The sequence below is a fragment of the Anabrus simplex genome, chromosome 1 (genome assembly GCF_040414725.1).
Source record: "Anabrus simplex isolate iqAnaSimp1 chromosome 1, ASM4041472v1, whole genome shotgun sequence".
NCBI classification, from domain to species: Eukaryota; Metazoa; Arthropoda; class Insecta; order Orthoptera; family Tettigoniidae; genus Anabrus; species Anabrus simplex.
The window spans coordinates 87737268-87809356 of NC_090265.1; positions in this window are offsets into that span (position 1 = coordinate 87737268).

Genomic DNA, 72089 nt, shown 5'->3' on the forward strand with positions numbered 1-72089 from the left:
ACAAGAAAACATAATTACCATATTTCACTGACTGAGAAAATAAAATATAAACATAGACTATCAAGTTGCAAACGTTTTAAAGTCTTGCTCTAAAGTCAGCTTGGAAGCTTTCCAGAAATGTATTAATGATCATGAGCTTTTTTATACAATTAATTAATTAAATTATTATGAACTTTTTATAAAAGTAATTAATTTATTAACTCTCACATTACTAATTCATCTTACATTTGACAATGCCTTAATTATTATTTTGATCATCATTGATCTAAAGTGCATTACAATAGTTTTATAACCACCGGTTAAATTTTAAGACCGACACTTAATGTCATTAATTATTGCATTATAATAAATTATAATTTTACATCATGTGGGTTATTAACTTTTCATTTGCTTAGAACATTCCGATATGAATTGCTGTAGTTATTTCACCCTTTCTTAACCATTCTCTATTATTATATGACAAACTTCCTTTACAGATATTAAATTTAAAATAGAAAATAAAATAAAAATCACTGTGTAACTTTCCATCATTTACATAGAATTTTCGATATTGTTTTTACTTAAAATATCGAGAATTACTGAACGTTGTTGTTAACATAAATTTTACTGTTTTCACAACTACGTGGGATCTATAAAATCCTACTTGAGTATCCCAAATATTCACTGTTACAAATTTAAATTTTCATTATTCATGGGTAACACATGTAATTAGTAATAAAAAATATAATTTAATCTCCAAGTTTTTAGTTCAGTAACTCCTATAATCTGCTGTGAATTGTTGTGTGAAATGCAATAGTAGATCTAGTACGTTGTTTACTTAATTATTACGCGAGCCGTCGTTCCCTATCTAAACATACACGTGTATGGTTACTGCCCCACTCAAATGAAAGAACAAATAAAGAAATATACTATGTTACATTGAAATCACAGAGGGATATCACCTGATTATGCTAGTAAACATCAGAAAAATCAAACATGCCTGGAAGAAAAGACATCCTAAATCCTACTTATGTTCACATTATATTACATGATACTTATTCACACACACTAGCAATTTTATAAAATAAATAAAATAATTTGGCCTCAGATTGCACCATTACATATTTAAAATGGGGTTATCCAGCTCAGTGCCCATTGATCCAACTATCAACAAGGTTCCAACTACTGCCAGTCTCGAGAGTCCAGTTGTCATAAACAATCTTCTAAATATGTATCACTTTAAATTTGTTAACGGTCATCAGCATCTAAATCATTTCTCAGTGTCAGGAAATGGAAAACAAAAACTTTGAATGAGCATGGGATTTATTGAGTATTAAAGATTAAGAGTACCAATATGAAGAATTCTGTCAAAACCAGGTGTGACTTAGCGGACGGTATTAATTTTGTGGGAAATGCATTTTAAGTGTATAAAAAACAAAAAGTCTACCCAATAACTTCAATGAAGTAAGATTTTTATTCAGCATTCCTGGCTCCATGCATATGCTGAGCGAAATTTGAATTAATCCCCCACACTTGGATTCCAAGAACAATAACTAACAATAACTCAGTCTTAGATGGTTGTAAACTATGGAATTTCTAATAAGGTGCATTATGAAATTGTAAACAATTATCACTACTATCAAAAATCTACAACCTGCAACAAAATAAATGAAAAATAAAAAATTAGTTAATAAATTAAAATGAATCGATTCAGTGGCAAGGAGGGATCAGGTAATGATAAACAAAAACACCATTAAAAGCGAAAAGCGAGAAAAATGTCAGGCGAGGTCTAATGCCTATTACTGGAAGTATTTGAGAACTACCGGTACACTGGATATGAAACGATGAATGCGAATGCCTTTCAGTTCATTTTCAAATGTTATTGTTTATTTGGAGTTACCTATATTTGTTTAGAATGTTTTGTTAGTTGTTCTATTGCCTTTAGAAATGTATCATCTATCAAACACGATGTTTATCTGTGTTTTAGTTCTGTGGATTATTTAACATCCCACTTGCGGAGATAGGATTTCGGCGGCGCTGTATTAAAAATCCACAGTTATAGCTCTTCAGGCAAGCAACTCAATGTTGAAAACATCCTAGGTATATGAGCTACGAATTTTGGATAAATAAAATATAATAAAGAATGAGAATATATTTATTTCCAATAATTACAATCTTTTTTTTAATCTTCGTTATCCAGTCGATTAGATTAGGAGTTTGCCGTTTTCTACCGTTACGAACGGTAATGTGAGTCAATGTATTGTTTCACTTAAGCACCACTACGAGCACTAATGCGAGTCAATGCATTGTTTCACTTAAGCACCACTACGAGTGCTAATGTGAGTCAATGCATTGTTTCACTTGAGCACCACTACGAGCGCTAATGCGAGTCAATGCATTGTTTCACTTAAGCACCACTACGAGCGCTAATGTGAGTCAATGCAGAGTAAGTACATTCGGTGTGGACATTTGTCAAAAAATCAAAAAACGCCTGAGGGTATCGAACCAAGAACATTACAGAAATAATTGTGTAAATAAGTTATTTTGGCTAGGAGTTGAATCAAAAAGAAAACGAGTAAAGGCATAAGCTATTTTTTCCGGCACTGCAATTAGACCGGAAGTAATTTTTGATTTGTTTGGTTTGATAGAGCTATCCCAGACTCACAACTTGAGAACTTTTCTCTCCCTTTAGCTCCCCCTGTGGGTGGGGTTGGTAGAATAACACCCATGATATCCCCTGCCGGTCGTAAGAGGCGACTAAAAGGGGCCCAAAGGGCTCTAAACTTTGGAGCGTGGGTTGGCGACCACGGGGCCCTCAGTTGAGTCCTGGCATTGCTTCCACTTACTTGTGCCAGGCTCCTCACTTTCATCTATCATATCCGACCTCCCTTGGTCAACTTTTGTTCTTTTCCGACCCCGACGCTATTAGGTTTGCGAGGGCTAGGGAGTCTATCATTTTCACGCCCTTCGTGGCCCTTGTCTTTCTTTGGCCGATTTCATTTTTCGAAGTGTCGGATCCCTTCCATTTTTTCTTTCTAATTAGTGTTATATAGAGGATGGTTGCCTAGTTGTACTTCCTCTTAAAACAATAATCACCACCACCACCACTCTCCCTTTAGCCCTTCAACATTCGGAACAACTGAGGAAATTGCTTAATTTTACGTATTTCGTCGTATGGGGACCCCCTACTTTGACTGCTAAGAAGTGTTTGAAACATTTTAAAAATGAGAGGTAAAGAATAGGAAGGGATAGGACCTTAACTGAGGTACTGATCTGCCATTCGCCAAGTGTGACCATAGGAAACTACGGAAAACTAGGTATATTCAGGCACTGCCTACGATATATTAATTCAAGGCAGCAAAAAGCATTGTTGTAAGAAGTGGCTGGCATCTCAGAATACTTCGCTATATCTGACTGTCAAGAACTGTTGAACCGCTTGGTTTATTAGTTAGGGATACATACAGTGATTCATCACATTTGAATTAATAGAGATAACACACTTAATTGAACAAAACCTTTCAATTCGTAATTTAATAAACGACTATTTAATGAAACATGTTAAAGAACTTTAACTATTCTGCTGCAGTACTTTGAATAACAACATCAGAATTTTCCAACTTGGAGGCTTTACTCCTCACGTAATTAATGTAATTTGTAATATTTCTTGCATAATAGTCATGTATTAGTTTGAAAAACTTTCTTACAACTCTATCAGGCAGTGTCTCTTTACTACATTCTTCACATATAAATGTTTGTAGGAATATGGGAACAACACACACAGTCTTCCAAAGTCTTCGGTACCTTTTCCATTTTTTTAGATATATTGTATGACATGATAAGTGAAATTAAGAACAGTTATGAAGAAGTCAATCTTTCTCGATGGGTGGGGCAATACGCCTCGACCTTGTGCCTTAATAAGGCACATCAAAGGGCTTTTGTACTGATCCAGAAATTTGCTCTAGACAGAACGAATACTGTGAATTCTCCTGCGCAGTTCTAACCAAATATCCACCACAATGATGTCAGTTCTATTTTGACTGGGCATTAGGAAAAAACTAGACGTCTTAAAATAATATAACAAAATTATTTCAAGCTTATACATGAACAATATATTAGCAATTGCCTGGACATTGTAACTGTCCATTTCTCTTCCAGAGCTGGGACTTTAGGAAAGTGAGAAGAATATATAATTTTCTTTATTTTAAGCGAGCTGTCATCCCGTACCCTGAAGGGGCACAGCGGGCCTCTTAGAGGATAACGCCCACTCTCCAGCCAATGAGGTGGGTAGAGGTGATTTGAATTGCGGAGAAGGTGAGGGGGCAGCGGTCGTGCCCTATGAAAGGATATTTTTCGGCATTTGCCTTCGTATAGGAAAATAGGAAACCACGGAAAACATTATACTGACAGCAGATGGTAGAGACTAGCTCCTATACCTCCCAAATATAGAACTGCAAAGCTAGCCAAAACTAGCCGCTCATAAGCCGAAGCCTGTTCTTCTCAGGATTTCTTTTTCACATCGTCTGACATACAGTATGGAACGCAGCAGTGCACCATTACAACATACAAATACACTTGTCACATAGAAATACTACAAAACACTATTATAGCATATGAAAATGAAAATCCACTGCCATGAATGAAGCATCCAACTAGCGGCAAGGATAGGAATTGTGGCGGCTGCCGAAGCCTGTTGTACTCCTCTGGGCCAATGATATTGAAGAGTGTTGCTGGAATGAAAGATGACAGGGAAAACCGGAGTACACGGAGAAAACCCTGTCATGCCTCTCCTTTGTCAAGCACAAATCTCATATGGAGTGATCGGGATTTGAACTACGGAACCCAGTGGTGAGAGGCCAGCCCACTACCGCCTGAGCCACGGAGTCTCATTATAACAAATAATCACTAAAAGTATCACCAGTATATAAACACATTCATTATACAACACAGGAAGGGCTTACTAATACTTTGAAGAGCTTTCTCGACATGTTACTTCTCGGCAAGGATAGGGCTGTAGCAGGAAGATGGAACTACTGTGCTTGCGTTTTTGGCTACAAAAGGTCGGCATTTCACCGCGTTGTGTGTCTAACGTAGGCAACGATTCAGGGCTGCCGACAGTTGAATTCCAACCCACATTCTCTGAAAAGCAAATTTAGAGGTAATAGTAGTAGTTGTAGTCGTAGTAGTAGTAGTAGTAGTAGTAGTAGTAGTAGTAGTAGTAGACCACCTGTAAAATAATATTATACAAGAAGTCACATGCACCATGCATGGCTGTAATTTTATTCTAGGATGGCCTAAATTAATACACACAGTTCTATTCAATGGCCATACTCACTAATTACTGCCCACTTACAGGTCTGTCTCCCGGTCTAGAAAGCCAAGAATAACGGCCGAGAATATTCGTCGTGCTGACCACACGATACCTCGTAATCTGCAGGCCTTCGGGCTGAGCAGCGGTCGCTTGGTAGGCCAAGGCCCTTCAAGGGCTGTAGTGCCGTGGGGTTTGGTTTTTTTACAGGTCTGTCTTTTTCACACTGCAGGCAATTCGGCTCGTTGGTATTATCTGAGGCGGCTATAAGTTAATCCTTATTAACAGGCTAGCCTTAACTTCCACTTTCACTCGCAAGAACAGTTACTTTACACAAACAGCCTTTCGCAGACATGCTCAAGCACAAAGCTTCCGGCCATCACAACACACGTCGACTGTTCCTTGGTTCGACTCGAGAGATAGTCCAGAAATTCACACAGTCGAATAGAGCGAGATACTGAACACTGTAACTGGAAATCAGCAGCTCAACAATATTAACTAGCGGTATGATTCTCCTCAATTAACACTGTTCCAATTACACAGATAGCAACTGTTTCACACACAGACTCAAAGACGGTCCAAAATCCACGATAGTACGAAGACAGTACTCCAGGGCAGTACACAGCCAGTATTCTGCTGAATGCTCGACGATACTATAACTCCGGCGGGTTACGGACGACAACCAGCACTTCTGCTGCCAAGCTCCAATCACTCACACCACGTCGGTACACATACAGTACTCCAAGGCAGTACACACATCTTACTCCGTTCAGATACTCTGACACCGGTGGATCACTGGCAACAGCCAGCACTGCTGCTGCTTCAGTCCGATTACCGAACACCAACATTGACTGGTGAAACAACCATCACAGACTCGACCCTCCACCACAACAACTTGTTCGTGGCGGCCTTGTATTTACATCTCGATGATGGTTTACTAGAATATTCAGGGATCGGCTAGAGACAGAACATCGCCGTTTCGTGTTTCAGAAGGTGCAGGGTGAAACCAGACGAAGAGAACAATGGAGGCGAGTCCGTGACATGTCCCCGGGCCGGCTGGGAGGACCCCGGCCTGGTTTAGTCATCCCCTTAAAGAAATACGGGACGGAGATCTGTCACGTAAAAATATTGTTAAATCACTATACAAAGAGATAGCGTATTTTACTATCCACAAAATGTATTGATTTACTATCTAGAGTTAATTACAAGATCGCTCGTGCTTGATTTTGCCATTCGACACGGTTTGTACTCACGACCGTGGTCGAGCACATTGCGCGCAAGTGCGTCGAACACCTGTTCTCCACACGGCTTCTCACAGCGTAGTGTCGGTCTAAAGTAGTTCAGAACAAGCTCGGCTCGTTGACCTCCAAATAGTCGTCTCAAAATCTTACTCCCGTTGAATGAATCATTACGGACTCACGACCATCTGCTTATGTTCAGTCATGATTGACGTAACTCAGATTTACTGAAGGACCGCAGACGACTCTGGTACTGTCAACATCCAGATCATTCTGGGCGCATTCTCCACTGATAATTAGCTTCCAGCTTCTTCTAGAGGCTTCCCCATCTCGAGCATCCATAATTAGCGCTGTTTACGTCGCTGCTCGCTGTCGCTGCTCAGTCAGCATTGTCGTCATCCGCCGGCCCCGTACAATCTCGAACTCCATTGACACAATATATATGAATTCCCTTCATTCATCCTGGACGTACGAGCTTAAGATTTGCCTGTGATTTCCCAAACGACAACATAGTTAATTATTATATATCGAAATACATGGATAGGAGAAAGGGATCTACGCTCAGATGGCCTTCAGTTAAACCGGAGTGGTACGTGTAAGTTAGTACATTTGTTTAGAAGGGTTATAGGGAGGTACATTCGGGGAAACGGGGTGGTCTAGGGAGCGGTGATAAGGGTACAGGGCTTTGGAAGTCAAGTAGGGATGACATAAAAATTTTAGTGTTGAACTGTAGATGTATTGTAAAGAAAGGAATGGAATTAATTTAATAAATTCCAGTACATGCTTCCCAGATATTGTAATAGGAGTTGAATCATAGCTGAGAAATGATATAATGGATGCAGAAATTTTCTCACAGAACTGGAGTGCGTATCGTAGAGATAGGGTAAGAATGGTAGGAGGGGGAGTATTCATTCTGGTGAGGCACCTGTGTATAAAGAAAAGGGTGATAGACATAAAGCTGAAAATTACAGGCCAGTCAGCTTTGGGAAAGCATTCTTTCTGACGTTTGCGAAATTAATAACTGGTTTGATAGAAGGCGGTTTGGGTTTAGGACAGGTTATTCCACTGAAGCTCAACTAGAAGGATTCCAGCAAGATATAGCAGATATCCTGGATTCAGGAGGTCAATTGGATTGTATCGCGATTGACCTGTCTAAGGCATTTGATAGGGTAGATTATGGGAGACTACTGGCAAAAATGAGTGCAATTGGACTTGACAAAAGAGTGACTGAATGGGTGGCTCTGTTTCTAGAAAATAGAACTCAGAGAATTAGAGTAGGCGAAGCTTTACCTGTCCATGTAATAATTCAGAGGGGAATTCCTCAAGGCAGTATTATTGGACCTTTATGTTTTCTTATATATATCAATGATATGTGTAAAGAAGTGGAATCAGAGATAAGGCTTTTTGCAGGTGATGTTATTCTTCACAGAGTAATAAATAAGTTACAAGATTGTGAGCGGCTGCAGGGTGCCCTCGATAATGTTGTGAGATGGACTGTAGGCAATGGTATGATGATAAATAGGGGTTAAAGGTCAGGTTGTGAGTTTCAAAAATAGGAAAAGTCCTCTCAGTTTTAATTACTGTATTGACGAAGTGATAGTCACTTTGGGGATCATTGTAAATACCTAGTTATCAAAATAAGGAAAAATCTACATTAGGGAAATCACATAAATACAAGTGTAAATAAAGGGCACAGATCTCTGCACATGGTTATGAGGGTATTTCCAGTGTATGGGACCCTCACCAGGATTACTTGATTCAAGAACTGAAAAAAATCCAAAGAAAAGCAGCTCGATTTGTTCTGGGCTATTTCCGACAAAAGAGTAGCGTTACAAAAATGTTGCAAAGTTTGGGCTGGGAAGACTTTAGAGAAAGGAGATGAGCTGCTGGACTAAGTGGTATGTTCCGAGCTGTCAGTGGGGTATGGCGTGGGAGGACATCAGTAGACGAATAAATTTGAGTGGTGTTTTTAAAAGTAGGAAAGATCACAATATAAAGATAAAGTTGGAATTCAAGAGGACCAATTGGGGCAAATATTCGTTTATAGGAAGGGGAGTTAGGGATTGGAATAACTTACCAAGGGAGATGTTCAATAAATTTCCAAGTTCTTTGCAATCATTTAAGAAAAGGGTAGGAAAACAACAGATAGGGAATCTGCCACCTGGGTGTCTGCCCTAAATGCAGACCAGTAGTGGCTGATTTGATTTGAATCATTTGAAAGCTACAAAAATGGGAATTGTTGATAAAACTGAGGTAACTGAAGGAATAGGTGACAATAAGGCTGTAATAATGGATGTAGGACTGGTACCAAAAAGGCTTAATAAGAGGGTCACACAAGACAAGAAATTGTACAGAAAAACTAAAGTTGATGAATTTGTGACTTACCTTAAATCACAATTCAGTTGTTGGATAAGTGAAGGGAGTAATGTGGATACACTTTGGGCTAAATTTAAAGGACGACAAACATGAAATTCTAGGCGCAAGGCTCGTTTCTAAAGATAATAGGTAACTTGATGTTTTTGGAGAGTACAGACCGGGAAAGGGTAGCGTTGATGCTGATTAGGAATAATTTGATAAGATAATGGGATAATGGGATGAAATATTAGAGATAAAAATAGTTTGTGATAATATGAAGGAGGTGGGAATTACAGGAACATATAGGCCTGAAAGAGAGGAAAGAGATATGGAAATATTTGAGAAAATAATAGATTATACTAATAAAAACAATAATAATGATATGGTAATAATTGGGAGAGATCTAAACTTGCCTGAAGTTGAATGGAATGGAGCTGCAAATGAAGCCCATGAACAGAAACTGGCAAATAAGTTAATTTGGGAGGGAGGATAACACCAAGTAGTACAAGAACCGACTCGTCTCAGTAAATTACTAGATTTATTCTTGGTTATAACATGGGAAATTGTTGATAAAACTGAGGTAATTGAAGGAATAGGTGACTATAAGCCTGTAATAATGGATGTAGGACTGGTACCAAAAAGGCTTAATAAGAGGGTCACACAAGACAAGAAATTGTACAGAAAAACTAAAGTTGATGAATTTGTGACTTACCTTAAATCACAAATCAGTTGTTGGATAAGTGAAGGGAGTAATGTGGATACACTTTGGGCTAAATTTAAAGAAATCATTTGGGAAGGAGAGAAGAGATTTGTACCTGTTAAGAAGGGTAAAATGACCTCAGACCCTGTTTATTATACAAGGGAAATAAGAAAATTAAAAAGAAAATGTAGAATAGCAAACAGGAAAATCAAAGAGGGTAGGGAGAATAGAGAAACAAGAAAACAGCTAATGAGGGAACTGAACAGAGTTAAAAAGGAAGCAAAAGAGAATTATATGAATGGCATACTTCAAGAGGGTAATGACCACAAGGAGAAATGGAAAAAGCTGTATTCATATATTAGGAATAAAAAAGGAAAAGGAATCCAAATTCCTACAATGGTGGGAGAAGGGGGTGAACACTATTTAACAGATACTGAGAAAGCAAACCTATTTAGTAGGGAATTCAGGTATTCAGTAGATGATTGTCAGGAGTTGGAAACCCAAACAGAAGATAGAGAGGGAGAGACACAGAGGGAAACAAGAAGTTTCTCATTCACAAATGAAGATATTTTCATAGAAACCCAACTGCTTCAGCAAGGAAAAGCAGCAGGAAGTAATCAAATTACTGGGGAGTTAAAGACAATGGGGTGGTGCATAGTGCCTTATTTAAAATTTATCTTTGACTATGTCATAAATAATAGTGTAATACCAAAGGAATGGAAGGAATCTATAATAATACCAATTTATAAAGGAAAGGGTGATAAAAGGAAACCAGAGAACTACAGACCAATCAGCCTGACCAGTACAGTTTGTAAAATACTGGAGAGTTTAATATCAAAGTACATCAGAGGATATATGATGATAAAAATTGGTTCATGAGGAGCCAGTATGGATTTAGAAAGAAATTTTCTTGTGAGGCACAACTGGTGGGATTTCAGCAGGACATATCAGATCAATTGGATTCAGGAGGCCTGTTAGATTGCATTGCCATAGATCTTTCCAAAGCCTTTGATAGAGTGGAACATGGAATATTATTAAAGAAATTGGAGGGAATAGGATTGGACTTAGGGGTTACACCTTGGATAAAAACTTTTCTAAATTCAAGGGTTCAGAAAGTCAAAGTAGGAAATAATGTATCACAGGAAGGGAAAGTTTGGAAGGGAATTGCACAGGGTAGTATAATCGGTCCGTTACTTTTCTTAATATACGTAAAGGATTTAGGGAATAATATAACATCAAAAATAAGATTGTATGCAGATGACATAATTGTTTATAGGGAAATGAAAAACATTGAGGATTGTTCAGAATTACAAAGGGACCATGAGAGTATCCTACAATGGGTTGAAGAGAGTAATATGAAGGTTAATGGAGGCAAATCAACTGTTACAACATTTACAAACAGTTTTAAAACTGAATTTGAATATACTTTGGATGTGGTAGTTATCCCAAAAGATGGCAAGTGCAAATACTTAGGTGTGAGATTTGAAAGTAATTTGCACTGGAAGGGTCATGTAGATGACATAGTTGGGAAAGCATACAGATTGTTACATGTCATAATGAGGCTACTTAAAGGATGTAACAAAGAATTAAAAGAGAAAAGTTACTTAAGTATGATTCGTCCATTATTGGAATATGCAAACAGCGTTTGGGATCCTCACCAAGAATACCTAATAAAAGAAATAGATAGTGTGCAGAGGAAAGCAGCAAGATTTGTAACAGGGGATTTCTGGAGAAAGAGTAGTGTATCAGAAATGTTAAAGGAACTTGGGTGGGAAACTTTAAGAGAAGGGAGGAAACTAGACTTATAGGATAATTTAGAGCCTATACAGGATTAGACGCATGGGGAGATATCCGTGAGAGGCTTCAGTTGGAAAATAATTATATTGGCAGGACTGACCACAATTATAAAATTAGAAGGAATTTTAGCAGAAGCGATTGTGGTAAATTTTCATTCATTGGGAAGGGTGTGAAGGAGTGGAACAGTTTACCAGGTGTAGTGTTTGATCTTTTTCCAAAATACACTGACTGACAGAGCAAATGCAACACCAAGAAGGAGTGGTCAGAACTTTATGCCAATTGCAGGGTAGACTGACGTCACTGAGGTATGCTCATGATGTGAAATGCGCCGCTTTGCTGCGCACGTAGCGAACGATAAATGGGACACGGCGTTGGCGAATGGCCCACTTCGTACCGTGATTTCTCAGCCGACAGTCATTGTAGAACGTGTTGTCGTGTGCCACAGGACACGTGTATAGCTAAGAATGCCAGGCCGCCGTCAACGGAGGCATTTCCAGCAGACAGACGACTTTACGAGGGGTATGGTGATCGGGCTGAGAAGGGCAGGTTGGTCGCTTCGTCAAATCACAGCCGATACCCATAGGGATGTGTCCACGGTGCAGCGCCTGTGGCGAAGATGGTTGGCGCAGGGACATGTGGCACGTGCGAGGGGTCCAGGCGCAGCCCGAGTGACGTCAGCACGCGAGGATCGGCGCATCCGCTGCCAAGCGGTGGCAGCCCCGCACGCCACGTCAACCGCCATTCTTCAGCATGTGCAAGACACCCTGGCTATTCCAATATCGACCAGAACAATTTCCCGTCTATTGGTTGAAGGAGGCCTGCACTCCCGGCGTCCGCTCAGAAGACTACCATTGACTCCACAGCATAGACGTGCACGCCTGGCATGGTGCCGGGCTAGAGCGACTTGGATGAGGGAATGGCGGAACGTCGTGTTCTCCGATGAGTCACGCTTCTGTTCTGTCAGTGATAGTCACCGCAGACGAGTGTGGCGTCGGCGTGGAGAAAGGTCAAATCCGGCAGTAACTGTGGAGCGCCCTACCGCTAGACAACGCGGCATCATGGTTTGGGGCGCTATTGCGTATGATTCCACGTCACCTCTAGTGCGTATTCAAGGCACGTTAAATGCCCACCGCTACGTGCAGCATGTGCTGCGGCCCGTAGCACTCCCGTACCTTAAGGGTCTGCCCAATGCTCTGTTTCAGCAGGATAATGCCCGCCCACACACTGCTCGCATCTCCCAACAGGCTCTACGAGGTGTACAGATGCTTCCGTGGCCAGCGTACTCTCCGGATCTCTCACCAATCGAACACGTGTGGGATCTCATTGGACGCCGTTTGCAAACTCTGCCCCAGCCTCGTACGGACGACCAACTGTGGCAAATGGTTGACAGAGAATGGAAAACCATCCCTCAGGACACCATCCGCACTCTTATTGACTCTGTACCTCGACGTGTTTCTGCGTGCATCGCCGCTCGTGGTGGTCCTACATCCTACTGAGTCGATGCCGTGCGCATTGTGTAACCTGCATATCGGTTTGAAATAAACATCAATTATTCGTCCGTGCCGTCTCTGTTTTTTCCCCAACTTTCATCCCTTTCGAACCACTCCTTCTTGGTGTTGCATTTGCTCTGTCAGTCAGTGTATGTACAGAGAAAATAAATGAAATGTTTGAGGGCATTCGACCAGTGCAGGTTAATGTAAATAAAAAATGTGTGTGAATAAATTCATTCCATCCCCTGATCTAAGGAGTTTGGACAGCCAAAGTAGGGGACTGCCTGTAGGGGTGAAGTACAGTGGGGACTTCGAGGGCCCTGGGACCGCTACGCTAGCTGTGAAGCCCTTCAGGAACTCTGAAAAGTGGTGGCAAAAGGGGCACTGGTTAAGACGCAGCAGATCGTTATGCTGCTTAAGTTCCAGAATGGGTAAAAAAATGGTAAATAAATGCGATGTAAATTTTAATCTTATACCAGTTGTATAGTATCATTTGAAGTAATTCCACATACTGTATATCAGTTGACTATATTTGTAAGTAGTACAGGAGATATAATAAGTAGAATTTTGTAAACAATATAAATTTATTAAGGATGAGCTGTGTGTTTAAAAGAAAAAAATGTTAACATAAATTAGAGGCGAAAAACTATCGATAGTGCTATCGATTGCGATCACTATTGTCTGGCATCGATAGTCAGTTGCCTACTATCGATAGTCAACGATATTTTTTTTCCTCATTGGCTTATTTTTCGCGCTAACAGAAATTGTGCAGCTGTTTACAGTTAACTGGTGAGGAGTTTGTTCCAATTCATAGGTGTGCATTTAAGAATCTCTGTGTAACTGCGACTTCAGTGCCGGCAGAAATACTATTTAGCATTTTGGAAGGTAGGATTCTCCATGCAACCTAACCTTAGTTGAGTTGATGCCAATACGGGACAAAAAATAAGATTTATATATTGTCAGAGTGTACCGTACCCAAGGGTAAGTGCCCTCTAGGACGATGCCTCCATTCCTGTATGAACATCCGACTAACTCAGGGTTGGGCAGAGAGTGGGTTGGTTGTCGGTTGGATCAGGATAAAAGTCGAAGTTCTACTCTTAAATATAAATAAATGACAGGAAATGGAAATATAACACGAATGAGAAACAATCATATGGGGTAAGATGAATTTATTTATAAATATCCCCAAATCATTCTACTTGAAAATTGATGAACGCAAAAGTTAAAATATCATAACAAAACTCAAAAATAAAGGGAAAAAATGGACATTTACAACGTTAACTGTTTAAGGAAACAAAATTGAAATAAAATATCAAGCTCAGCAATGAGTACTTATATCCTTTCAGAACTGAGCTTCTTCTTATAGTCCATTGTTTATATTGTATGGTAACAAGTGTACGGATACACTGGTATGTACTGTTTCCGCATGGAGTTACACTTTAACGCATCACAACGATACGAAGTTAATTTGAACCGAGAGTCGCCAAAACTCTACGGTTAAAGAAAGGTTACATTATGAAGAAAGGTTACGATGAAAAAAATAAAAATTAAGACGCGATGGGATGTTATGTGAATTATGCAAAATACTAGGGGCATTTCCTATACTATATTTACAACAAATCAAATAAACAAAACTAAACACATCTATATACATCGGATGACGAGTCAAAAACTTCAAATACTACACAGATTCTACGTGAATCGCGGTTCACCAGAAAGAAATCTAGTCAGAACTAGATTAACCATCAATAATTCAGCACTCGGGCTGTTCCCCATTAAAACAACGAGACAAGGTATTCAAACACTATATAACAATGTAAAACATCATCCTGTAATGTGAAAACATATAAATAACCCTCAATATCATGAAGAAAGCAATGGGCAACATTGCCTCCTTCTGCTGCATTTGAGCGCTCAACAGCGCGGTCATCCGTCATGTATTTCAGGGTAGACTGCGAGCTGAAAGGAATGTTGAATTTAACACTGTGCTAAAGTTTGGATTCTGTCTCCCAAGACTGTCACCGGAAATACCGTCTCATTCGCGCTTTCTAACAAAACAAGGCCAGTAATCAGTTTGCCATGAGATAACGTCTTTCGCCGACTATACGGAAACTCACGTATAATCATTCTTTCTTAGTATGCTTTTACCATTTAACAACGTCATACTCATTAGTCTGGAATTAATACTGTCTATTCTGATCACAACATACACTCAGAAGACAATTGGCAGGTACATATCCACTGCACATTATTCTCTCGCATGTCAGGCATACAATTGGCCTGCACCAACACATTATAAATCAGCATGCAATCTTATATCTCATATTTCTTATGAATCACATTGGCCTTCCACATTATGAGACCCGGTTCGTTTCCTGTGCAAATCATTAGGCAAAAACAGATTCCAACTTAATTTCAAAGATCTTATTCTTACGACGTCGTTATGCAGCTCCTTCGGACAGCTTCTGAAATACCATGCGTCATGCAAATTAGCTATACCTGTCTCTCTGAATAACCGAAATAAAATGAAGTAACACGTATTTAACGTTGTACTTAGATGAACCAATTAATCTAGTCCTCCTAGCATTTATATATAAGGAAAACTCGGAATATCCTACACTAGATAAACATGCATAAATGAACAACAAACTAATCCTACCAAATCCCTCGTTATCCCAATTATCTAATCATAAATCAAAATGAAAACGAAATAAACATGCATTATTCTCATATCCGAATATATCATAATAACAAAATGAATCAAACACATGCCGTCAGGCATACTTTACATGAAATTAAAAATCCTATCTACACTGCCCTAGTACCTTAACATAATTAATATAGCATTCCATAAATAACACAAGCGTCTTATCTGATTCATGGCGACTCTCGGGATACAAGGTAAAAGCTCACATCCCCGCTGCGTAAGGGATCTACACCGTGTTGGTCACAGCATTAACACGTGGGAATGCATTTCCTTCTTCTACATGCATAGCCATCTTCTTGATGAAAAGTTATTACAACTGGAACACAGAAGGCTTTGGTTAACAATATCTTCGCCGCTCAATGCCACGAGTCGAACAACCCTTCTTTTTTTACAGGATCAGCCAAACACACTGACACCTTAATAATGAAAACTTCAACTTTAAGGGTATATATACACAGTTTCAAGAGCAGCACGCGGTACGCTACGAAAGTTACTCGCGAACGCGCCCGTCGCGAAAGTGTGAGACAATAGCACGTCTCCCTTGCACTCGCTAGACTGCGGTCAGTTAACACAGTTTATATGGGTTGAAAAACAAACTTTGCAATAATATAATTTTCCATTTACTCTGGAACAGTTATATCTTCCAGCTGCACGATTGAAACAGTTGTTTAGAATCAAATACTGTTACTAATATAACATTTCAATATTCACGATCACAATAGCACTTCTGCACTATTCAAACGATACTGTCAGAAGTTACGCTTCCGCACTATTCGAGCGACTCCATCAGAATACACTTCTGCACCTTCCAAGCTATTCAATCAGAATACACTTCCACACTCTCCAAACTATCCAGTCAGAATGACGCTCTCCAGAGCTCGGGTACTGAGGAAGCTTCGGTAACGCCGTTTCAACTCTGGGGTTCCCGGTTGTCTAAACAAACCACCAATCAGAAAGCTTGCTATGTATGATGACACAATATTAATTATAATACATTTATGAAACACAGTTCAAACAATAGCAAATCTCTTCCTCTAATTATAATATTGTATTTCTGACTATATTTTGCTTCTAGACCTGTGGAAATCCGATGAATGACAGAAATTAACACAAGCAACTGTACACGTTGGTCAACCTGGGATTGAGACTTGGCGCGATGTAGACTCCATACTTGCTAAATCCTCACGTTCTTATTGGCTGAATATAATGCTTGGTCATCATCCAGTACACGTGCCGAACCTTGCCAACGCTTGGTTACGCGAAACTATTCTCACAAGGAAGTCTCAGACATCCGGTCTCAGCTCTTGGGATTCAATACTCTACCATTTAGGACTGTAGCTTGTATGAATAAAATATATATATTTTGTCAAATAATACTCTAAATATTTCATATGGGCCGGAAGGATACGGCTCAAGAGATTGTATGTATGCGAGAGAAGATAAGGCACATTTTAGGTTAAAGACATCATGAAAGCAACTGAAAACCCTCCTGCCATCTGTAGAGATTGCTGCAAAACATTTTTCCAAATATATTACAATACCTGAGAAAATGTCCGGCGATCGCAAAACGAACACTGCAGCAGAACGAGAATTTCTCGGGCGGTCACTGGAGAGATTTACTGTATGAGTAATTTCGATTTGAATTTCAGAAATTACATAGCATGAAATAGTTGTGCTTTCTACTGATTTTTTGTGTATTGTGTTCAACAAATGTTTTATTTTCAGGCATAATGATATTATTCGTTCCACGTTTTGAAAACCATCGATAGTAGAGCTCATAATATCGGAAAATATCGATGGCGATTATTATCGATAGTTTGCCGCCTCTAACGTAAATTGTATAATATTGTATTATAGGAAAATTTTCTTCTCTTGTTAATTTAATATTTAGTGCTTGACAATAATGTATTTTAGTGTACCATTTGCCACCGAGGTAGACACCTCATTTGCAAATAAAGAGATTTTGATTTGATTTGATTTGATTTGATTTGATTTGATTTGATTTGATTTGATTTGATTTGATTTGATTTGATTTGATTTGATTTGATTTGATTTGATTTGATTTGATTTGATTTGATTTGATTTGATTTGATTTGATTTGATTTGATTTGATTTGATTTGATTTGATTTGATTTGATTTGATTTGATTTGATTTGATTTGATTTGATTTGATTCGATTCGATTCGATTCGATTCGATTCGATTCGATTCGATTCGATTTGATTTGATTTGATTTGATTTGATTTGATTTGATTTGATTTGATTTGATTTGATTTGATTTGATTTGATTTGATTTGATTTGATTTGATTTGATTTGATTTGATTTGATTTGATTTGATAATCAGCTATGTGGGAAATGACATGGAAAGGAATGTGATTGTAGCGGGCGATCACAATTTACCAAATGTCAATTGGGAAAGCAATGCGAATGAGAGGCACCATGACCAGCAAATGGCAGATAAGTTAATATGGGAAGGACAGCTGATTCAGAAAGTGTAGGAACCAAGTAGAGGGAAGAATATTCTGGACGTGCTGCTGTTAAACTAGATGAGCTCTATAGAGAAACAGAAGTAATAAATGGTATTAGTGATCACGAAGCTGTTTTTGTTGCAGTTTAAAAAAATGTGATAGAAAGGAAGGTCTTAAAAGGACTATTAGGCAGTACCATAAGGCTGAAAAACAAGCATGAGGGAGTTTTTAAAAAGTAACAGTGATCGGTAGGAAACGGTAAATAAAAACGTAAACAGACACTGGGATGGGATTAAAGAAATTGTTCAGGAATTTGAAAACAGGTTTGTACATTTGAAGGTGGTAAAGAATAGTAAGGACCCACTTTATTATAACAGAGAAATAAAGAGACTAAGAAGGAGGAAATGGCTATAAATGGCTATGGATGTAAGGAGAAATTGAAGGGACTTACTAGGAAATTGAATCAAGCAAAGAAGTCAGCTAGGATAACACGATGGCAAGCATAATTGGCAGTCATACAAATTTTAGTGAAAATGGAACGGTATGTACATCTACTTTAAGGCAGAAGCAGGTTCCAAGAAGGGCATTCCAGCAATCATTGATGAAAAAGGGGAGAGTGTATATGAGGATCTTCAAAATCCAATAGTATTCATTCAGTAGTATGTAAAGAAGTATTCAAATTTACCTATGATAACAATGGCATTTACAATAAGACACAAAAGTTGAAAACTAGAAAAACTGCTGGAATTGATAAGATTTCGAGGGATATACTAAATCTCAACGGCTTGGTAAATAGTACCATATCTCAAGCACTTATTTGATTATTATTTGAATGAAGGAGCTGTACGAAATGAATGGAGAGTTGCTATAGTGGCCCCTGTATATGGAGGAAAAAGGGTGCTAGACATAAATCTGAAAATTACAGGATAGTCAGTTTGACATGTTTCATGTAAGCTTTGGGAAAGCATTCTTTCTGATTATATTAAACATGTTTGCAAAATTAATAACTGGTTCGATAGCAGGAAGTTCTCGTTTATGAAAGGTTATACTATTGAAGCTCAACTTGTAGGATTCCAGTAAGATATAGCAGACATCTTTGATTCAGGTGGTCAAATCGACTTCATCGTGATTGAATTGTCTAAGATATTTGATAGGGGGTATCATGGGAGACTACTGGCAAAAATGAGTGCAATTGGACCAGACAAAAGAGTGACTGAATGGGTTGCTATATTTCTAGAAAACAGATATCAGAGAATTAGAGTATGTGAAGCTTTATCTGATCCTGTAATAATGATGAGGGGAATTCCTCAAGGCAGTATTATTGGACCTTTATATCTATATATATAAAATAAGAGTTTAGTCTGTACATTGCTCAGAATTTGAAAATAATGGTATTTCTGTATCGGTCATGTCCATAGTAACAAGAAAATGTACTTTTTACTTTTCGTAATTTCTGTCTGTCTGTCTGTCTGTCTGTCTGTCTGTCTGTCTGTCTGTCTGTCTGTCTGTCTGTCTGTCTGTCTGTCTGTCTGTCTGTCTGTCTGTCTGTCTGTCTGTCTGTACACGCATCACGAGAAAACGGTTGAAGAGAATTTAATGAAAATCGGTATGTGAAGTCGGGGGATGAGCCTCTATCATCTAGGCTATAAATCATTTTGCTCACGCTGAGTGAAATGGTAGTTTAGGGGAAGGCCTAAAATTGAATTCTCAACTATTTATGTTATTAGTGGTCTAATGAAAATCGGTATGTGAAGTCAGAGGATGAGCCTCTACAATCTATGCTATAAATCATTTTACTCACGCTGAGTGAACTGTAGTTTAGGGGAAGGCCTAAAATTGAATTCTCAACTATTTATGTTATTAGTGGTCGTATTTTAAAGAAAATGGGTATGCAAAGTTGGGGAATAAGTTGCTACAATCTAAACTATCAATAATTGTATTCACGCTGAGAAAAATGGTAGTTTAGGGGAAGGCCTAAAATTTAATTCTCAAATATTGTTATTAGTAGTCCTATCTTGATGAAAATCGGTATGCAAAGTCAGGAAATAAGTCGCTATAGTCAAGGATTAAATTATTTTATTCACGCTGAGTGAAATGGTAGTTTAGGGGAAGGCCTAAAATGTAATTCTGAAATATTTCTGATTAGAGGTGTAATCGATGAATGCTACATAACTAAGGTTATATAGTATCAAATTTCCTATTATTCATGTCTTATACATTGTTACTGTACTGGCTACGATCACAAAGATATTCATGAATTTCGATTTTTGTTACTAAGTCCATATCAGCGCCGAGTAACGAGAAAATGGGTAAACAGCATTTAATGAAAATCGGTATGTAAAGTCGGAGAATAAGAAACTACAATTTATGGTTTACAAATCACAGAGTCGAAAGAAAACTAAATGTGAAGGCCTACAATATACAAAGCTCATAACATTGATCAACAATAACATTACATTGACCATTGTTTGTCGTTATGTGCTTTGTGTCTTCTGTTGCCCCTCACCTCCGGTAGATACGATTACTGCTGCGTACAGAATATTTTTATTTGATTTACGTTACAACGATATAGATAGGTTTTATGGCGACGATGGGATAGGAAAGGGCTAGGAGTGTCTTAGGCCTTAATTAAGGTACAGGCCCAGCATTTGACTGGTGTGAAAGTGGGAAAATACGGAATACCATCTTCAGCGCTGCCGACAAAGGGGTTCGAATCCACTATCTCTCGGATGCAAGCTCACAGCTGCGCACCGCTAACCACATGGTCAACTCGCCCAGTCGTACAGAGTGTAACAGCCTGTCTGAATATTGATGGGAAGTAGCTGGGGAGTTAGATAACTTTCTTCTTTAGCATGCCATTCCGCTGGTTTGTAAATTTTCTGATACAACTGGTACGTAACACACTGCATCATCATAGCATTCGGGCTATTCAATCTCTACTCTGAGGCACTGATTGGAATGAACAGTGTGCATATTTAGCGGAATAATGGCAGATGAGTGTTCATGGCAATCTGCGGCCTGGTCATCCCAGCTCTGGAACTTTGGACTATTAGATTGGCACCGCAATCTAACCGCAGCACTGTTCGTTAAAAGTGATAAAACGTGTGGCTTTCCATTTGATCGAGTATTTTATATGATAGCATTCATACTACATTCATACTACATTCATACTTACGTTTTTGTAGTGACCTATGTTGATTGCAGGTAGCGAAGCACGGGTACATCAGCTAGTTTTCTTATATAAATGATATCAGTAAATAAATGGAATCAGAGATAAGGCTTTTTGCGGATGATGTTATTTTGTATAGAGTAATAAATAAGTTACAAGATTGTGAGCGACTGCAAAATGGCCTGGATAATGTTGTGAGGTAGACAGCAGGCAATGGTATGATGGTAAACGGGGTTAAAACAGGTTTTGAGTTTCACAAATAAAAAAAAGGTCCTTTCAATTTTAATTACTGCGTTGATGAGGTGAAAGTTCCTTATGGGGATCACAGTAAGTACCTAGGTGTTAATATAAGGAATGATCTTCATTGGGGTCATCACATAAATGGGATTGTAAATAAAGGTTACAGATCTCTGCACATGGTTATGTGGGTATTTAGGGGTTGTAGTAAGGATGTAAAGGAGGGGGCATAAGTCTCTGGTAAGACCCCCAAATAGATTATGGTTCCAGTGTATGGGACTCCCACCAGGATTACTTGATTCAAAAACTGGAAAAAAATCCAAATAAAGGCATTTTGATTTGTCCTGGGTGACCTCAGACAAAAGAGTAGGTAGCGTTACAAAAATGTTGCAAAATTGGAGCTGGGAAGACGTTGGAGAAAGGAGGCGACCTGCTAATCCAAATAAAGGCATTTTGATTTGTCCTGGGTGACCTCCGACAAAAGAGTAGGTAGCGTTACAAAAATGTTGCAAAATTGGGGCTGGGAAGACGTTGGAGAAAGGAGGCGACCTGCTCGACTTTTGGGGAGAGACTAGTGAGTCAACCAACCGGGGAGCTCCCACCCGGCCTGGAGGGTATGGCTGGTATTTCAGTGTATTGTCTTCGTCGGCTGGCTTACTTGTGAGGTGTTTTTAAGAATCGATGGGAATATTCCGCCTCTAGCCACCTCGCGAATGTTCTGGTGTTGGGTTCCGTGGTGAAGTCAGATTTGGTGCTGGATTCGGAGTCAGTGTTGGACTCCGTGGTGGATTCAGTGTGAGACTCAGTGTGTTGGAATTCGGTGATTGGGCTGAGGGCGAGAGAGTTGTTGCCTGTCGCTAGTTTCGTTTATAGGAAGGGGAGTTAGGGATTGGAATAACTTACCAAGGGACATGTTCAATAAATTTCCAATATCTTTGCAATCATTTAAGAAATGGCTAGGAAAACAACAGATATGGAATCTGCCACCTGGGCGACTGCCCTAAATGCAGATCAGCATTGATTGATTGATTGATTGATTGATTGATTGATTGATTGATTGATTGATTGATTGATTGATTGATTGATTGATTGATTGATTGATTGATTGATTGATTGATTGATTGATTGATTGACTTAAGGGATAAGTTACCAAAGCTCGTTTTATGTTTCAGATACGATACGTCGCTGTGTTCCCGTCTGCACACCTCTTCTGCCGATGAATACGACATGCAGTCCCAAAACTAGGCCTGTTAACAGCGTAGTAACTTACCCTGATGGTACCATTGTAAGACTTACCAACGTTTATACAAATACGTGCAGATGTGGTTTATATTTAAGATGTGATGAGGGAAGCATGACTTGTCAGAAAAGAATTTGAATCATTGTACTGTATCCCAAAACTTCTGAATAAATAGTAATTATTAATAACTACTACAGTCTACGTATCCTAGCAAACTTCAAAGAGGTACGAAGGATAGAAGGGGGAGTGACTTGATTCTGCAACATCACAATCTCAGAGAAATTTACAGACGAAGATACATACAATCACTATTAAGACAGACAGGCAGACTTACTATAATAGAGATATACTGTACATCAGTCTATCAGAAGGTACAGAAGGAACAACAGAACAGACGATCAAGGCAATATCAATAGCAAGAAATGAAAAAGTCGTACTCACGACGGGAGACGTAAATTGTGGAATGGACAGGCCCAACATAAATTGTGGAATGGACAGGCCCAACATAAATTGTGGAATGGACAGGCCCAACAACGGGTCAACTATGATGTTAGAACTCTTGCAAGAAGAAGGATTCAATTTAGTAAACAAAAATCAGGACGCAACTTATTATTCGCCCAACGGAACAAGCACAATAGACTTAGTTTTCTACAGAGGAAAAATATAAAAATACACTTACAAAGAATTCTGCACTACGACTCAGAAGCTCCTAAGAAAACATCTACCAGTAGACATAAGCTTCCAACGTCAATCAATCTATGACAGGGCAAGAAATCAAATAGCTTAAAGTAATGTATTTTTACGGGCCAGCCCTATCGTAGCCCTCTTTCGGTACTTTTGGGGAGAGACTAGTGAGTCAGCCAACCGAGCAGCTCCCAGCCGGCCCGGAGGGTATGGCTGGTATTTCCGTGTATAGTCTTCGTCGGCTGGGTTACTTGTAAGGTTTTCTTTTCTTTTTGAGAATCAATAGGAATATTCCGCCTCTAGCCACCTCGCGAATGTTCTGGTTCACATTCTGTTGCTACCGCTTTCTTCCACACGTGTGGGGTCGCGGGTGCGGACTGCGTCGCACGTGAGGATTTGGCCCTATTTTACGGCCGGATGCTCTTCCTGACGCCAACCCTACATGGACGGATGTAATCACTATTGCGTGTTTCTGTGGTGGTTGGTAGAGTGGTATGTTGTCTGAATAAGATGAGGATAGTGTTGGGAGAGACAAATACACCCAGTCCCCGAACCAGAAGAATTAATTAGAAGCGATTAAAATCTTCGTCCCGGCCGGGAATCGAACCCGGGACCCTCTGAACCGAAGTCCAGTACGCTGACTATTCAGCCAACGAGTCGAACGATGTTCAGGTTCACATCACCTGAGCTATAAACAGGAAGGCTAGCCGCGGACAGTCAGTCAGTATTGAGTTCCGTGGTGAAGTTAGATTTGGTGCTGGACTCGGAGTCAGTGTTGGACTCCGTGGTGGAGTCAGTGTGAGACTCAGTGTTTTGGAATTCGGTGATTGGGCTGAGGGCGACAGAGGTGTTGCCTGTCGCTTGTGTCCCACCGAGGTGTGAACGGGGAGCTGAGGTTGTTGGTATCGGAGTGTACAGAGAGTGGCTTGACTGAAGACGCGTGCGGAACGGAGCACTGTGTACTACCTGACAATACTGTGTATTTCGATATTTCTGTTGGCTGAGGATCGCCCAGAGTCAGCGAAGAAAGCCGCTATCGTGAGTGTGAGGGTGAAGGGACTTGTGTTAATATTCGCTGTTGTGAGTATCGTCCAGTTGTTGAGCTGTCGCTGTTTAGTTATTCACTGCGTGTGACTGTGTGAATTACTGGACAGTCTCTGGAGTTGAATCAAGGGATAATCATCGTGTGTTGTGTAGCCCGTAGCCCTGTGTTTAAGTCCAGCGTTGTACACAGAGCTTCTGTACGAAATGACTGGACTTGGGGAAGTGAAGGTAAGGATCAGCCGTCCCCAGGTAATAGCAAAAGGCCGGACCGCCTGCTCCGCCATAAGGAAGAGAGACTTGTAAATAGATAGTAATCAGTAAGTGTGGCCATTCATAGCTGAATATACTTGTGTGTGTGTGTGTGTGTGTGTGTGTGTGTGTGTGTGTGTGTGTGTGTGTGTGTGTGTGTGTGTGTGTGTGTGTGCATTTATCATTTATTGGGGCATCCTGGAATAAATTAGATTAATGAAACAGGCGGAGTTTTTTCGTAACAATGTCAAGCAATCTGAATCAGGATTTGCTGCAAAAATGGCACAAGCAGCAGAAATAACATCAGAATCGTTAACAGAGATGTGGACTACAATCAGAGAGAAGCTCTAAACCGTGGTTCGATAAGGAGTGTTTCCAGAAAAGATAAGTACTCAGAATTGTAGAGGATGGTTGCCCAGTCGTACTTCCTCTTAAAACAATAATCACCACCTCCAATCAATATTCTAAATTTAGCAAGATAACATCGCACTAAGAACAGTCTCCAGATTTATTCATCTAAACTGAAAGAAGATAAACATCTATTATAACAAAAAATGGCAAAACACGGCGAGAAGAAGGCGAAGAAACGAGCTCAAGAAGCCGAAAAGTATCCATTCCTAGCGTTAAAGAAGAAACAGAGAACATCAATAGCTGGAATTCAGATGGGCACCTGGAAGCAACACTTTACCAAACTTCTCAACAAAAATGAAATAGACAACAGCCTAACAGAAGAACAGAAACCAATGAAATCCGTCACTGAAAAAGAAGTGCAAGAGACCCTCCAATGCCGCAAGGAAAGAAAGGCAATAGATCCAGTTAATAATTTCAATGAAAATCTCAAGGAGACGGCAGATACTTTATCGGATTTTTTGGTCAAAATTATTTAACAAAGGCCTCGAAAAAGACACATTCCGGAAAACTGGAAAACCTCAACAATCAAAATACTCTTTAAAGGAAAAGGAAAATTGAGAATCCAAACTCGTATCGCAGCATAGGTCTGGAGAATATTGTTTGCAAACTATTTTCCTCGATAATCAATAAAAGACTGAGAAGGAGCAGAGCCGCATATCCCAATGGAACAATTTGAATTTAGAGAAGTAAGAGGGGCTTTGGAGGCCGTGAAAATTCTCCTAGAATCAAAGACGACTTAAAATAACCCAGAGGGAAATATTTAACTGTATTCATAAGTTGTGAAAAGGCGAATGACTCTGTAGACGGACAGAAACTACTTCAAAAAGAAATATTGGAGAGGAAAACGAGGAAAACGACCTGCCAAACATCATTCAGGAGATACTAAATGAGAACAAAATGATAGAAGATGCATTTCATACCCAACCAAACAAATGGAAGGAGTACTACAAGGCGACCCAATGAGCACAATTCTTTTCAACAAAGCAACAGCAGACGTGAACAGGATCATAAACGGTCTGGACACGACACTGCTCCTGTATACAGACGATATGGTACCACACTCCGAAAACAGGGAAGACCTTCAGGCATCAGTGGATAACCTCCGAAGTGGAGCACATGAAGACAATTAAAATCAACAGAGACAAAACAGTACAAATGTAATTCAGAAATGGTAGACGAATGGCTGCGGAAGACAAGATAAAGCTAGAAGAAGAAATTCAAGAAGAAACTACTTTCGATACTTAGGAATCACCTACAGACAACAGGAACTACGTTCCGAATTTACGTCCGCGAACGAACCACAGCAGCAATAACAGCTATTTATGATATTACAGACCACAAAGGGTTGTTTTTAACAGCCATGGAACTATTCAGAGCAAAAATAATGTAATTGATTACTTATGGATATGAGATAAAAACATAAAAATCTCAGATCTGTTAGCTATAGAATCGATAAAGGCAAGATGTCTAAATAGAACTCAAAGAGTATCCAATACACGATTGGTCCATGGATTCGCACGAGAAACTCTTCTCATTGAGGACATCAAAACTACTTAGCTGCTATCGATCTCACAGCACATAAAGGATCATTTAACACGAAGCAAGAAGAAAAGAGCAGAAATAAATATTAGGTTTTCTATGCCATGGATGCCATGAAGGACACAGGTTGGTCCGGACCAGGGGCGCTATCATATGGCTGGCGGTGCACGGGCTCCACCAGAAGTTTTGCGAGATATTATACTTTCATCAACCAGGTGCAAGCTCTGCCGGAAATGGTGTGAGACGTCGCTTCACCAAATGACACAAGCGTACGAAATCTCTCAGAGAATACAGCAAATAATTGAATAGATATTATATTATGTTAAACACATTCGTGCACTTTGCTATAAATAGAATTATTGACTTCTATTAAACATTGTTATATAACTGACATTAGTCGCATACGGAAGATCCAGGGAGGAGTTTTGGTGGGGGTGAGGACTCCGACCGTCACCCCTAATGGCTATGTAAATTTGGCAGTAGGAGTTAGAGGCAATTCAAAAATATAATTAACTTACACGCTAAAATGTTTGAAAATACTTCTAGACACAAAAAAAGCAAATCAAATAATTAGTAAATAAAGATACGTTACTTTCAAATGGAGTTATTAGACCCACTGGTGAAATTCAAGCAAAAATAGGCCTAATAATAAAAATAATAGGCGGCCTGTGTGTCAATTTCGGCGTTCCGTTTTACTCCGCCAGATTGCGGTAGTGAACCGAAACTCCATTGGGTGGCCTATGGCTGAGTTTTTAATTAATGTTATCGGGTAGACATGGTTATGAGGTTGTTTAGGGGTTGTAGTAAGGATGTAAAGGAGAGAGCATATAAGTCTCTGGTAAGATCCCAACTAGAGTATGGTTCCAGTGTATGGGACCCTCACCAGGATTACCTGATTCAAGAACTGGAAAAATCCAAAGAAAAGCAGCTCGATTTGTTCTGGGTGATTTCCGACAAAAGAGTAGCGTTACAAAAATATTGCAAAGTTTGGGTTGGGAAGACTTGGGAGAAAGAAGACGAGCTGCTCGACTAAGTGGTATGTTCCGAGCTGTCAGTGGAGAGATGGCGTGGAATGACATTAGTAGACGAATAAGTTTGAGTGGCGTCTTTAAAAGTAGGAAAGGTCACAATATGAAGATAAAGTTGGAATTCAAGAGGACATATTGGGGCAAATATTCATTTATAGGAAGGGGAGTTAGGGATTGGAATAACCAAGGGAGATGTTCAATAAATTCCCAATTTCTTTGAAAACATTTAAGAATAGGCTAGGAAAAAAACAGATAGGGAATCTGCCACCTTGGCGACTGCCCTAAATGCAGATTAGTATTGATTGATTGATATGTGATACCAGATATTTCTAACATGGCGAACCGAGGATTTTTTCTTTAGTTTTCAGAAATCCGGTACCGCACAATTGGTGTGAGAAATATGCAGGGTTACCTGCCCAAGGTGGGAGCAGGTTAAAGGAGCGAAGCCAAATTACCCGATTTGCGACGGTTAACATTGGAGCAATGGCTGGACGCAGCCGCGAGTTAGCCGATTCACTCAAGCTACAACACGTAGATATTGCCTCTATCCAGTACACTAAGTGGAAAGCTGTGAAAGCCTGTGATTTGGTGAATGATAGAAGACATTGTATTAAGGCGCAACATCATGCCGAGATGCTATGGAAATTACCATCTTCCTACGTAGACCGTGTATCCGATCGATTGATTGGCATTCGAGTTTTCACTGTTTAATAGTTTTGTTAGTAATATTATATCCTAGGAGGTTAATGGCTTTGATAGAGAATTTGCAATTACTTCCATTGAGGGTAAGGCCATATTTCATAACTGCTACAAGGAACTTCTCCAAGTTTCTATCGTAACCCATTTGGGTTGTGCTGCATACTGTAATGGGATCCATGCCAGGGTTAATTGATACGAGAACTGGAAAATATCCAACAGAAAGCTGCACGATTTGTTCTGGGTGATTTCCGACAAAAGAGAAGTGTTACGAAAATGTTGCAAATTTTGGGCTGGAAAGACTTTGGAATAAGGAGACGGGCTGCGGTATGTTCCGAGCTGTGATATGTTGTGATATGGCGTAGAATGACATTAGTAGACGAATGCGCTTGAGTGGAGCTTTTAAAAGTTGGAGGATAAAGTTGGAATTAAAGAAGACAAATTGGGGCAAATATTCATATTATGTACGACGAGAAGGAAGGGACTGGAATAATTTATCAAGGGAAATGCTCAATAAATGTCTTAGTTCTTTGAAAACATTTGAAGAAAGGCTAGGTAAAAAAGAATACAATACAGTACAATACAATGGATTTATTTTGTCTGGCAAGATTAAGGCCATTAGGCCCTCTCTTCCATCTAAACAGAAAATACAGTATCTACATGTGCAAAATTAAAATAAATACACTTACAATTGAAACATCATGCAACTACTAAACAACACAATATTATGATAAAAATAAAAAAATAAAAATAGGAAAAATAGAATGATGATGATGATGATTATGATGATGATTTACACAATTATGACATGATTAGCTAAATTCTATTAACCTTGGCAATTACAGTGAGATTATATAAAGTCTATAGTTCGAGGAAGACTAAATCTACAATATTTCCATAACATTACTTACTAGGTACCGGTGACAAAGTGTCCTAAAACTAGAAGGTGAGGCTCCTCTGACAGAGACGGGTACTGTATTCCATTGTCGTGCCGAAGAAATAACAAATGAGTTTGTGTATCGTGTGGTGCGGTGAAGTGGAATAGATAAGAGTATCAGATTTTGACCGTGTTCCGAAACTATGATTGGATGAGAGGTGGTGAAATTGACTGTACAAGTAGGGAGGTGAGCATGCGTGGAGTATTCGTTGAAGATTACGGGTCTGTTTGAGTTTTAGCCAACCAAGTTCATCGTAGGCAGGTATAACATGGTCAAAGTAACGTAGGTCACATATATAGCGAACACAGGTGTTTTGAGCGCGTTGTAGTTTTTCATTAAGAGTAGCAGTCAGTAGCAATAGGGAATATGTCACCTGGGTGACTACCTTATATACAGATGATGTGATTGAATGATTTATTTATTGACTGATAAATTGATTGATTGATCGATGATCTAAATAAGCATAAACGCAATTGAGTTTTTCATAATTGATTATTGAATTAATTACTCTCCCAAAACCAGCCACGTCATTCACGACACCAAATCGGATTCTTAGAAATTGATAGAGCTGCCCACAAGCTTCAAATGCTCATTTTCGACAATAGATATTTGATGGTAGATCAATAGTGCTTAAATGTTCGTATTTAGCTATATCTGATACTATGCTTTCGACACTAGGAAGAGGGTACGCATCGATTTGCATAAATCTATTGATAGTTTATGAATCGTTCACAACAATCCTCTTTTTGTGATTAGCATTCGATATAACAAGGATTTGCACCCTCCAAGCCGACACACTCTTTCCAATTATACCTTCGCTCAAAAGTTTAGAAATTTAAGATTCTATATATTTGTCGTCTTCTCGAGAATGTTTCAAGACTTTATAGCGATAGGATTACAATCCTCTCTTGAGATTAGAATATAATAACAGGTGGTATAGACGCTGTGACAAGTCCGCGTACATAAAGGGGTTCTCGAGGTCCTCGCACGTCGTCACGGTCATATGATTACCAAGAACTCTAGTAGCTCTTGCACAAGAAACAAGACCTGACGATGCCATTGATATCTATACATTTCCATTCACCCATTCAAATTTGTTTCTGCTAATAAGGGAGCTATTAATGAAGCTAGTGTCGACGAAGGCCTCAGCCTGAACTCCATTAACTTTAATGGTTTTATTCAATACTAGCTTATGTACCCGTGCTTCGCTACAGAATTCTACATTGTATACAGAATTCTAGGTGTACGTATCATTTTACTAAACTGCATGGCTCTTGGGGACAAAACATGTCGGCCTCAGTTCCTGGAAGCGAGCTGGAAGCTAGCAGTCAATCACACCCTGTACCCTGCTGAGTTAACGAGTTCTATAGCCGAGCCCACGAGAGTTGGAGTCTGACGTTTAGCGCCACCGGCGAGAAAAAGTTGGCTAACGCTGCTTGAAAATGGTCTGTTGCTATGGCAACGATAACAGAGATGCCACATTTAAGGAAGCTATCGCCACATGGGTTGGCTTGCTCTCAGTCTCTTTTGTGGTATTATTCGGAGTAGTACTGTGTTAGTTGTTGCTGGTTTATGTAATTATGTAAGTGCTTGTTTTCTGAATATTATTTTTGTTATTAGTTTATTTCTTGTAAGTTAATCAGTGGCTAGTTGTTCAGTTCTATTCTATATTTAACATGTGCATTTGTTAAGGTTATTGTCAGTTTAGTGATTATGAAATCTCATACTTATCGGCAATGGCGTGTTCTGTCTTAAATGCTGGAATCATTAGCACGAGCTTAAGAACAGGTCAAAGTTTATTGAATTGCATTAAACCTACATATTTGATTAGATATTCAGCTGGTAGCAAAGGGTCATATGCCACAGATGGAGGTAACCATGACAACGCAGCATACTTCGTAGTTATTGCTTTCGCCGCTCAAATGTCAGGCTCCAACTTTCGTGGGCCCAACTATAAGCGATCCTTGTTTGGTGCGGAGAGGTTGCCAAACCACTTTCTTCCCCACTGTCTTCACTGTTTACCATTTCTTCGTGTCGGGTGAAACAGACGATGTGGCAACTCCGGCTACAGCAGACGTAGTAAATCCTATAAGCCGCTAATAGACACCGGGCTGTCGCTGGAGAGTAGTGGTGTGAGGCGAGGTTGTCAGGTTGTGTCCCCAAGTATAAGACAGATTTATTTTAAAAAGCCAGCAAAGCATCACGGAGAGTATGACTAGAACTAATGCAGGTATCCTTATGTTTATTTCTATTTTCGCCTGTAGCAGCACTACAATATCACAAACTATCCTTTTAGGCTGACATACTTCAGCGTAGTGTCCTGAATTCTTGCAATTATTACAAGTAGCATAGAGGAATAATTACTTCTCATGTGACGATTGAATCCGCAGATGAAGCGATCAGAGGCGGATCCAGGGAGGGGATAAGGAAGGCTTTAGTCCCCCCCCCCTTAGTTACATTTAAGTCCGACTGGTTGGCTGAAGGATTAGCGTACTAGCCTTCGATTAAGAGGGTCCCGGGTTCGATGCCCGACCGGGTTGGGATTGGTTAATTCCAATGGCTCGGGGGCTGGGTATTTGTGCTGTCTCTAACATCCCTGCAACTCACACACCACATATAACACTATCCTCCATCACAATAACACGCAGCTACCTACACGTGGCAGATGCCTCCCACCTTCATCGGAGGGTCTGCCTTACAAGGACTTCACCCGGCTAGAAATAGCCGCACGAAATTAAATTAAAGTTACATTTAAAAGTTTGATTAAACTTTCAATATTTTCGGCCTCGGAATTTATCTCGTCAGTGACAACGTTTGTCTCTGCTTCTGCGAATAGAATGTCTGCTCTTAAAGTGTACGATTAGTGAACCTGATATCAGTGAGTCAAAAAGTTTAAAGCATTTTGTCCCACTCATTGGATAGAAAGATTTGATAGCTTCATTCTATTTCAGGAACTAATATTACATGTAAGGCTTCTTGAACAAATAAAAGAAGATCCAGAAAGTGAGACGTTAAGTAAAGCTGTTGCCTTAGGCACGACTTTGAGAAGAAGATAAAGTATCATTGGTCTTGAAACAGCTGCAGTTTATCTTACTTTGGCACCGTAATAGGAAGGTTAAATGTAATGAGCTCTATGTATTGAAGACTCCTTTCCCAATTATAGACTATTGCTACAAATATTTGCCACCCTCCCCGTCATGACAGCCTCTACAGAGACAAATTTCTCGGCCTACGTAAGCTAAAAACCTACAATTACAACGGGAAAGAACCGGCTTAATGACCTTGCATTAGCAAACTGTTGAAGATCTGGATATTTCTAACTGGTCAATTGTTGATTGATGTGAACTGCTAACACATTACTGTACAGATTAAAGTTAAACATTAAACTTCAAACATTATTGAATGGAATTTTGTGGTGAAATAAATATCAATAAATTATCTTAAAATAAACTTGGGGAATTTCATCACTACGGAAGTAAAATGTCCCAATTACTCGTTTTTTCTTTGTGGTGCGGTATTTTTTTTAAGTTAGCCCCTCCCTTTAGGGAAAAATCGTCGGTAGATGCAGAGTGGGTCTCGGCCCTTAAGTGGCCATGGCTGATCCGTGGTTCAACAGCTCTGCACTCTGACCGGCCAACCGAACGGAGGAGGGGTGGCAACCGCTCTACCGTGGCTCTATGCCTCTGTATTCGGGAGACGGGACAGGGCTGGACCTCATGGCTGTTCCCAACCGCCGGCTGTCCTGAGAATGGTTTTCCGTGGTTTCCATTCTCCTCCATTAAGGTAAATGCCGGGACAGTTCCTAACATAGGCCACAGCCACCAACCTTCAGGGGAGGAATGAAAACATTTTAGTCGTCGTCGTTTAGGGAATCTTGGATCCGCCTCTTGAAGCAATGATCTTATCTTCGCACGATGGCCAGCATATTATCGTCAGGAAGTGTATCCTGTGTGTCACCTGACGGTGCACCGATTGACGACGCATTGCTGTATCATTACAATTCAGACAGAAGGCTATCTCTAAGGCCCGTACTGATAAAATGTTTCATCTAATTTTAATGTAATGTTTTATAGAAGTCGTTATCTAATATCAGAGGATAATAGTCCCGTAATAAATGCATCGTGAATGTATTTATTTGCGCTCTCATCTGCTGATACTGCTTTAAAACTACAATTTTTGCCAGTAGTTTTAGTGCCTGTAAATATTCGTCGACAGATTCCTGCTGCTGTTGTTGTCCTGTAGCTAAGAAGTGTCTACCAAAAAATCTTCGGTTTTACAAATACGGCTTCAATGCCGGTAATAGCCAAAGAATAACTGTCGCAACCAATCGCTAATTAAAGAACAAACCTTAAGAGAGATATGGCTTATTAACAGTTGAAGCTTTATAACTTCCGTGAGTTGTCCTCCCGAATTAGCTGTCAGGAAATTAGTAAAAGTTTTCTTCCTGTACGTCCATTCCTGCGAAAAGGATTGCGATGTAGTGTCCAAATCTAATTGCTCTGGACGCGAAAGCTTCTCCATATTCATTTCGTTTATCCGACAGACCTTAGTTCGTAAAACGCTTTCAGTTTGCTACAATTTCACAATACACGTTGAATAAATGTTAATGAAGCCATGAATTACTTAAGACTAAACGGTGGTTTTATTCAACACTAGCTTATGTACCCGTGCTTCGCTACGGAATTCTACATTGTATACAGAATTCTAGGTGTACACATTTTTTGAAGTATCGTGTTATTACACTGCATGGCTCTTAGCGAGAAACATGATGGAGATGTCGCCATACGTCGTTTCTCATATGAAGACCGTGTTGGGGAGTTTTCATTATAATGAAAGGCCCCCTTGCGTTCTGTCAGTCACAATCGAGTTGGGGAGCTCCCGTTATAATGAGAAGCACTCACTCTCCGCCTGCCTTTTCATATCCTCAGAAAAACGGTCTCTATGGTTTTTCCAAAGTCTTGAAGGATCTGAAAATTGACGCCAATATGGCAGCAATATTAAGGCAATAAAGCAGTTTTTAAACATATATAAAAGGGAAAAACCATAATTAATATTTTGTTATTGGTATATACTCTATATGGGAAAATTGACCTGCGTATAGAAACAATGTAATACGATTCTCTAAAGAACAGTATGTTTCCAAGATATGGCATATCGCTAAAATTTGTCATAACAACTTGGAAAACATTAAGAATCAGGAAGGCCGTGACTGAGCGAGAGGTGAAACGCACTGTTTTATGAATACAGTATCTTAGTGTGATAGCTGACGGACTGAATTCTAATGTTAACACTGGAGAAGTCGTCTTCGTTTACAGTCAAAATTTTCTTAATTTCACCATATTCTCTTGACGCGACATACGTTCAAAAGCCTATATCATGTCTAGAGTGCATTTCTGTTTTAATATTTGGGCTGGGGGTCAAGAATAAGGCCCTATTCTCAATGCAAATGTAACCGGAAACTAAACGACTTAACGTAACCACAATCTAATATACACAGTCGCGAAGCTTCTTAGTGATGAAATGGCATCCCGTTGACAGGCGGAACGCCGCCAGCGCTCGCAGCAGCCAGCAAGCTACAACTGTCAGGAACAATTCTCTACCCAACGGCTGATTGCACCTTCCCATGTAAATTATAAACTGTAACCACCTCAACGACTAGATTAATCGTAAATTATAAGAAAACATGTTGATAAACCATCAGCATCATCATTATCATCCACTAAGGGCAATGCCTTGTCGCTGTAGCCATATCTGACGATCTTCTGCTAGCTTCTTCATGTTGCTATATGAAGCACATGCCAGTTCACCGATAGAGTTCTTGATATATGATATCCTTAGTCGTCCCCTGGGTCTCTTTCCCAGTACTTTACCTTCAATGATGGTTTGGAGAAGAGAGTCATGTCTCAATACGTGTATAAAGATATTTTTTCCTCTCCTTATCGTACTTAATAAACATCAATCCTCTTTTACGTTCTTTAAAACAACGTCATTTGTTTTTTATCCACCCAACTTGTTTCTGTAATTCTTCTCCAGAACCACATTTCAGCAGCGTCAAATTTTGTTTCTTCTTGTTTCTCTAATGTCCAGGTTTCGTATCCTTCACTAGACTACAGCGTGGTAATAACACCGAAGGAAAACGAAAATAGTTTATTTTCGGAAGAACAACTGGTCACACCACTGTAGTTAAGATCTCAGCCATTTTCGAAGTCCTATTATTGAACTGAATTTGGTAATTTCACATAAATCTTAAAAATAGTAATGAACTAAAAAAACAGTTCAAATAATATTCAAAGATCTCAGCAACCTAAATGACTGAATTTTAAGTACTTGAGTTTTTGTTGTTTTGTTGTAGTTGTTGTTGTTGTTGTTGTTGTTGGGTGGAACTCAAAACTTTCATTGCAAAATTTCACTTGTAATCTAATCGTGGTTTCTCAAATAACTTCACAGCATTAATGTGGAAAATCAGGTATTAAAGTTAGAGAATTAACAGTATGTCCGCCTCTGTGGTATAGTGGTTGGTGTGATTAGCTGCCACCCCCGGAGGCCCGGGTTCGATTCCCGGCTCTGCCACGAAATTTGAAAAGTGGTACGAGGGCTGGAACGGGGTCCTCAGCTCCGGTAGGTCAACTGAATAGAGGTGGGTTCGATTCCCACCTCAGCCATCCTCGAAGTGGTTTTCCGTGGTTTCCCACTTCTCCTCCAGGCAAATGCCGGGATGGTACCTAACTTAAGTCCACGGCTGCTTCCTTCCCTCTTTCTTCTCAATCCCTTCCAGTCTTCCTATCCTCCCGCAAAGCCCTGTTCAGCATAGCAGGTGAGGCCGCCTGGGCGAGGTACTGGTCATCCTTCCCAGTTGTATCCCCGACCCATACTCTAAAGTTCCAGGACACTGTCCTTGAAGCGGTAGAGGTGGGATCCCTCGCTGAGTCCGAGGTAAAAACCGACCCTGGAGGGTAAACAGAAGAATAATAATAAGAAGAAGAATAGTTTTGATATTGTTGTTGTTGTTGCTCTTGTTCTTGTTCTTGTTGTTGTATGGCACTCAGAAATTTCATTGCAAAATTTCACTATGTAATCTAATCACAAATAACTTCAACACTAATGACCTAGTACCTTCACAGCATTCATGTGGAAAATCAGGTATTTACGTTAGAGAATTAACAGCATAGCACATCCAAGTTTTTGAGCTTTCTCCTTAAATACACAGGAAATTCCTAACAACAGTCCCTGTTCTCTCAATTCTCCTCGACTTCCTACCCTGTTCCTTTGACAACCGGGCAAGTAGCCACGCGGTTTAGGTCACGTAGCTATCAGCTTACATTCCGCAGACAGTGGGGTCGAATCCCACTGTCGGCAGCCCTGAAAATGGTTTTTCGTGGTTTCCCATTGTCACGCCAGGCTTTTCTTAATTAACGCCACGGCCGCTTCCTTCGCACTCAAGCGCTTTCCTATCTCACCGTTGCCGAAAGACACATCTGTGTCGGTGCTCCTTTAACACAGGTTGATCATCTCTTGTCAATAACTTTAGTTCTGAAGAAATCTACAGCGGTTTATTTGGAATGGTACTGCATTCTTCTTCTCTGCTGACAGAAACTGGCTGTCTTCAAAATGATTCGAACATAACTTTATGTTATTGTACAAATAGTTCTCATTTTTCTTCAATGAATCATCTCTCCTACTATTTACAAGCAATTTACACTTCTTTCTTTCTTTCTTTCTTTCTTTCTTTCTTTCTTTCTTTCTTTCTTTCTTTCTTAATCCATTTATTCTCCAGGGTTGGTTTTCCCATCGGACTCAGTGAGGGATCCCACCTCTACCGCCTCAAGGGCATTGTCCTGGAGCGTGAGACTTTAGATCTGGGGATACAACAGGGAAGGAGGACCTATAACACATCCAGGTGGCCTCACTTGCTATGCTGATCAGGGACCTTATGGGAGGATGGGAAGATTGGAGGCATAGACAAGGAAGAGGGAAGGAAGCGGCTGTGGCCTTAAGTTAGGTACCATCCCGGCATTTGCCTGGAGAAGTGGGAAACCACGTAAAATCACTTCGAGGATGGATTCGAACCCCTCTTTATTTAGTTGACTTCTCGAGGCTGAGTGGATCCCGTCTGGCTTCGTATCTATCAAATTTCGTGGTAGAGCCAGGAATAAACCCGGCCCTCCGGGGGTGGTGGTGGTGGTGGTGGTGGTGATTATTGTTTTATGAGGAAGTACAACTGGGCAACCATCCTCTATATAACACTAATCAAAAGGAAAACTGGAAGGGATCCGACACTTCGAAAAATGAAGATATCGGTCAAAGAAAGTCAAGGGCCACAAAGGGCGTGAAAATAAAAGACTCCCTAGCCCTCGCAAACCTAATAGTGTCGGGGTCGGAAAAGAACAAGTGTTGACCAAAGGAGGTCGGATAGGATAGACGAAAGTGAGGAGCCTGGCACAAGTAAGTGGAAGCAATACCAGGACTCATCTGAGGGCCCCGTGGTCGCCAACCCACGCTCCAAATTTCAGAGCCCCTGGGGCTCCTTTCAGTCGCCTCTAACGACAGGCAGGGGATACCGTGGGTGTTATTCTACCGCCCCCAGCCACAGGGGGAGGACCTCCGACGGGGGGGGGGCACTGGCAGCTTAGATAAGCTCTCGGCCACGAACTGTGAGAAAATAAAATACTTTCAGCGCTATTTCGGATCTTTTCTGTCAGTTTGCTCGCACTCTCCGCCGCTAATTTCAAATGCTTCTCTATTAACTCCTCTTGTGGTGTACAAGAGCACGTACTGCAAGAGCACCACTTTTTACCACGGAGCTCAATGGATGTGCTGGGCAGTATTCGAGTCATCTGAGCATTCGTGGGAGAGAAAGCAGTGACATCGGAACTGTTGTCGCTCTTGACAATGTTGAAAACTCTGAAGAAAATGAAAGAAAACATATTTAAACTGATTGCCGGTAAACAAGTCATAGTAGAGGGCGATGATTTGATTATACTACATCACGGCCAACTGGATCACTCACTGCGCTCCAAGGCTGGGACATAGCTGCTAATTTGCCGCTCGCGGTTTGGCCGCTAGATGTCAGCTTTCTGTTCTGCTCTTGACGGACTTTAAACATTGTGGTGTACGGAGTAATTGTGATGTTATGTTGATTTTATGTAATTTATTGTGAGTATTGTTTCTATCGGTGAGTGTCTGTGAGGTTGAAAAGCATGGCGCATTGTTGTGTATCTCTATATACTTCGGATACTGCTAAAAAGCAAGAAAATTGGCGTTCCATAATTTTCTTTCGGAGTGCGTTTTAATAGAGAATGCAGGCAAGCTATTTCGAGGCACGAGCATGTACCTTGCATTTTAATACATCAGATTTCAGTATAAGCATATCAATCAAGCGAATTCTCCCCAATGAAGTTCCTTCCGTTTTTAGTGTATATCCTGTTCACAACAGAAAAGTGTCAGACGCAGGAAGTTTCCAGCTCCCAGAAATGACGTATTGTCATCAAAATTTAGGAACATTTCTGATTCAGATAACGAAAAACATACCATATCTTCAGTATATAACTGCTCTACGTCAGCCACAAACAAAAAAGAAGTACCTACAAGTCTCGTTTCTGTGTCAAAGAAAGGCTACGAGTATCTATCTTAAATCTAAACATATATTGATGAGATTTCAAATGCAGATTACAGAAAACAGTCTTTATATTGAGAAGTAGGATACGGTAATATGAAATCAGAAAAATGATTTGAGGTAAAAATTTGCGTCCTCTGGCATAGGAAAGCGCCTACCGGCTACAGATTTGAGATCCTTGCAATGACTAACTGTACCACATCAGAAGATGCTGAAAAATCACATAGGATTTTATAATGGCGAAGCGGCCATAACGTCGCTCTCCAAACAGCGACTTCAATAGGCCTACGAATGTCGCAACAACAGATGTGTGGAGGGAAAGATGGGATCGCTGATAATTTATAAGATGGTGATTAAACCCAAAGTTATTCATGACCGCAATCTCGATCAGTTTATCAGATACACTGAGGCAGAATTAAAGAAAACGGGAAGATGTGACTAACTCACTAAAAGATTTCTCTGCTTCTTTCGTGAATTACTTATTTCGTTTAAGCAAGTGCTCTTGGTCTATTTTCTTATCTCACATCTGTTTGGTGTCTTCTGAAATTACTAGTTTTAATTAATTTTTATAGCTTTTCGTACTCGAACGTGTTGCAATGAGCGGGCGAGACAGCTCAGTGAAGAGAACCCTAGCGGCACTTGTCGGAAGTATCTCGAGGCCAAGTCTAGTGTGCTGTATTTCCCGGCCTTACGTATCTCGCAGGCAACGGAATGGCGCAGTCATAAGAGAGGGCGATGGTATAATATAGGTCGTTGCGTATTCCTCTGCACCAACAGTCTTTGCCTTTGCCCTCCCAAAGTAGGCAGAAGAGCTAACAACTCTATGACGAAAGAAATAAATATTCCAAATGAAACACGGTGTCCGCGCTTTTAATGTTGATGTGAAAAATCAAATACGGTGTACGAATGAAGATAACTAGATTTTACAATAACTAGATAATGGAGTACAATTTCACAGCCTTGTGGCCACATCGACCGAATTTGCGAGAATCATGGTTAGTGAATCCAAAGTATGCGTTTAGAGCACCAAGTAAATACAAATAAACAAGATGTTATTGATAACACAGAATTACATTTTCTGGTTTATGTAAGTTAAATTTCATGTTGTGCAAGTTTGTAATGGTAATTATGATGATTGCTTTTCAAAAGGCTAACAACTAGGTTATCGGTCCGTTCTTGTAATGGAAAGAAATTTTATCAAGCAGAATGTGGTGGTATTGTGATTAACTTATTCATTTTCATGGCATGAACTGTCGCACAGAATTTTCCATTTTTAGGTAAGATTGTGCAACGTTAATAGGACACTTCTCTTAGAAGTAATGCCACTTCAACGTTCATCTTATTCACTCTTACGATTTTAAACGAATGCGATCAGTGAAACTCTGAACAAATGTTAACTTCCTCCAGACAGTCATATTGAAGAATTAATGTGAAAGAGTTCGTTTAGGATCATTTCTCGTTCGTATTCTAATATTTGATAGGTATTTCTAGCTCCATATTAAACTAATCAATAAGGTACTACAGTGGATTAACCGAACAAATCCCACGTCCTACTCCAAAGACAGTATCTTAATCAAATTTTATATATCAAGATCTTAAATAATTATTGCATTACGGTACTGAATCATAGAAAGTAAAATGTTTTGGTGCTATTTGGGTAGGAATTTGTTGGTCAGTAGTAACACGTTCTGTATTCTTAATTTATTTGTCATATTATCGACAGGTTGCTCCTGTAGGTGGGGATGGTAGAATACATCCACGGTATCCCCTGCCTGCAATAAGAGGCGACTAAAAGAGGGACCACGGACTATTCAAACTGGAGCGTGGGTTGGCGACCATGGTTCATCTATCTGAGTATGGCATTGCTTACGCTTACTTGTGTTAGGCTTCTCGCTTTCACCTTTCCTACCGGACATCCACTGGTCAACACTTATTCTCTTCCGACCCCGACGGTGTTACATTTGTGAGGCCTAGGGAGTCTTTCATTTTCACGCCAATCGCTGACATTCTCTTTCTTATAGCGATGACTTAATTCTTCGAAGACTAGGACACTTCCAGTTTTCTCTCTGATTAGTGTTAACGGAGGATGGTTGCCCAGTTGTATTTGTTCTTAAAACAATAATCACCACCACCTCATCGACAAGTTGGTACTTTTACACTATCCTACTAAATCTTTCATCCTCCCAGCAGCACAGATTTAAATCTTGTTCCCACGTATACTTTATATTCTGCATTTTAAAGTTTTTAGAAATATAATTTAATAAACAAGATAATTTGTGCTTCCTAACACGACTAACCAATGTCATCAGACACTATATTCTTTTACGGACAGTAATTGATACAGTCAGTAAACTTTGTTACTTTGTGACGGTTTTGTTGATTTCTTCAAAGTAATCGGAATAATATCATTATGTATGGTTTTCCCACATTTATCATATGCGTCCATCCTTTATTCATGTTTTGCAACAATTTTAAAGGTATATTTACAATACTTCAATATTTCATGAAGAACTTGTCACAATGTTACTCCGTTAGGTGGGTTACTTTGTGACACCATCTTTTTACCATTGCATTTCCACATTTAGTGCAGATATCACGCAGTTACCACCATTAAGTGGTTACTTAAGTTTTTGTTAAATATGAAACGAGAATTTCTTTCACAACCATGATAATACAACACACTGTATATCTTTTTAAACTCTCAGATATAAAAATATGAAATGTGTGCATTATTCAAGAGAGAATAGTTTACAACTGTTTACTTAGCGCTGTGTTTTGTGAGTTCTGGAATGTCATAGAGTTCAAGTTTTCCGCTTTGTATGGTTGGATGAATTTGACACCATACTTTGTCATCTGCATTCTAGATTTCGTCCGTGATATCCGGCCACTTCCCAGTCCTGTCCATTGCACTGACAACTGCACCTCGCTTGTATACTTTCGTTATGATTTCTGGAAAGTACCTGCCTTCGAATATTACAATTACGTGTGTTCTAACAGTCTTATCTTCGGATTGGAAGGTACGATTTTCACGAATAGAAAGTTCTTCACAGTGTCAGAATTAGATTCTTCTTCATGCACTGAACAGTCCTTTGATTCAGTGCAGATATCATCACTGACATTTTTACTTCAAACCTCTGTTCGGGTATCTTTACTGTTCTTTGAGCGACAGTTCCCGTTGGTGACAGTTCGAAACCACTATCTCTCGAATACTGGATAATGGCAACTACAGCTATCGAACTCAGTGGGTTACTTAGTGACAGAACCAGTGTTGTCACAAAGTTACCCCTTAATCTTCTCGTTTTTAATTTCATTTTAACATAAATTATTGAAAGAAATCTCAAAGCGATATGAGAATTGTGCATGTGTATCAGGAAACATGAACATTTCCATAACGTAGATTAATACGGACCATTTCATCTAGTTATCAATCAGATCTTAACAAGTGATGAACATTCTTGCTTCGGTATAGTGGAACATCATAGTGTGTACAATATCTCATTAACGTTTTGTGTCGCCAATAAAAGTTTCCTTCTTTTCACAAAACACGCGTTCGGTACAATACATCGTACAATTGTGCGCACGGGTAGCAGTATTATTGAGGGGTGAAAACACATGCTGCTCATTATAAACGATCGATCCAAAACACCGCGAAATATGCAATAAATATTTGGCGCGTACCTGTCACAAAGAAACCCGAGTCATAAAGCAAAATAGCCCCTTCGCCCCTCTTAAGGTCTAGCGACCCATATATTACAAAATATGTATATTTGTTAACAATATTTTTCAAATTTTCATATTATAATGAATACTGGCATGTTTTCACTAAAAGTTAAATAAATTATCAAAATAATTAGGTTTTTAGTAAGTTAGATAGTTAGTATGTATAGCACCGGTTAGCATTTCAATAATTTACGTTGCACTAAAACACTGGTAGTGTCTAGAAGCTTCTCGTATTAATACTGATTCACACCATTATTGGTAGTAAACAACATGATTTTCATATTTGTATTTATCAGTGAACGAAGAGAAAACTTGTTTGTCCAACCGTGAAACTTCCAGTGGTGGGGATGATTTTTGTTATGATTGTACAGTATAGCAGTGTCAGAGAAATATCTTACAAAAAATTCAAAGCTGTTATAAACTTCCCGTGCGCATAAGGTGGTTTCCGTCCTTACCATTGTGCAATGGCAGAAGGGGCAAAATGCGTGCCAAAATGTTTTAGTCTGCTGTTATGTACATTTTCGTTAAAATCGAAGAGTGATGATTACGTTTGTTTACTTGCAAGAGGATCCGTTCATAATATAAAATTATCTTCACTGTTTCTTTAAATCTATGTACTATTCTCATCCCCAAATCAGCAGTGTGCCATATTGTTTATAGCATATTATATGCCATGTCAGCAAAATTTGGCAGTTTAAACTCATTTCAGGAAGCAATGTCTGTTTAAAAACCTAGCCCTTGATTACACTAATGAGTAAAACACTTCAGTAGATTAACTCACTTAAGCCCATGACCTATTTTGAAGTAGGTCCTTTCCGCTCGTCCATAAAGACGAATTAGGACTTTGATCATATCCATCCCCAATTCATTTCTGTGATAAAACATCGAACCAGCACAAAGTGGGCGTAAGGATACAATCGCGACTTTACCAGTTGTTATATTCCTTTATGTTAGCCCTTTTTAAAAACTGATAAAGGAATAGCCTAAATGTCTTTACCGGATTTTTGTAGTGTATGTGCCATAAACTTACAGTATTACACAGGCTGTATTTAAAGTTGTCTGTCTCTCCATAAAAAAAAAGACATCTCTTACTGTCTAGTGATTTTAACCAAAATTTCAAACTTTACATGTCTTTCCTATGGGCGAAGTCTTTGAAACCAGAAAAAATGTCATGTAAGCGCTCCTTTCAATACAAATCACAGGTGGAATAGAGGATCCTTTGTGGATGGAGGTGGAAAAATATATTAAAATCTATAACGCTTGGGAAAATCCACCAAATCCATACAGCCTTACAACCATTCTTAGTGATCAATGATATTTACAAGAAACGCAGTACTTGTTTCGGTTCCTGAGAGCCATCTTCAGCTGTTACAGTAAAAAGAGTCTAAATTAAAATAGCCATAAATAAGATATTATCTACCTGACGTTGTTCAAAAACATAATAAACATTTAAAACAAGGGCTAATACATTAAAAATACTGTATACACAGTATGTATCAAGCACATTCAACTTGAAACTTAAAATAAATTCACAGTCCAAATTGAAATCTAAAATCAAAAGAAGCCGCTTCTTCAAATTTTTTAATCCTTCTTATAGGTAAAACATAAGCCTCTCCTACAATATTTGTTAAACAAATTCTGTTGCCGGCAAGTGTTAATGGAGGAGGGAAAATATCATTTTAATTATTTATTAATTTTTAATGTTTGATTTAGACTATTTGTAATAGCTGAAGATGGCTCTTAGGATCCCAAATTTCGTGACGTAATCATCACTCTTCGATTTTAACGAAAATGTACATAACAGCAGACTAAAACATTTTGGCACGCATTTCGCCCCTTCTGCCATTGCACAATGGTAAGGACGGAAACCACCTTATGCGCACGGGAAGTTTATAACAGCTTTGAATTTTTTGTAAGATATTTCTCTGACACTGCTATACTGTACAATCATAACAAAAATCATCCCCACCACTGGAAGTTTCACGGTTGGACAAACAAGTTTTCTCTTCGTTCACTGATAAATACAAATATGAAAATCATGTTGTTTACTACCAATAATGGTGTGAATCAGTATTAATACGAGAAGCTTCTAGACACTACCAGTGTTTTAGTGCAACGTAAATTATTGAAATGCTAACCGGTGCTATACATACTAACTATCTAACTTACTAAAAACCTAATTATTTTGATAATTTATTTAACTTTTAGTGAAAACATGCAAATATAATTCTTGACCCAAATAAATATGCACATGGATTTACTTTTAAGATATCATTCAATAATTATACACGTCGCAAATTAACACTTACTTGGATTCCCTCACACTTTCCCATCCCAAACATTATACAGATATCTTCCTCGGGCTCACACAGAATCCCGACATCGTTACAGGCTTCCAATCACCTGATTCACAAATCCTACCTCAATTCATACGACAAATCTAACCTCTTGTCTCAAACTCGACAAATCTCACTGACAAAAGAATGTAATAATAATCCTTAGAATCCACGAAGCATAGTTACGCACAAATACTTTAATAATGAACAACTTGATCTCGTATTTTTTAAACTGGATTTTCACAAAAATGACTGACAAATTTTACTGTTATTTATTCTCAATCAGACACAGTTTAAACGGACATAGAATAGCATTACCCTTCATGACAGATATTCACCAATCTGCATTACTCAACACGACAGCGCGCTTACACCCGATTGAAACTTGGTAACCACGGATATCTTGGGCCACCTCCATCAATTCAAAGAGAAAAAAATTTACGTCAGATAAAACATCTTGACTTGACCCCACGAAATACAGCCAATAACTTCACGGAAATGACGATCTACTTTGGACGTGATATCACTTCGTAACCCTCGTTATTGACAATTTACAACACATTACACGGCACTCATAATAATTTAAAAAATTTATCCAAGCAGAAAAATAAAACAAGTGACCTTCCGTCATATTTCTGACATTCACGAAACAAATGGGTGACCAAACTGCGTCATAAATACCCATTACAAATACATAATATAATACATATAATACATACATAACATAATATAATTGATATTGATATAATAAAACAAGATATAATAGGCGGTAAGATGGCATTCCACCTACCTTAACTGCACGTCAGCTTCCATTTTTGGCTCACCAGTAACCCTCTGGCATTTATTTAGCAATTTTAATATTTCTGGCTTCACATTTGACTTTATTCATGTTTCTTTCCTGAAAAACAAAGCATAAAAACAAGAAATGCCCTTCACTCGGTGTCTTGGAAGATTGAACCCGAATGATTTGATTTGTTGCCCGCACACGAAATACTTTTCTTGACAACACAATATAATTATTATCATTCACAAATACTACTTTGGTATCTTGACCACCTTTACATCAGTATAATTCTGTGACAAAAAATCTACCTCCACTTGGAGTCAAGACCCGGGCCACATCGGCCAAAAATTTGTATTTGCTGGACTTATCTATTTCTCGACGATCGATTGACTCAACAGTATAACCCTCTCTCGCGAGCTTCAATGATACAGTGTAGGGTGGTTTCAAGATGGCGACCCCTTATATTTATAGATCCTGTGCCCCCCTCCCTCAGGCATTTTTTCTTGCCGCCAAGAAAATTTGCGTACTTTTTCCAACTTTGTGGAAATGTATTTCGAACAGTTTTGCTGTAACCAAGTACTTGCTAACTTGCTAGTGACATTATTCATGATCATTTAATATCATCTCGTACCAAATTAACTGGCTAATTGACCTAATTTGATAGGCACTGTATTCTGACGATTCGGCGAGGGTAAAATAGCCACGCGCGTCCTTCATGAAACATCCACGGAAATGGCTTATCAATCTCAAATCTGTCTTACTAAAGACCAATTGTCTTACAGATAATTACAGGACACTCATTATACTACATTCATTGCTAATTCCATTATTACCGAGCTCGATAGCTGTCGTCGCTTAAGTGCGGCCAGTATCCAGTATTCGCGAGATAGTAGGTTCGAACCCCACTGTCGGCAGCCCTGAAGATGGTTTTCCGTGGTTTCCCATTTTCACACCAGGCAAATGCTGGGGCTGTACCTTAATTAAGGCCACGGCCGCTTCCTTCCCACTCCTAGCCCTTCCCTGTCCCATCGTCGCCATAAGACCTATCTGTGTCGGTGCGACGTAAAGCAAATGGCAAAAAAAATCATTTTACCAAAATTTCCTTCTGTATCCATCCACCTTCGACACGTGTGGATGACGTCACATCTCATAGCGTGGGAAATAAAGCAGCCATCTTCCTGCCTCGTGTCGCCTCTGCGATATAAAAATATCTTCAAGCTTCCCATTACGATTGACATGGGGCCTCGTGTGGTAACTTTAAGACTCAAAATTCTTGGGACACAAAGATCATGGGTTCAGTATGAAGTTTTTAACTTGTAACTTTAAAATATATCCATGATATCCCCTGCCAGTCATAAGTCATACAGAGACTCTAGGATCTCTCAACTGGAGAGCGTAGGTTAGCAAGCATGAGCCCTAGCAGAATCTGGCATTGATTCATATTTGTGTCAGACTCTTCACTTTCATCATTCTTAACAGATCTCACTTGGTCAACTCTTGTTCCTTCCCGACCTCGGCGGTGTTAGCTTTGCGAGATTTTCATTTGCATTTTTGCCTATGCCTTTATTGTTCGAAACGGCCGTAGCCGTGTTGAAATACCGGATCCCGTGAGATCTCCGAAGTTAAGCAACATTGGGCGTGGTCAGGAGTTGGATGGGTTGCCACGCGCTGTTGGTGGGGGGGGGGTAAGGGAATGGAGGAGCGGAAAGGAACTGGCCACCCTACCGCACGTAAACTCCGGCTCAGGAACACCTCTGCGGAGGTTCGGACCTGCCTTCGAGTAGAATAACCCTTACCTTTATTGTTCGAAGTGTCGGACCTTTTTCTTTACCCCTTTTGATTAGTACTAAGAGAGGATGGTTATCCAGTCGTACTTCCATTAAAAAATAATCTCCACCACCACCGAGAATGAGGTCTGGTCTTTCAAATAATGAAGAAAATGAAGGACCGCGAATGGCGGGTAAATAGAAATGTCTCTGAGCTTCGCAAGACTAATACTGTTATCGATGTTGACCAAGGGAGCTCGGACAGAAGAGATAGAAGCAAGTGGAAGCAATACCAGACTCCCCTGGGATCCTATGGCCGCTACTCCGATTCCATGTTCCCCTGTTGTGTGTCCTTATGTGGATCAACTTAACAGTATTAATAGTCAGCCTTTATAGTCAGGGTAAAATCTGATACACTGAACAGCACCACCAATGAAATGTTCGCTGTGTAAACTACTGGAAATCACAGTGCTAACAAGATTAAGTGCCTACATCATATTCGGCAACTTCGAAGGACTGTGAAGTAACATTTATACATCGTTACGTATTCATATACCGTATTTAACATCAAACTCAGCGGCACTATATCCAGTGATTACCAAGGATTAACATTGTCTGTTAATTCCTTATTATATAAGCTAATAGACAACTTGGACTTCATTGAACAAATTATCCTAATGTGTGGGTATATTTACAGAACACCACGATGAGGAAATTCTTGGTGGTATTTGCTGTCCTCACTGTGTGTACTGCACAACTGACATCAGACCGTCACCACTTTATTTGTTGTGTGAACACAAATCAGTGCAGTCCTTCCGAATGTTGCGTGATAGGTGAGTATCCAAATTTGATGTTTCAACTATTAGGCCGCAAAATTTGCAGTGCTAACATGTTGTATATTCAACTTTTACATAAAGTACACTATTCTTTATTATAGATTAACCAGGTAATTACTGTGTGATTATGTACAGAATGAATCAGCTAAGATGTACACCCCAAATAACTCATAAACCGTTAAAATCATCAAAGATAATGTTTAACCTTCACGTGAAGTGACAGTAGTGTGTTTCCGCCTTATATGTGCCAGAGCAGAAAAATGTGCTCCGCGTGAAGAGCACTGTCACCAGATTCTTCGTCACAATGACGTCAGCCGACATCAACAGCCGTGACATGAGTGCAGTGTGATCACTCTACATTTCATACAGTGTGGAAAAGGCATAGCACATCTTTCTTGACAGGTTCGATTGCGTCACAATACGCGCGAACTCACGTGACCACTCTCTGAGCTGAGTCAGCGTTGAGGGAGGGGGGTTGATGATGTCACTGCATCGAGAAGACAGGAAAAACACTGTCCTCACGCTCACAGATCACATTATACTTCGTCCGACGGCAAAGTATGATAGTTTGTTGTCACTGATCTCTCTACGTGGACCGCTAATGGCAGGTCTCCGCTGCAGGAGAAAGTACGCCAAGTTGAGCGCGCGGTTCGCTATGTTGGCGTACCCAACCTAGAGCTCTCCTTATGGGGAAGCAATGATAATATGGTCAATTTTAAGTCGCAATTAATGGCGCATTGGAATAATTAAAAATATAGAGACATGTTCACTCAAAGCATAAGGACATTGGGATCACTGACACGTCATTCCGAGGTCAGTAAATCTCCGGGATAGCAATAAACATGAGTGTATAATAACGGCCGACAAATATTAACTTAGGTGCTGAATACATGCAATCAGCGATCGGTAACACAATACGAGTGAAAACCAGTTTCTGGAAACATTGTTGTAAATTGTATACATGTATGCAACGAAATTATGCATTCTTAAAATGACGTATCTATAAACGTAGCTCACTATACAGGCCTAGATTCGACATATCGTAATCGGTGCTTGATAATGAATTTCTGTTTCCTGTTTCCATGAAATAACGCGCATATTATTAAATTAAAATATCATTGAAGCAAATGTACACATTTATAAAACCAGCAAATATTCAAAACTTGTCAATATATCACATTACCTGCAGCTTAATTTACCATTACAGACCTCTTTAATTAAATTCAGCTAGCAAAGCGATATTGATAGTCATCATCAGAAATATGTAACACCAGTTAAAAGAGTCCCAAATACCACGAATAGTATAATGGGATAGCCCCAAACACCCACCACACTTTCCCTTCTCCCACCACTCCAGTGTCTGAAACCCATAATTATTACTGAGGTAAATAAGGTCTAGAATTCCTCCAGACTTCATTTTCTAAGATTGTTATAAGGTCATGTCAATTATTTCATCGAAACCGTCAGTTTAATTATGAGAAATAAAGAAAATATAAGTAAATCTTTACTTGCAGTTAATGTTCAGTAAAATTGAAAACAGTTGGCTGTACATCACTTCTAAGGTGTACAGTTAGTACATTTCTATCAAAACAGTCTTCCTCTAAGTGATCCGAGCAGAGAACAGCTGTTTTAGAAGGCTCCCAATTCTCCCGCCTGATACTCCTAATCCATGATCTTAGAAGTTCGGGTCTCGAGAAAAGAAACCTACAAAAATTAATTACCATTTTGCTCCCAGAATATGCGAAAAAAGATACAATAAACCTAAAACTCAAAACACTACCCTAGGGAGATTCTTATGTACAGTATAAAACTCCCCGATGAAATGATTTCTCCTTCTGCTGATCGGTTCTGTTTGTACATCCATAAGCTGAACACTGCGGTATGTTAATACCCCGTAGAATGTTTCTTCATTCATATTTCAGATAAACACATACATATTTAAATTGAATCTTGTAATCCACAAGTATACTACAAGGCAACGAACCTAAATTCGTAAAATACACTACTATTTACTTTGCAATATCACAGCACAGAACACTCGTGGAACTACAATCAAGAGACCTAGCGTCACTGAACTAAGCATAAACCATTGAACTATAGGTAATTTCCTATAGTTCAATGGCATAAACAAAGCAAGCGCGCTCCTCGTGGTCTATTGCACCATGCGCTCGCTGCCATCTTGCTACGCCAGTCATCTTCTATTCGGCTTACTGCTACCCAAGCTACCAGCCATCCAGGTATAGAGATCAGTGTTTGTTGTAGTTTGTTAATGAACAATAAGTTCATCGCATTCTGATTATCTTTTCATTGCCTGTGATGTTACAGTTGCCATGAGTACTGTCTGTCTCAAACGACTGTGGGTACATGAAAGTAATTTGCAGTGAATGCCACAACTTAGTAAGGGAGCTAAATGGGCATCCAGAAAGATTTCAGATGTACTTCAGGCTGAAAAAAGATTAATTCAATTCTTACATAATCTCATCAGGGATGAAATTGTTGGCCGAAGTAAGCTCTGCATTTTCAGCTGATTCGGAGGAATCCTACACAGGCTTTTCAGATATGAGAAAATTTCAAAAATGACTTCAACTCGCTTGAAGGTTCTAACAGTTCGTCGTGGAAGACTTTTTTTTTTTTGCTAGGGGCTTTACGTCGCACCGACACAGATAGGTCTTATGGCGAAGATGGGATAGGAAAGGCCTAGGAGTTGGAAGGAAGCGGCCGTGGCCTTAATTAAGGTACAGCCCCAGCATTTGCCTGGTGTGAAAATGGGAAACCACAGAAAACCATCTTCAGGGCTGCCGATAGTGGGATTCGAACCTACTATCTCCCGGATGCAAGCTCACAGCCGTGCGCCTCTACACGCACGGCCAACTCGCCCGGTGAAGACTAAATTGAACAAAGAAGAAAAGAACTGTGCGGCAGTGAATGGATCATACAAAAAATATGTATTCTCCGTTCTCTAATTCAACAGGATAATTTGTGTTTGTGTAGTATTTAATTTATAACTATTATATCCGGCTCCGTGGCTAAATGGTTAGCGTGCTGGCCTTTAACCACAGAAATCCCGGGTTCGATTCGCGGCAGGTTCGGGAATTTTAACCATCATTGGTTAATTTCGCTGGCAAGGGGGCTGGGTGTATGTTTTGTCTTCATCATTTCATCCTCATCATGACGCGCAGGTCGCCTACGGGAATCAAATCAAAAGACCTGCCCCTGGTGAGCCTAACTTGTTCTTGAACACTCCCTGCACTAAAAGCCATACGCCATTTCATTTATTATTATTATTATTATTATTATTATTATTATTATTATTATTGGAATGATAATCATAAGTACAATTGTGGACTGTTTTCAACAACTGAATGCATATTAAAATTAGTACGTGCAATCTTTCATTCCTTTCCTATTTTGTACTAGGCCTCGTGCCACAATTGCTGATTTCTATAGTTAATCGAACCTATGTCATACGGATGGACGGACGGACGGATGCGCCCATCCCGCACACTCTCGACCTTTATTGTCACATTACACCAAGACGTACAGTAGGGTTGCCAGATGTACTGTTTTGCCCGGAACAATACGGTTTTTTTCATTTTGTTGCACGTACGGTGCACCCTTTATACCGTAGCTACGCCTAACGTTCCCTTTTTTTTTTCAGAATATCTTGTTTTAGACAACAGGTCAGTAGGCCTATCGGTTATGATGCGCGGTTATGATGAAGATATTTTGTATTCTGATTTCTGACCAATGATCAGCCATCACAGTTGAGAACGGCGTCTCTGGCAGTGTACTAGCGAGTATGTAGAACATGAGTTTCCTGCATTTTATTCTTGGGTTGCATCATGAGCGGACGCAGGATGTGTGCGGTAAACAAGAAATTTCTTTCGCATAGTGTATTATGTAAACGACAGCTAATTTCACCGCATGGAATATTCTGAGTGATAATCGTAATGGATAAATTTGTAAATAAATGAGAAAGGGTGGAGATCGATGAAGTTGAAGGGAAGGGTACAAAGAAGTAAAGGAGGTTGCAGCAGTATCGTTCCTTGTGAGAAAAAAGATTTACGAGAATTACAGCACGTCGTGTGTAATAAGTACAACGCAAGATGCAGAGTGTGTACTGGAATAGCAGGAGAAGACTTTCCTATGGACTAAGTCATGGCGGAATAATGGATGTACGGCAACATTTCAACAGTGCTTCACATAAGGAGAGACAGAATTCAGCATGGCATGCAACTGTATTGAAAAGTTACTTTCAGAAAAATTCTTCCTAGTCAGAAAAGGCAAGTCAACATTTTCATTGTAAGAGATAGGCCAACGTGCATATTTTTAAACCTGTAGTCTCTAATGTAGGCCTATTTTTTTCTCAGAGAAGTGCATCGGAACTTACGCTGTATACCATGCTGTAGAACACCACCTACGTTACATCAGCACAGACTGAAATGTAAAACTTCTGTCAGAATTGTTTCCGGATTCTTCCCTAGCAAATAAAATATCATGTGGGAAGACAAAGTGTGAGGCTCTATTGAAAGCCGTATTAGGTCCATATAGTGTGGGATGTGTAACAAAAGAATTAAGGGAACATGTCTTTCTTGGCGTGGGTGTTGATGCTCCAAATGAAGGAAACCAAAAATGTTTCCCAATGGCTGTGAGGTATTTCAATGAAAAGCTAGGTATTTGTAACAGAATTGAATCGTTTGTTTCAGAAACGACACTTCTCCAACGTACCATATTGTTCAGAAAACAGGAAAAACTGTTTGTAGTGTGTAATGTCATTTCTATCCTTCCGATATTTATTATGCTTATTCTACAGTTGAAATGACTATGACAGATATGTTGTTTGTATGAATTAGTCCAATACGTTCCTTTACAGACTTTGTTGAAAATGGTGGAGACGTGCTGTTTCTGCAACAAACACCACTAATGAGAATATTAGGAAGTGTAACATTGATTTTAACGTCATTTCAATTTCAAAAGGAACTTTATTTGTACTGAGGAAATACAGTGTTTAAACCCATTATTTAATAGTTATTTGTAAGACTTACTTATTTGCACATATTATGATAAGACAACATTGTATAAAAAATAAACTGAAGAATACTCATTTTATGTCCCTTTCCAATGTTCAAAAATACATATAAAACAAAACAACACAATATAATACAAGTAGGTTCGTATCCCACTATCGGCAGCCCTGAAAATGGTTTTCCGTGGTTTCCCATTTTCACACCAGGCAAATGCTGGGGCTGTACCTTAATTAAGGCCACGGCCGCTTCCTTCCAACTCCTAGGCCTTTCCTATCCCATCGTCGCCATAAGATCTATCTGTGTCGGTGCGACGTAAAGCCGCTAGCAAAAAAAAAAAAATACAAGTAACGTGTAAGTCTCTTATCTTTGAACAATGCTTCTCACTTCTATTGCGCTGATGTCGTCCATGCAAATAGTCCATTATAAAACTCATGGTGTTCTTCTGGTATGTAAGATTCCAACTTCTTTATGTCCGCTAATTTCTTTTCATTTAATTGAACACAGCCTTGTGGATAAGCAAGTCTACTTGGTAACACAGGGAGACGGGTTGCAGAAATAAGCAACTTGAAAGTATGAATGCACATTCCACCAATACAGTATTTTCCTAAGACATGATTTGCCTCATGCTGAAACTCCATAAATTGATTTATATGAAACACAACCTTTTGCATCTCTTTTCGACATCTTCCTAGCAACTCAAGCTGAAAGAACTGACAGAACTGCTTTGTGAAGTGGGCTGGTTTGAAGTAAAAACAACACCTCTCCAGGATAAGTGTTCTTTCTGCACAAAACGGAAACTTTCATTCGCGACTGACAGGCAGAGATATATGGTAGAAGTGTTTTTTCTGCACAAAATGGTAGCCCTTCGTGCATTAATCATGGCAGTAATAATAACTCATATAGTGTCAAAAAGTGGAGAAGTGCTCTTTCCGCAACAAACGATTCAATTCTAGATTTCTATGAAGATGGGGACGAAAGTGCTATAAAAATGTTTCAACACATTTATAACAGAATTTCGGAACATGGTGTAATGTTACCCCAGATTTCTAGCTACACTGCTGACAACACAAATTCTAATTTTGGGAAAAATTCTGTATATGTACACCTAAAGGCAGAAAATCCAACCTTTGTTAAGTCTAATTTTTGTGCACATGTTGTTCACAATTCATGTAAAGCTGGGATGAATTCTATGTCAAATGATATTGAAATGTTTATAATTAAAATATTCAATTACTTTTCAAATTCATCCAAAAGAGTTTCACACTTAAAAGAATTCTTTTAGTTTCTTGATATTGAATACACTAATTTGTTAAGACATGTGCCAACAAGATGGCTTTCTAGAAAGTCTGCTATTGAAAGACTGCTGAGAAATCTCCCAGCGATAGTATCTTATTTTTCAAGTGTTGATGACTGTCCAGTATTCATTAAGAAATATTTGTTAGGTTACATTTAGCAGATGTTTTCAATAAGGCAGTTCTTAAACTTGAAAAGAGTGATCTGACAGTCTGTGAGGTATATGCTGTTATGAAAAGTTTGAAAATGAAACCGGAACAGAGAATGGGGGAATCATTTCTTGGTTACAAAGTGACTAGCACATAAACTGAATGATTTGTTTACTGGGGAAGTTAAGGTCTGTGAAAATAATTTTAAACATGTCTATGAGGTTTGTGTTAATTATGTATGTAAATGGTTTGATTTTAGTGATCATTCTAATGTTTTTTCACTGATGAATTGTATAACTCTAGAAAACTCACCTCAGTTCAGGAAGATTTTAAAGTTAGTGGAGACACTAGGTTTACAGGAAAAGCTGAATATTGATGACATGTGTTCAGAAGTTGTAGAAATAGTCAGTTTGTTTTCTGGTGAGAGTGGTGCTGGTGAAAAGCTAAAACTAACTCTCCTAAGTAAAACAATATCAGATATGTGGGTATATATCACCGGTTTAATTGGCCTAGAAAAACTGAAGAACATGTTGATGGTTTGACTTAAGTATATTACCATCGAATGCGTATACTGAAAGAGTATTTTCAGTAATGGCAATAAAATGGAGAGATAACAGAAACAGATGCTCAGTAGATTTAATAAAAAATTAACTTGTTTACTTCAACTATGATGAGAATTGTAAGGAATTTCTCAAGAAAGTTTTGTTGAATAAGTAACTCTTGCAAATTGCTTCTTCAAATGACAAGTACTTGTGAAATGTTCATTTCAATGTAATAAATTAAGTAGCTAAATAGCTCACACTGCCGCTGTTATAGTATTACCAGCATCAAAAATCAAATCAAAATCTCTTTATTTGCAAATGAAGTGCCTACCTCGGTGGCATATGGTACACTAAAATACATTATTGTCAAGCACTAAATATTAAATTAACAAGAGAACAAAATTTTCCTATAATACAATATTATACAATTTATACTAACATTTTTTTCTATTAAACACACAGCTCATCCTTAGTAAATTTATATTGTTTACAAAATTCTACTAATAATATCTCCCGTACTACTTACAAATATAGTCAACTGATATACAGTATGTGGAATTACTTCAAATGATACTGTACAACTGGTATACGATTAAAATTTACATTGCATTTATTTAATTTTTTCTTTTTTCCTTTACCCATTCTGGAACCTAAGTAGCATAACGACCTGCTGCGTCTTAACCAGAGCCCCTTTTGCCATCACTTTTCAGAGTTCCTGAAGGGCCTTCACAGCTACCGTAGCGGTCCCAGGGCCCTCGAAGTCCCCACTGTACTTCACCCCTACAGGCAGTCCCCTACTTTGGCTGTCCAAACTCCTTAGATCAGGGGATGGAATTAATTTATTCACACACATTTTTTATTTACATTAACCTGCACTGGTCGAATGTCCTCTAACATTTCATTTATTTTCTCTGTTGCTGTTTATTCTCTTCTTGAATATCTGTACAGATTTTGGAAAAGGATCAAACACTACCCCTGGTAAACTGTTCCACTCCTTTACACCCTTCCCAATGAATGAAAATTTACCCCAATCGCTTCTACTAAAATTTCTTCTAATTTTACATTTGTGGTCAGTCCTGCCGATATAATTATTTTCCAACTGAAGCCTCTCATGGATATCTCCCCATGCTGCTTCTCCTGTATAGGCTCTATATAACCCTATAAGTCTAGTTTTCTCCCTTCTCTTACTTAAAGTTTCCCACCCAAGTTCCTTTAACATTTCTGATACACTACTCTTTCTCCTGAAATCCCCTGTTACAAACCTTGCTGCTTTCCTCTGCACACTGTCTATTTCTTTTATTAGGTATTCTTGGTGAGGATCGCAAACACTGTTTGCATATTCCAATAATGGATGAACAATACTTAGATAACTTTTCTCTTTTAATTCTTTGTTGCATCCTTTAAGTAGCCTCATTATGACATGTAATGATCTGTATGCTTTCCCAACAATGTCATCCACATGACCCTTTCAGTGCAAATTACTTTCAAATTTTACACCTAAGTATTTGCACTTGCCATCTTTCGGGATAACTACCCCGTCCAAAGTATATTCAAATTCAGTTTTAAAACTCCTGTTTGTAAATGTTGTAACAGTTGATTTGCCTCCATTAACCTTCATATTATTCTCTTCAACCCATTGTTGGATACTCTCAAGGTCCCTTTGTAATTCTGAACAATCCTCAATGGTATTTATTTCCCTATAAACAATTATGTCATCTGCATACAATCTTATTTTTGATGTTATATTATTCCCTAAATCATTTACGTATATTAAGAAAAGTAATGGATCGATTATACTACCCTGTGCAATTCCCTTCCAAACTTTCTCTTCCTGCGATACGTTATTTCCTACTTTGACTTTCTGAATCCTTGAATTTAGAAATGTTTTCACCCTTACGTCCAGTCCTATTCCCTCCAATTTCTTTAATAATATTCCATGTTCCACTCTATCAAAGGCTTTGGAAAGATCTATGGCTATGCAATCTAACTGGCTTCCTGAATCCAATTAATCTGATATGTCCTGCTGAAATCCCACCAGTTGTGCCTCAAAAGAAAATTTCTTTCTAAATCCATACTGGCTCCTCATGAACCAATTTTTATCATCACATATCCCTCTGATGTACTTTGATATTAAACTCTCCAGTATTTTACAAACTATACTGGTCAGGCTGATTGGTCTGTAGTTTTCTAGTTTCCTTTTATCACCCTTTCCTTTATAAATTGGTATTATTATAGATTCCTTCCATTCCTTTGGTATGACACTATTATTTATGACATAGTCAGAGAGATATTTTAAATAAGGCACTATGTACCACTCCATTGTCTTTAACACCTCCCCAGTAATTTGATTACTTCCTGCTGCTTTTCCTTGCTGAAGCAGTTGGATTTCTATGAAAATATCTTCATTTGTGAATGAGAAGCTTCTTGTTTCCCTCTGTGTCTCTCCCTCTCTATCTTCTGTTTCGGTTTCCAACTCCTGACAATCATCTACTGAATATCTGAATTCCTTACTAAAGAGGTTTGCTTTCTCAGTATCTGTTAAATAGTGTTCACCCCCTTCCCACCATTGTAGGGATTTGGATTCCTTTTCCTTTTTGATTCCTGATATATGAATACAGCTTTTTCCATTTCCCTTTGTGGCCATTACGCTCTTGAAGAATGCCATTCATATAATTCTCTTTTGCTTCCTTTTTCACTCTATTCAGTTCCCTCATTAGCTGTTTTCTAGTTTCTCTACTCTCCCTAACCTCTAAGATTTTCCTGTTTACTATTCTACATTTTCTTTTTAATTTTCTTATTTCCCTTGTATAATAAACAGGGTCTGAGGTCATTTTACCCTTCTTAACAGGTACAAATCTCTTCTCTCCTTCCCAAATGATTCCTTTGAATTTAGCCCAAAGTGTATCCACATTACTCCCTTCACTTATCCAACAGTCTATGGACTGATGACTAAAACACAACATTTATTTGTTCATATAACCCTGGTCTCTTCTCTTAATCATGGCTATGGAGCCTTAATTTAGTGCTCTATGGCAAAGTAAATTGAAGTGTTCCTTATTTGCTATCTGGAATCGAGTGACTGTTCCTTATTTGCCATCTGGAAATCTGGCAACCCTACGAAATAGCCTAGTGTTCGCCTGCGAATTTCCAAATTAAAACATACTGAATAAATATAATGTATATATCTAAATACATGATTTAGGGTATAAGTAACCAATGCTCGTTGTATGTTCCAGATCGGAAACGTCACAGTTTTCCCATCTGCACACCTCTTATTGAAGTGGGAAGGCCATGCAGTCCCTACAGTATGCCTATCAACAGCTATGTAAGCTACCCTGATGGTAACGTTGTGAATGTCACCAACGTTTATCCAAAAATGTGTAAATGTGGAAACAATTTAGAATGTGATTCTTCTACCCTAACTTGTATGCCAAAGTGATCTCAATTTCAAACTCTGTTTTGTATCTTAAAACTTCTGAATAAATAATCATTTATTATGAACTATCATATATCGTTATTCTACTTACAGTACCGTAGTTCATAGAGCAGAAACAGGGAGCAAATTTGTGAGGAGGGGGACTTTGACCGTTAAGCCTAGTGGATAGGAGGGTGTCGGGGCAGTTTTAACATATTATTAATCTTACGCTTTGAAAGTGTTTGAAAATGCCTTTAGACACCAAAAGTAGATAAGTTGATTAGTAAACCAATATGCTTTACTTTCAAATAGAGGTATTAGCCCTAGTGGCAAATTTCAAGTAAAATAATAATTGAATTGCCTTAGCCAACAGGTAATTTGAGGTGACGCCACCTAGCCTTCCTGCGTGTCAATTTCTTCGTTCAGTTTTAAGGGAGACCGAATAACCGATTGCTTGATTGGCATCAGAGTTGTTACCATGTTAAAAATAATATGCATCGTCTCTTGTTATGGACCACGGGTAGAATGATCAGTAGAGGAACAAGATGGATTTTAGACAGATCTCGATTTATGCCACAGGGCATCTGTTAAACGCTTGAAACCTTAACAGCCATGGTGGCTATTCAAGAGATGATTTCGAATGGGTGCATGATGGATTCTGGTTTGGCGTTGTAACAGAGCTGGTGAATGGCCCTGGAATAGGATTTGGCCAAAGTAAATACATTCTTCAAGAAACGCCTGTACTACATTATCATATACAGCAGTTATTGTCGCAAGTCGATTACTTGACAGTGAAAAGGAAGTATCTGCGGTTAGTAATGGACTGCAATTTCATAGCATCAGACAACATTGATCCTCAGCGTAAACTCCAGGTTCTTGAATTTTAACTTCATCTTCACCCACGGTCCGACCTGTCACCACCACAGAACGCATCGAGTGGTGGAAGATTTATGACAAAGCAACAGTGCTAATGCACACCATCTGTCTCCTCCTAAATCCTGACCACATTGTGAAGGTTACATGGGGTGTGATAGCTGCACAAGTTCAAATGAGTGCGAACGAAGTATTAGGAGTGATGAAACCAACAATATGTTTCATGGACAAACAGGTCTGGTGGTTGAATGACGAGGACCAGAATGCAGTGAAGTCCAGAAAGTTCGCCAACAAGATCTGACACCAATCTGGTCCACCACAGGGGACTCGAATCTGTCACAAAACAAGCACTGGCAACCATCAAGGACAGTTATTTTCGTGGCCTCTGTGAACTCTTAGTATTAACTGGAGTAGCCAATGATATCAAGGTATCACCATATCTCACCATCGTGTCATTGAAATATTGGTCATGTCACTCACATCAAGAATGAACATCAACAGCTCCTTCGAACCCAGAAGATAGACGCTAGCATGAATACCTTAATGTCATTTGTAATGAGGAGTTCCCACATCCAACTATCCACACAGCCAATCTAAAGGAGAGTGAAGTTCCATCTATTTCGCCTGCTGTGGTTGCAGTTGCCATCCGTACAATCAAAAACAGCAAAGCTACTGGACCTGTGATAGTCCTGTTGAAGTTTGGAGAGAGTGCAATCTGAGACTAAATTTCTAGCAAAATTCTTCAACAAATGCATTAAAGGTAACGACACACCATCCGCACGAAGATAAGTATCATAATAACAATCTACAAATGCAAGGGTTATGTCCTGCGCCAATTACCCCTGATTTCGTCTCCTCTGCCACACCATGAAAAATCTTTGAGCAGGTGATTGACACACGACTTGAAGCAACATTATTGTCTCATCAAACCAATGTGGCTTCATTCAAGGCTGCAGGATAATTATTCTATCCATGCTGTCAGGTTACTGGCAGAGAGGCACGTTTATTGCGACATGTTAAAATGATATTTCCCTACAAAAAGGCGTGGCAGTAACGTGAAATATGATGAAGCTGAACGAAGTCGAGAGAATGAGGACGATTTCCGAATTTATTGTACGGTACAGTTCCTGGTCCGAATTGAAGAATGGCCCATATGGTCTTTCTAGATACAGAAAAGGAATTTGACCGGGTCCCACATGAACTCATCTGGTATTTCGCTCCGTACCCATGATGTCCCAAGGTAGTATGCCCATTGTGTTCAGCTCCTATGCCAAAACTCTACCAGCCCTGTCGACTGTGCAGCTAGTTTCACGACGCCATTTCACTTCCTATTGGAAGTTCGTCCAGGATCTTCCCTGTCACCCCTTCTGTTCGTCCTGTGCATGGACACAATAACTGTGGACTCTTCTCTATGCAGATGACGTTATGCTGGCTAGCGACTCATGAAAAAGGCTTAATGAATTGGTTACCCAGTGGAAAGCAAGGCTGGAAACAGTTGGATTTCGGTCAAACCTCGCAGAAAAAGTGGAGTGCGGCACGCAGACAAATGAGACTATTGGTCGATGACATCCCACTAGCGAAGACATCTGTGTTCCATTACCTTGGCTCCCACATGACAGTTGATAGTGACACACTTGTAGATGCTCGAGAAAGTTTAACGCACCTGGTTGAAGTGGCTCCGGGTCATGGACGGTGTCATTTGTGACTGCAAGATCCCGCTGTCTCTCAAATCGAAGATCTACCGCACAGTCATTCGCCCAGTGCCACTGTATGCGATTGAATGTTGCCAGTGGCAAAGAGGCACGAGTATATCCCTCACGTAACAGAGGTGTGCATGCTCATCAAGATTTTAAAATCCTCTATTCCACACACGAAACTACCCTGCTCAATACATTCAAAAATCTATACATTCACAGAGACCTGGAATATAATTTAAACGAAATTAATGAAAAACGAATGTATTATACAAAGCCAACACATCTTTTACTTGTAAACAAACATTTGTACCCATTCATTGCACGGGAATTTTCAGTGGATTACATGTTTCCTTCATGAATTTATGCCAATTAACATGGCTCTATGATATTTTCCTACGAAAGCACCTAGCAGTAACGTGAAATATGATGAAGCTGAACAAAGTTGAGAGAGTTCCGAATTTATTGTACGGTACAGTTCCTGGTCCGAATTTGTGCAAAATTCTCCGTGGTTCTCAGGTTGCATATTGTATCTCTGACCACTGGCGTGGCGCTCTGACATTGATGATACCTCCCTTAGTTTCTGCCCTATCGTAAAGAGTAAAATGGCTCTTCAGTTTTCCCGTTACCCACCTTGAAGTGACATGTACGAAATGTCCCACGGGACGTGGACTGAAAGTCCAATTTTGTAATCATCTGCGTTATTATCCGTCGTACGATAAATACCTACATGGCATAAAGGAACAGAAGTAACATATTCTTTAACGTTTATTATATACAGTCTCTTGATAGACGCAATATTAATGAAAATATATGAGAATAACCTTCCAATAAATACCAACTCCATGTGATTACCATGATATCATATGCACCTGATAACCAATCCTAAGTGAGTAGATTCCAAATACAGTACATAGTTTGGTTGAAATAAGTCCAGCAGTTTTCCACTTTTAGGAATATACAAACAGATAGGTAACCAGACAGACAGACACCAAAAGGAAACGTTCTACCTCATGTTTCCCCGATGTTCACTTACATTGGGTGGGGTTAATTTTCAAGCCGAGCGAAATATTATGCATCCTGTGATTTTCTACTGTTATTGATCCTTCAAAAAACTGTAGGTCTGTGATGGAGTCCGTCTCTGGGTGCAGAGCATGAAACCAGTAGAAAATTGTAATTTTCACCGTCGTTTGAAGAGTAAGAGAAATTATGTAGGCTACATAACAAAAATTATTTCAAATGAAGGGACGTTTCACATATAGTCTACAGATTTTACATATAATCAATAGCGTAAGAGAAAATTGAGAAAAAATCTCTTCTAGTCTTCCTATAAACCTCCAGTCTTTTCAGTGATTTGTAAATGATATGCATATCGAAACCTGCTGCTGGATGAGTAGACTCCAAATATGAAGTTTGGTCGCGATATAATCAATAGTGTGGGATAAAATTGAAAAGAAACCTCTTTTGGTCTCCGTATAAACCTCCAGTCTGTGCAGAGATTTTTAAATTATATGCATATCAAAACCTGTGCCTGGATGAGAAGGCTCTAAATAATGAAGTTTGGTCGAGATCTATCCCTTTAACCGTGATGGTGGAACAAACAAACAAACACACAAGAAATCTACAAACCACTGATACGATCTTGAATTGACCTAAAACAGATAAATATATCAAAATTGGCAAAATAAATTACATTACTGACAGCGGGCCCCGTACAACTTTATTTACATGATACAAACCACCCTGCCCTCGCCAAATCAAGACCCTGTCCCTCGCAACCCCTTCCACCGGCTGCAGCAGCACACCTCACCGTGATAGCAATGCTCAATAGTGCTGGGCTAAACAGTTTCATTTCGACTTTTCCTATTTGTGAAACTCACAACCTGACTTTTAACCCCGTTTATCAACATACCATTGCCTGCTGTCCATCTCACAACATTTTCGAGGTCACGTTGCAGTTGCTCACAATCTTGTAACTTATTTATCACTCTATAGAGAATAACATCATCCGCAAAAAGCCTTACCTCCGATTCCACTCCTTTACTCATATCATCTATATATATAAAGTAGCTTGTCCTGACTGACTGACTGACTGACTGACTGATTCATCATCGCCGAGCCAAAACTACTGGACATAAAGAAATGAAATTTTGGGGATATATTCATATTAAGATGTAGGTGCTCGCTAAGAGAGGATTTTTGGATATTCCGTCGCTAAGGGGGTGAAAAGGGGGGTGAAATTTTAAAATGAGTGTGTTTATATCTCAAAACTTTAAAAGTTTAGAGATGTGAAAATTGGTATTTAGAATCTTCTTTAAAAATAAGGAAACACGTATTTTTTGTTTTCAGACAATCCCAATAGGAGGGGTGAAAAAGGGTGAAAAAGGGGTTGAATGCCTAATCAGGATACCGGTGCTTATATCTCAGAAACTGAAGATATTACAGACCTGAAAATTGGTACTTTTGATCTCTTTTAAAAATAAAGAAACACGTATTTTTTTGTTTTTGGAAAATCCAATTAATGGGAGGGTGAAAAGGGGGTGAATTTTCAAAATGAGTGAATCTATATCTCCAAACTTTTAAAGTTTGCAGATGTAAAAATTGGTATTTAGAATCTTCATTAAAAATAAAGAAACACGCATTTTTTCGTTTTCGGAAAATCGCAATAGGAATCGTGAAACGGGTGAAAAAGGGGTTGAATGCCTTTAACGAGGCTACTTATATCTCAGAACCTGAAGATATTACAGACCTGAAAATTGGTGTTTGGGATCTCTTTTAAAAATAAAGAAACACGTATTTTTTTGTTTTTGGAAAATCCAATTAATGGGGGGGGTGAAAAGGGGGTGATTTTTTAAAATGAGTGTATCTATATCTCAAAACTTTTAAAGTGTATTGATATAAAAATTGGTATTTAGAATCTCCTTTAAAAATAAAGAAACACGTGTTCTTTTGTTTTCGGAAAATCCCAATAGGAAGGGTGTAAAAGGGTGAATAATGGGTTGAATGCTTTTAATGAGGCTACTTATATTTCAGAACCTGAAGATATTACAGACCTGAAAATTGGTATTTGGGATCTACTTTAAAAGTAAAGAAACACGTATTTTTTCGTTTTTGGAAAATTCAAATATTGGGGGGTGAAAAGGGGGGGTGAATTTTTTAAAATGAGTGTGCCTACATCTTAAAACTTTAAAATTTACAGATGTAAAAATTGGTAGTTAGAATCTCCTCTAAAAATAAAGGAACACGTATTTTTTAGTTTCCTATAAATCCCAATAGGAGGGGTGTAAAAGGGTGAAAAATGGGTTGAATGCCTTTAATGAGCATACTTATATTTCAGAACCTGAAGATATTACAGAACTGATAATTTGTATATGGGACCTCCTTTAAAAATAAAGAAACACGTATTTTTTATTTTTTTGGAAAATCCAATTAATGGCGGTTAAACAGGAGTGACAAATCGGGGTGAATTTTTTGAAAGGCTATATCTACAGAATATATTGGAAACGTAAAATGTTAAAGACGTAAAAAGTGGGTGTTTGGTATCTTCTGTAAAGTGAAGAAACATAGGTGATTTGTTTTTGGAAACTCCTCTTAAGGGGAACTCAAAAGGGGTGAAATTTTAAAATGAGAATTTTTACAGTATATCTAAAAAAACTTAACATGTTACAGAAGTGAAAAATGGTATTTTTTATCTCTATTATACATAACGAATCGTGTATTTTTACTTTTCGGAAATACCACTTGGGTGGTGGGGGGTGGGTAAAAGTGACTGAAAATGGTGTTGAATTATTTTAATTAGGCTACTGATATCTCAAGAATGAAGATGTTACAGACGTGAAATTTGATATTTGCAATCTGCTTTAAAAGTAAAGAAAGACGTATTCTCGGAAAATCCAATGAAGGGGCGGGGGGTGAAAGAATTGAAAATTTAATTGACTTAAATGTATGAGAATGCATACATCTAATAAAAACTAAAGTTGTTACAGACGTGAAAATTCGTATTTAGATCTCCTTTAAAAACAAAGATAAACGCGTTTCGGTGGGGAAACCATCTTGGAGGGTGGGAGTGTAAAAGAGTTGAATTCCTTTCATGGGGACACATAAATCAAAAACGGAAGAAGTTAGAGTCGTGATAATTGGTATTTAGAAGATATTTTACTATTAAAGAAACAAGTATTTTTTGCGGGAAAATTCACTTGGGGGGGGGGGAGAGTAGTGTGAAATGAAGTGAAAAAAGTAAATTATTTTTATGGGGATACTTATATCTCAAAACTGAAGGCAATAGACGTGAACATTGGTGTTTGGAATCTCCTTTAAACATAAAGAAACAAACCTTCTTTTAATTTTTTTGGGGGGGGCGGGGGTGGCGGTAAATAAACGGCGGTGGGGTGTAGAAGGAGGTGAGACCAATTGATTTTACTGTTCTTAATGTACTTATAAGTATCCTCCGTTGCTCAGGCGGCAGCGCGCCGGCCTCTCACAGCTGGGTTCCGTGGTTCAAATCCCGGTCACTCCATGTGACATTCGTGCTGGAAAAAACGGAGGCGGGACAGGTTTTTCTCCGGATACTCCGGTTTTCCCTGTCATCAGCCATTCCAGCAACACATAATAATAATAATAATAATAATAATAATAATAATGTTCCGGACCGTCGTCAAATGTGCGGACCGCGCTGGAAACGGCTCCTGGACGGGTAATAACTAAGAATGCAGTCCGGCCGCGGGTTCAGTGCCGCCAAAGCACCCAATATGACACCACGCCGGATCTCCTGAAGGAATTTATACATATTAAAATGATTATAGGAAAAGATGGCAAAGATTTACGGACCCAACTGACCGGGAGGAATGCCTGAGCCTAGACCAGGAAGTACGAAATCGATTGCTGGAAAGGAAGATTGAAAAATGGGAGGAAACGTGCCGTAATCTAATAGAAAACGAGTCAGATCGGGAATTTTGGTGGATTCTCGCAGAAAATGAGTCAGATCGCGAATTTCGGCGGATTATATATCTAAAACAATAAGCATTCAATTATAAATTTCAGTATAATACCGTAGCGAAGCACGGGTGTCTTGCTAGTTTATATATATAAGAAAACATAAAGGTCTGATAATACTGCCTTGAGGAATTCCCCTCTTAATTATTACAGGGTCCAATAAAGATTCACTTACTCTAATTCTCTGAGATCTATTTTCTAGAAATATAGCAACCCATTCAGTCACTCTTTTGTCTAGTCCAATTGCACTCATTTTTGCCAGTAGTCTCCCATGATCCACCCTATCAAATGCTTTAGACAGGTCAATCGCGATACAGTCCATTTGACCTCCAGAATCCAAGATATCTGCTATATCTTGCTGGAATCCTACAAGTTGAGCTTCAGTGGAATAACCTTTCCTAAAAACGAATTGCCTTCTATCGAACCAGTTATTAATTTCACAAACATGTCTAATATAATCAGAAAGAATGCCTTCCCAAAGCTTACATACAATGCATGTCAAACTGGCCTGTAATTTTCAGCTTTATGTCTATCATCCTTTCCTTTATACACAGGGGCTACTATAGCAACTCTCCATTCATCTGGTATAGCTCCTCCGACCAAACAATAATCAAATAAGTACTGCAGATATGGTACTATATCCCAACCCATTGTCTTTAGTATATCCCCAGAAATCTGATCAATTCCAGCCGCTTTTCTAGTTTTCAACTTTTGTATCTTATTGTAAATGTCATTGTTATCATATGTAAATTTTATCACTTCTTTGGCCTTAGTCTCCTCCCCTATCTTGACTTTATCGTTGTAACCAACAATCTTTACATACTGCTGACTGAATACTTCTGCCTTTTGAAGATCCTCGCATACACTCTCCCCTTGTTCATTAATTATTCCTTATTAATTATCTTTAGAAATGAGCCTTACACCTAGAATAGTATGTGTCTCATCTTTAACTTTTTTGCAGCTTACAAATTCTTCTTTCACGAGAATGAACACTCCCCCTCCCACCATTATCTCTATGATACACACTCCAGTATTACATGTTATATTACATTACATTAGCCGTTCAACCGCTCAACGCTCATCCAACATAAGAGATTTCAGTGCACGCACTTGGCATTTTATTTTTTCCATTTTGGTCTTGAAATCCCAGCAAAAATGAAGCAGCTTCAGGCGTGATCAATCCTGTTTGAAGTGTTACTACTCCATGTCTGCTACAACATATGACTTCTCTCGCCCGTTCTCACATATCTATACAAGAGTGGGATTTCATTATTTCTTCGCTTAAAAGAATATAACCATCATGTTTTGTTATATATGAACATTCTTATTAACTGACTGGCAGCCATGAGTTTGATATTACACTGCCAGCTCTGTGTTGTACCTTATGTTTTTAACCTCTGGCAACACGATTACGTGTTTTTTCTAACTCAGCCATGATGAACACTCTTATATATTTTCACTCTTGTTTTTATGTTTGAACATTCTGATTGACTGACTGGTAACAATGACATCCTAATGATTTTAATTATTTCACCACCAGCTCACTTTCTGTTCTTATCCTCTGTCTCAACTCGATTGTGTTTTTTCTCTTAGCCATGTTGTAACATTCCATGTTTTTTCACACTAGTTTTAAGCCTATTTTCATTTTATAAATATAAATGTTGATTCTTAGGGTGCCATATATGTTAAGGACACTAGGTTCAGGGCCCTGACCTAACTTTAGGCTAAGATTTATTTTTGGCTGATGATGCTTACGACTATTAAGCGAAACATGTCCCATCTTACAACGCCTGTTGTAATGTTTATTTCCTAAATATAGGAAAGATAAGTATTGGAAAGGTGGTGTTAACTATTATTCTTGTTTTAATGTTCAATACAATTTAATTCAAAATCCCTTCCACCTTCCTTCGGGAATACCAAATCGTACAAATCTATGTAGCTTAGGCCTTTTGTAGACACAGGTATTATCGGTGCATATATTATCTAGTATATTAGACGATACTAAATTTTTCTGCTTATATATATAGAACAACATAGGGTAATGTACATTAAACATCATGTCACAATACACAGTATTACTAGAGTACCCATGCTGCTCTGCAGCATTTGATATAAATAGGTCAGGTAACTCGTCTTGATATGCCTGTCATACTCATATTGTTTTACTTGCACTTTTCAATGGTTTTATGAACATTTAATAAGAAGCACATTATGGTACGCCGCAGTTTGTAGGCAGAAATCATCCATTCGGGCATCATCATGCCGTCTGTTTGGCAAAAAATATCTATACATATATTCACTTGTTTGTCCTGCAATTCTTTATATAAAGCTTGGTATTGTGTCATAGAGGGCAATGGTATTTTTAATCGCAGTTCTATATAGAACGGTTGTCTTATGAGCTCATAGGCTAGTCTCAAAGGAGCTTCTTTTGCCAGGCAAAGAACTTTTTATTATACATGGCCTTCGCTCTTTCTAGTGTTGCTAGTTTCATTCATTCATTCATTTATTTAGCTTCCATAGACTGTACAATTACATTATCCTTCGATAGGTGTTCCCAGATAATGTCTAAGACATATGCCATGATGGGGTCTGTTTGAACGTAGACTTTTTCTCTTAGTAGCATGCAAGTTATTAATTAGGAATGCTCTGCCATCAGTTGAGTGTATTTGGGAGCTGGGAAAGGTTAGAGAATCAAAGAGTATATAGCAGCGAATACTATTCTTCTGTGATCAGAGGAAGTGTATACTCTCTGGCTTGACAGGTAGTAATCAAACATGGCTGCATGCAATGACCAGTGGGGGGGACGGAGCAGTTCGGTTCGGAGCAAGTACTGTGATGTCATTACTCGGTTAAACCGAGTACAGAACCAAGTACAAATTTATAGTGGTAAATTTAAACTTTATATTGACCTTCTGAGCTACAGTTACATTCATAAAGAAGATTATCAATTATTATCAGTGATACAATGCTCCATACTATCTGTTATTGGTTATTTGCACGATTTTTATAATGTAATATAAATTTAACAGATAACATAACAAACAGTGTAATTACAACCCTGAGCTTAATATCCCTTTCAGACTGAGTACGCACAATTGTGCGGGTTCGTATTTTAGTTATACCTGACCGTATTTGATGTTTTTTCGGCGCTACACCAGACTGTAGTGATTGTGCAGGACACGTGGCGTGTATTTCAATTGATTTTAGTATGCGCTTGTCGCCAGGGCGAAGGAAGAAGAGTTTAAAAAGCACAGTTGATCGGCGAGATGGCAGGAAGCAGTAGTGCCGAAAGTAAGTATTTATTTACTGTGTTTATATTAATCTAGAAGCTTTACTGAATACCGGAATATATTCAATGAAGTGTGTACTTTGGTTAGTGAACGTAAATTTTGAAGCTACACCATCGTACGTGATACAACGAGGTTTTGAATTTTGATACGCACAATTGTGTGGGTCCTGTTTTTCGGATGTTAGTTTTTATTTTGTAAAATAAACTATTAATATGTGTATTGAGGAGCATTTTAGTCAGTTCTTGACGTACAAACAAAAATTCACACCTCCAGTTTTCTTTCAGGTCTGAAAGGGTTATGAGGCATATCAAGTAGACATAAATAAATAAACATACAAATGAATAAATAAATACAATGAATATAAATGCATATGGATAAACGTACCGTATTCCATAATGTGATAACTGACGAAATGAAATCTAGTGCTTTGAAATGTGCCTAAACTCATATAATGTCAAACATTTCATTTATAACTATGTGGTAAAGAGTTAAATGAAAAATCTGTTAAGATAACATCAGTAATGGAAATAAGTAAAGTATACAAATGAACTCAATTCTTCATCTTGTGACAAGCATTAAAATCAAGACTCAATACGTTGTACACAGACAGTATGGGAAGTAGGCCTACCGTTAGTGTTCTGTATTGTATAGAACAAGTGTTATATAGGAGGAATTTCCATTCAGAAATATCCGAGTTTCAGCTCGTTCTGCAGAAAGCGACGACCTTTGGTCTGTATGTCTCAAGTATTATTACAATATTATAAGTCCACCTGTTCAATACAATATAATATGATCCACTATTTCATATGGTCAAATATTTTTTTTAATACATAATACATAAAAGTCAAAGGTACATGTTTCACCCTCCTTACGGGCATCATCAGCCTATATCAATCTTAAAAATAATACATATACTTATATTATAGGTTAAAATGTTGAAAAATGATTTCGTAAAACATTATACAATAACATCTAAAACAACGATAATGCACCAAAGTATGTTAAAAGAGAGTGAATTAACAGTTTTGAAGATTAAAACGTGATTAAACATGAAATTTTGAGAGTTTAAAACTAAAATGGATCCATATTTTTATAATATCATTAAGACTGTGATGGCCTTGAGTATAAACACAATCATCAAAGGGGGATGTTTCTTCAATTCCCAAGTTGAATCCAAGGTGGTAAAATTACTGTCAGTTATTTAAAACGGAAGTGTGAATGTAATAAACAAATTAAAATGTATATGTTTGGGATATCTGAAAGTCGAGAAGAAAATGGAACTTCTGTAGAGGCGTTGCTTATGATAAAACGTATGTCAAAGCTAGCGGAGTTCGGAAATTATGTGGTAGTCGAATGGATCTAAAAGATAGTCAAGTTGATGTTATAATTCCGTTGAAACATTTGTTGGAAGAAATGTTCAGGATTTTTCGTACGGAGTGTATTAAGTACGTCAGGTTGTTACAGCAACGCTGGCTTGACCTTTGGTCTGAACGAATTTGTCCAGCACATGCAAAACACCTCCAATGCGGGCACAGATGTTGCAGATACGCTAAGGTAAGCAAGAGCAAGTTCACTTAAAGGTCAATGAATATTGAAATTTCACGACCGCATTGTAATCGAAATCGGCTTTCAACCTATTAGGTCATGTTGCATACATCTAGTGCGTGTCGAAGAGATGTTAAGTACAGAAAAAAAGTGGTCAACCGGACACCAGTGTGATCCGAACCCACAACCTCCCAAGTTCGCGTTGGTAGCTCTACCAATTGAGCTATGGTGGCCTCATTCTTTTTTGCTCTGTTGGAAAGGATCTAAGCTACAGGTCTGGCTCTATCCTCTACAACCCTCAGTGACTGCTTGTCGTCGCATACAAAAGTAGCCAAACTCCTATGCAACTTTTTTTTTTTTCCCTGCACTGTCTCATCCATACATAGGAATGGAATTACTTTCACAATGTGCAACTGTATTTGTACCATGTCCTTACGATACGCCCGTTTTATGTGATTCCATAAATTTGACGTTCCTCCACCTGTACAATAGATTTGATTGCAAATTTTAGAAGTAGCGGATTTTTTACCTCGACTGCTAGTAAAATACTGCCATGCTTGGGAGGACTGTCATGGCATTATTGCTTCTTTCTTATTACAAATATCGGTAGAAAATATAGCGCAACAACTTTAAACAAAGACATATGTAGTATAAGGAAACACAAATAGAACAGACGTCTCAGTCTGGAGTTTGAACAACAGCACAGTGGTGTTGCGAGTGTAGCCTGGCTGGAAGGTTTACTGAAGCACCCGCAGCGCTATACGGAGTATTCGAGTTGAATCGGTGCTCCGCTGTGACGTCACAAAAACCTGAAGAACCGAGTTACTCTCCAGTTCTACTCGCTCCGTCCCCACCTCTAGCAATGACATTATTAAGAATGCAAATCACATATACAAATGTTAATGAAAGTATTAGTCACTTAGCAATCTGCTAAGTACAT